Raw genomic sequence first — 71,524 nt, forward strand, 5'->3', positions numbered from 1 at the left:
AGCCTCATCGTTGAATCAAAACGAATAAATTTGGCAGACCGGTGTAAAAATTGACCTAATCTCTATGACTTAAACATCCTTTTAAGTTTTTCCCTTCTCGTGATATTTTAAGGCATTTAGCCTACTCGTATTGCATTCATTCATGAATAAAGAACCCCCTTTGAAGATTATTCTACGACGTTACCGGCAGTAGAAGATGGAATCGCGATTCAAACAGTACCATCTGCTAACTGAAAATATGCCCCCAAAAACGTAAATAAGCTTGACATTTATTTAGTGGAAAATCGCTTTCATAAAAAGCTCACTGGTAGCGATCATTGTCAGTAACAACGCCAAGTGCGATATAGCCCTGTGTGGAGAAGCTGCCCCGGTAAATTTTACAGTACAGTAGACTACTGCTGTGTTTGTCTTGGTAGCGATTGCGTTGGTTGAATTTGATTTAACGTTCCGTTGTAAGGTTTAGCCTGAAATTAATTATTTTCATGAACAGATTGACAAAGTTTAGGCTGTGGCAATGAAGTTAAGGTTAGTGTTTTTGTAGTGTCTCGCGTAGGCTACAGCCTTGCAGTGAGCAACACTGGTTTGAAACCACAGGTAATGATAATTTCACCCACAAATCGTTTACTTATAATGTAATGTCATAATAAATCCTACAACGAAAATGTATTTGTGAGGAATGTTTATTTTAACGATTGAAAACAGATGCATCATAGACCACTGTAGTATGTGTTGCCCGGGCAACAGAGGCTAATGTCATGATGCTAATACTTCAGTGAAATAGTAGACTACTGTTTCCGAAAGTAGATGTACTTCCTTAATAAAATCAGCTTATATTGTACATTACACGTCACAATTGTGTGTCATATCACAAAGTAAAATTAGTAAATAGTTATCACCCTGGCCTCTTTGCTTGTGGCGTTTCTGCAGCTCCCTTGCAGTAAAGCAGTTAGCTTAGCTATCTCCCAGAAGTTAACGAGCTGCTAAACTAATGTTCTGCTAGAGGTAGTCACGCGAGTTTTCGTGACGTTAGTGACGTAAGTAGCGTCATTGACTGTGGCTAGCAAGTTAGCCACCGTTAGCTTCACTTTTCGCCACAAAAACTTAATTTCCACTTAAACCATGCAACGGAACGTAAATCCCAATAGAAGCAACTCAATCGCTACCAAGACGAAACTTTTGACACCTAGGTTGTCTATGTAGGCCAAATATTGACTGAGTTTTAGGGGGGCAAAAAGAAATAAAAATAATAATAATATATATGTGAGAGAACAAAGGTTGTGCCCTTGCCGAAGGCAAAGCACACCCAATTATTTATTTTTGTTTTTGTATTGGGTAAAATTGGGTAAACACAACGATGGTTCGTTATGAACCTTTGGGTCATGTGACCCGAAGGCAGCACGAGGGTTAAGTTAGCCACACCACAGAGTAATGTGTTATTAACTACCCATCCAAATTCGAATGAAAAAATAACACCGACAAGTATGTTAAATTAGGCTTTGAAATCGTGAAAAAATCAGCAGTCTTCTCTGCTTGGGACTGGGGGGGCGTGTTGCCTGAAGGAGCTGAAGCTCCGCCTAGTGCCTACCTCCGACCCAGATAATGGACGCTATGTCAAGCCGAACAAAACCATATAGAATTAGAATTTATTTGTTCAATGAGTGAAACATACAGATGCATATAAATGAAATGTTCCCCTGAGCTGTAACAGTAAAAATGGACACCAGAGACAGCAGACAGTGAGCTCTCCAAATAGGCTACTTCTAACACATTAGCTACCATTTCACCAAAATACCATCATTCTACACCGAGTAGCCTAATATCAATTTAGTGGTTTGCACTAACTCATAGCAGAGATACCTCTGGAAAAGTTATCTAGTATAATTATAACAAGCACACAGAACTGAGTGATGAACTGCTGGCGGCGGTGGATGGTCCAGGTGCGACCGGAGGATGAACGGCCGGAGGGGCGATGCTCGGTACATCTCCGTGCTGCAAGAGAAAAGCCGTGTGTTGGTGAACCCCGTCTGTCTTTGGTCCATGTTAAAACTGTCCGCCGTGAAATGGTCAGTGTAGAGGCGGCTGTTAAAGTTTATCCGAAGCTTTCCATGAGCGAAGCTCTTCACAAAATCTATCCACCTATTTTTCCTTTCATTATCAATAGGGAACTTAAATGGCCTTGCAGCGCAGCTGGAGTTCTTGCATCCAGGGAAGATGCAGTTGCGGGTGGTGGGAGACATCCTGAAGCTAGCTAGCTAGCTGATGTAGGCTACAATAACAGTACAGCAGGAGGAGCCATTCAGTGATCTGACGTAGATAGGGCATTTTTTGGCTCCGCCCATTAAAACCTGATCTGAAAACGGAAGAGAAACTGTTCGGTTTAACTCCACATTTCAGTGTGACAAAGTTTTAGCGCTTTGCACATGCTTTCAGGAACTCATTTCACACGTGTATAATGTACTTAGCAAAACATGGAATTTACTTTACAGGATCTTTAAGGTCAATGGCTACATCTCCAAGGCAACCGCTTGTTGCTAGGTCCGTAAAAAGTTTCTTATATACTAGTGTAATAATTGGACCAATACGCTGTTCCTATTGGTCTAGAAGACGTTCTCAAAAGTTAATAAATCCGTTTATATACCTCCTGAAAGTTCGCAGAGGTAAATAAACGTTTTACGGACCTAGCAACAAGCGGTTGCTTGGAGATGTAGCCATTGACCTTAACAACGTTGCATCTGCTCGGCAACAAAGTAGCCTAAAAAGCCAAAGAAAAAAGCCTAAAACAACCAAATACGTTTTTTGCACAGGTCCGCAAACGCCCCGCAATCGCTTCCCGTTTTAAAGAAGCATCTGAAGCAGACAGAAGACGAATTGATGTTGTTGATATGTTGCGTTGGAGATGTAGTGACGTCACCAGTGCTAGTGCAGCTGATTGCTCTGACAACATGGCGTCTGCTCCAGATTCGACGTATTTGATTTGGGATCTTCCCACGTATTGTTGTAGTATATAAGAACCCAAATGTTTACTCCTCGATAGGTCTGCAAACGCTTTGTCGTTTTTTTATAACGATTTGTCGATTTGTTAAAACGATTTGTTTGTAAACCCCGAGACCGTAACAAACGTTTTAACAAATCTCGGTTTACAAAGGCGTTTGCAGACCTGTCGAGGAGTAAACATTTGCTGTTTATTTACCTCTGCAAACTTTCAGGAGGTATATACACGGATTTATTAACTTTTGAGAACGTCTTCTGGACCAATAGGAACAGCGTATTGGTCCAATTATTACACTAGTATATAAGAAACTGAGTTATTGATTAATCTAAAGTCTTGCTTGGTGAAGAGCAAGATGAATACCTTATTTGTTGTGGTCCACAGGGCAGTATAGTCAGTGAAAGCTAATACATCTGAGCTATTCATAGACTGAGTCGTAAAAGTGCATCAGCATCCTTCCCACGTGCTTCTCTCGTCCATCCGTCTCAACGTCAATGCAAAAGTAGTTATATTAGCTGATTTAGAAGAATCAATTTAATTTGTTCAATTCATATTGAATATCAGTTCCTGTTAAGGTTCCTGAAATAATCAGTTTGCTAGCAAAATAAAAATATCATTATATAGGCTATTTCATATTATTATATATCTGTAATACAGTGACTGAAGACAAAATATTAGCATTATGAAAATAAATAGCATTTCATCATCTCTAAAGACAGACATGTTTTCAAAAACCCGAAATGTACTTATGTCATTTTGTGTATATTTCATGATACACAAAAGTGCATAGCAGCAATATTACTTATTGGCATGCACACTAAGGGCAGCTTCTATGGGCTAGTCATAGACAGGATGACTGAAGCTGAGAAGACATGCTGTCACTGGACCCTTTTCCAGAGTACACTTCTGATGTCTGGTAGTTTCTTACTTACTTACAAGCACAAACATTGCAAACACTGGTGCTACAACTACCTTGTAGAGTCCTTGCAATCTTAAAGTCCTGAAAAGATTTTATTCAGTCAGTTCCATTACTTCAGCTTGCATAACAGACCGAGACTAAATCTACCATCTAGGGAATGCAGGAAATGTATGTTTTTTCTCCCAAAAGCAAGCGTCTAGCTATTAAGTCGCCACAAATTCAACACTAAGCGGATTGGATTGAATACGCTTGTAGGATCGAGTACATAATACTTGAGGATAGCTAGAACACAATGAAAGATCTGTATACAGGTGGTGTAGTATTACACAAAGTACCTCAGAGTTGTACTGTATGTGCATTGTGTAACTGCAATGCGTCATTGCAGAAACCTTGACTTACACAATATTCAGGTTGTTTTGAGGTTTACTATCCTCCACCGAGCCTCAACTCTGACACCAGTACAATGGGTATCAACCAGGGCTCCCATCGACGCCTTCTGCTACCATGTTAAGAAGGCTGATGTCACACAAAGCATTGAGATAGGACTATAACTGGAAGGAGCTTCTCAAGAACGGAATCACAAAAGTAGGGAAGGAAATTCAGTATGAGTTGAGGTTGCATGTTGTGAAAGAGGCACAGGTGTTTATGTGCATTCATGTACACACACGTGCATGCGTGTAATCCTAACTTCTTTAGGTCCTCTGAGCCCTCCTATGACCAAGCATTTGATCATCAGTCACAGACACAGGGCACTAACACAATATGGTTGTCTGTAACCAGAGTCAATGGTCTGGACAAGAGCGCTTGTTTTCACTCAGGTCCTCCTTGGTCTTGTGAATGCGGCTGAAGATCTCCTGGAAGAGAGCTTTGTACTCGGGCTGCTGAAGCTGATGGCCGTCCTCCAGGACAGCGGGGAGCTCGGAGATCAGAGCAGCTGAACTGGAGAGGCGTCGCCGAGGACGGAGTCCAACCTGAGGGCTGCTGGGTGTCTGGACGTCCTTGTGGCTGAGACCATCTGCCCCCTGCTGGCAGCGTCGCAGAAGCTCCTCATACTTCACCTGCAGGATTATAGAAATGTCACTCAGGAGCCCTCTGAAATGCACTGTGTGTGAGTTCTCCCTCCTTCTGTTTTGGTAGCATACTCAGCCATACTATATTGATTTCCATAATTTTTGTCTTTTATGTCATTATAATTACCTGAGCTTTTTTTTATGTAAAAAGCCAATAACACAACTGAATGGAGTGAGGGAGAGACATCACCTGCAGGGCGCTGTACTGAGCGTCCACCTCGTTGAGCAAAGAGATGCCCCTCTGCTTCACTGCCTCCGCCCGCCGGATGCACATGCGCTCATGGCAGCGCTGGATCCCCTCAGCGTTGGTCCCCTTCAGCACACTCTCGCTGCTACAGCGCTGCAGGGTGCGCCTCCCCAGCTCCTGCTCCCCTGCTGCCCAATCCATTTCCTCTTTCCCCTCCTCCACCTTGCCCTGACCCAGGACAGGCTTCTCCTCGGAGGGGAAGTAGATGGTGTTGGGCAGGAGGAGCGGGTCACGCCTCCTGGCGCTGGTGAAAGTAATGAAAGTGTTTTTCATTACTCTGGAGTATCACACCATTTCCAAAAACAAGCTTACAAATGATGTCGACAGTATTGTTAAAAATTATCCAGGAACTCGCATCCATATGGCTTATGAGGAATCATACTACTTTAAATGTGTCTTATGCTTTTTAGTTCTTATCCCTAGTTTGTCTTTGTGTAGCTCGGACTAAAACGATAAGCACAGTGTTTTGAATGTTACTGTATGACAATATTATAATCTATGTGTCATATATAAATACATGCTTTATATTAATACCTGGTGGAATAGTCAGACTAAAAGCAGACAAGCACAGTGCATTGAATGTTACTCTGTATGACTATAAAAATCTACATATATGCATAAACAGTAAATACATGCAGAATATTTGCTGGATATTGATACCTGGTGGTGTAGTCAGCTCTCCACAGTAGGCGGAGCTCCTCCACCTCCTCCTCCAGCTCCCTCTGCCGGGAGCGGTAGCCCTCCAGCAGGGCCAGACGCTGCTCCAGGGCCCCATTCTCACGAGTCATCAGCTCCGTCTCCTGCTCCGCCATCTCCCGTCGCCCACGCTCTGCACACAGCTGGGCCTGCAGGGCCTGGACCGAGTGCTGGAGTGATTCTTGCTCCTCCTCGGAGTCAGAGATGGAATCTTGCACTGTCCAGGGGTGGGCCACATGCAAGCTCTTGTAGGCCAGGCACCTGAGAGGGAGACAGGGTGATGTTAGACTAGACAGGGCTTTATTTCTAAATGGAAATGGAAACACTAGTGTATATTACGCTGCACCACTTAATGCTTGGATGTCTAGACTAGCATTTCCTTGGTCAGTTAGCTTTCGATAGTATAATATATATATTTTTTAAACATAAATTATGATTTACAAAAGCAAAACCATCAGAGCAAGACGCATGACTAATAGCTGCCCTGCAAACAGAGAGGCATATTTGTGTGTGTGTGTTAGTAAGCATGGAATAGCTTTAACCCCACTCTGGGGATTATGTCCTGATTACGTTGTCTGGGTCTGGGTGACCTAGGTTTGGATGTCCAGTCAGCACAAGGGGACCACACGAGGAGGGTGGAGGAGTGTTGGGGGTCTAATCGGCTAATGTGTTCATCTCAATAGTCATAAGCGCCCCCGTCTTTGTTTTATTGCTTTTAATCCATAGTTGCCTTCACTAGAAGGATGTAAGTGGACTGGCTAGTGGAGCTCCATACATAGTTTAGCTCTTCTATCTTATTTCTGTTAAGATCCAAGAGGATACAACCGGTAATGGATTCCCTGTAAAAATAATAGTGTGAAGTAATGACATGTCCCACACAGATACACACCTGTCGTGCTGCAGGTCGTACAACTCCTTGAGGCAGGACACACTCTGAGCTCCCAGGCTGCGTCTCTGCTCGGCCAGCTCTCTCTTACTGCGGTCGGCCTGTGCAGTCCTCAACTCCTCCACCTGGACCTGAAGCTGCTCCAGGTGGCTCTGCAGACCCTCAATGGTCTCTGTTAGGCTGCAGGGGATCGGGGGATCGGGGGGGGGGGGGGGGGGGGAGGACAACAGGAGCTCTGGATAAGTGCTTAGTGTAAAGGCAGGGCTATTCATCCAGGTCCCAAAAAAAGGAAGCTGTTGGTTCTCACTTCCACAGTAGTTCTATCTGGTTCAGATGCCACTGGTACCTGAGAAATACATCTATGTATTTCCATTGCATTCCATTTCATTTGATGGTAGCCTACATATCTTACACTGTAAATTATTATGGATTATTTTGATTATAAAATACGAATAGAGGCCACACTCCACTGCTTGCTAAATGACAGACGGATTGCATGACTTTATGTAATGATACACTGTGATTGATATAGCTACTATGTGCCAGAAGTAAGCGGTAAGACCAAGCCTGACCTGTGGATCTTCTGATGGGCCAGCCTGTTGTCCTGCACCAGCCTGGTGTTGCCCTGCTCCAGGTCTCGGGATGCCAAGTCCAGCTGCTCGTACACCTTGGCATGCTGGTCGTTCACCTGCCGCAGCAGGTCCACCTGCTTCGCCAGGTACTGACAAGGAAGGAGGCCCAAGGAGAAAGAGAAACAGACAAGAATAGAAAGGGCACGTTAGGGACAGTTGAATAATTGGGTGTGCTTTGCGTTTGAGTTGCTTGTATTTTTATTTACATTCCGTTGCACGGTTTAAGTAGAAATTACGTTTCTGTGGCGAAAAGTGAAGCTGTGGCTAACTTCTTAGCCACAGTCACTGACGCTACTAACGCCACTAACATCACAAAAACTCGCGTGAATATCTCTAGCAGAACATTAGTTTAGCAGCTCGTTAACTTCTGGGAGATAGCTAGGCTAACTGCTTTACTGCAAGGCAGCTGCAGAAACGCCACAAGCACAGAGGCCTGGGTGATAACTATTTGCTAATTTTACTTAGTGATATGACACACAATTGTGATGTGTAATGTACAATATAAGCTGATATTATTAAGGAAGTACATCTACTTTCGGAAACAGTAGTCTACTATTTCACTGAAGCATTAGCATCATGACATTAACCTCTGTTGCCCGGGCAACACATACTACAGCGGTCTATGATGCATCTGTTTTCAATCGTTAAAATAAACATTCCTCACAAATACATTTTCGTTGTAGGATTTATTATGAAATTAGATTACAAGTAAACTATTTGTGGGTGAAATTATCATTAGCGATTGCGTTGGTTGAATTCGATTTAACGTTCCGTTGTACGGTTTAGGCTGAAATTAATTATTTTCATGAACAGATGGACAAAGTTTAGGCTGTGGCAATGGAGTTCAGGTTAGTAGTCACTACTCAGATAGTTTCACCTATTGAAAGACTTTTTTTATTTAAGTAAGGGTAGTGCCGAACATGTTCTGTCGCCGTTTGACTTCCTATTGTAAACAGCTGTGGAGATGTTTTTGTTAGCTAGCTACTAGTGTCTCGCGTACAGCGTTGCAGTGAGCTACACTGGTTTGGAACAACAGGTAATGACAATTTTACCCACAAATCGTTTACTTGTAATCTAATTTCATAATAAATCCTACAACGAAAATGTATTTGTGAGGAATGTTTATTTTAACGATTGAAAACAGATGCATAGACCGCTGTAGTATGTGTTGCCCAGGCAACAGAGGCTAATGTCAAGATGGCTGAGCGGTTAGGGAGTCGGGCTATTAATCAGGAGGTTGTTTGTTCGATTCCCGGGCAGCGCAAAATGACGTTGTGTCCTTGGGCAAGGCACTTCACCCTACTTGCCTCGGGGAGAATGTCCCTGTACTTACTGTAAGTCGCTCTGGATAAGAGCGTCTGCTAAATGACTAAAATGTTAAATGTTAAAATGATGCTAATGCTTCAGTGAAATAGTAAACTACTGTTTCCGAAAGTAGATGTACTTCCTTAATAATATCAGCTTATAGTGTACATCACACATCACAATTGTGTGTCATGCCAACTTTTGCAAACATGTTTATGAATCGATCACTTTCTTCTGTGAAACTAATAAGAATGTTGAAACCTCCCCGTCCACATTGTGGGACACTCTCAAAGCCTATACATAAGGGGTAAAATTATCTCTTTCACGTCACATGCGAATAAATTGCGAGAATCTCGGCAGAAAGAGCTGGAAGAAGCCATTGCTGATCTAGATAACTCACTCTTGTCTGCAAATTCACCGGATTCATATAAAGAAAGAATAAGACTCAGAACGGAACTTGATCTCCTTCTTACCTCTGAGGCTGAACAGCTTCTACTTCGCTCTCGGGGGTTAGTGTATGAACATGGTGACAAAGCTGGACGGCTTTTAGCTCAACAACTGAAGGCAAAAACTGCATCAAATCAAATTACTCAGATACTAGACGACTCTGACTCAATAACCTCTAACCCGGACAGAATAAATGATGCTTTTAGATCATTCTTTTCCCAACTGTATACCTCAGAGACCACCGCAGATGAAAACCAACTAAATAACTTTTTTGAAAAATTGGACTTGCCTAAAGTGTCACCCGAGGACAATTTAAAACTAGACGCCGCTTTCACTTTGTCAGAAATTAAAGAAGCGATACAGTCGATGAACAGTGGCAAATCCCCAGGCCCTGACGGATACCCGGTCGAGTTCTATAAAAAATTCTCGGATCAGTTAGCTCCACTATTACTCTAAATGTTTAACCACTCATTTATACAAGGCACCCTGCCACCCACTCTTATGCAAGCTTCCATCTCCCTAATTTATAAGAAGGGTAAGGACCCGCTGAGCTGCTCATCTTATCGACCAATATCACTCCTCCCGATGGATGTTAAAATACTCGCAAAAATCTTAGCTCGGCGATTGGAATCTGTTATGCCCCAGATCATTTCAGAGGACCAGACAGGATTTATAGGGGGAATACACTCATACTCCAACATCAGAAGGCTTCTCAATGTAATTCTCTCTCCATCTTCCTCTAACGTCCCTGAAGTAATAATATCTCTGGACGCCGAGAAGGCCTTCGACAGGGTGGAGTGGGCCTATCTCCTCTTTTCCCTGAGACAATTTGGCTTTCATACTAACTTCATCTCATGGGTCAGATTACTCTACTCTTCTCCCTGCGCATCAGTGTGCACAAACAATCAACGCTCCACTCCGTTCCAACTATTTCGGGGAACACGACAGGGGTGCCCGCTATCCCCGTTGTTATTTGCGCTAGCGATTGAACCACTATCAGCTGCTCTAAAAATGGAGGAGGGATTTGGGGGGATTGAGAGGTGGGGCGTAAAACACCAAGTTTCTTTATATGCAGATGATCTGCTTCTCTATGTAAGTGACCCCTTGGCAAACGTCCCACGTATCCTATCTGTGTTAAATTCTTTCGGTCGTCTGTCTGGATATAAGCTAAACATCTCCAAAAGTGAATACTTTCCAATCAACCAATTAGCTGTAGATATATCGCCATCAACTATACCCTTCAAAAAAGCCAACACGGGATTTAGATACCTTGGCATTACAGTTACACAATCGTTGCAAAGGATTGGTCAAGTCAGATTTACAAAGATGGAATCACTTGCCGTTGTCTCTAGCCGGTAGGGTACAAATTATAAAAATGAATGTGCTGCCAAGATACTTGTATGTTTTTCAATGTCTGCCCATCTTCCTTCCCAAATCCTTTTTCACAGCTATAAATGGCACTATTTCATCATTCATCTGGGCTGGTAAAAGGCCAAGGGCGAGTCGTACACTGCTTTGTAGGGATAAGTCAGCTGGGGGTCTGGGGCTGCCCAATCTAATCGGCTACTATTGGGCGGCCAACGTACATAAGATGATATCTTAGTTTACCTCCCCTCAATCCAGTTGGTGCCAGAGTGAGTCAGCCTCTTGCTCCTCATCGCTACTAGCTTTAGCATGTAATACCTTGCCCTTCTCCCCATCAAGTTTTACTTTTAATCCAGTTGTTGTTGGAACTCAAAAAATTTGGACTCAAGTATGACGCCACTTCGGGTGGCTCCCCCTCCCCCTAGCAACTCCTATTTGCAATAATCATTTGTTCATTCCAGCAAAGATTGACCCACGATTCTCCATCTTAGAAAACAAAGGACTACATAGTGTGGAAGACTTGTACATTGATGGTATATTTGCAAGCTTCAATCAATTAATCTCTACCTTACAGCTACATAAATCAGACTTTTTCCGGTATTTCCAACTGCGGGACTTTGTGAAATCACATGCCACGTCATTCCCACAGATACCAACGCCCAGCGGGATGGACCTGGTTCTCAAGGCTAAAACCCTGTCAAAGGGCCATATCTCCTATTTTTATAATTTACTGTCCTCCGCCGATGATTCTATTTCACGTAGGATCAAGATGGGTTGGGAGTCAGAACTCCAATTGAACTTTTCTGAAGTATTCTGGGACGGAGCTATTGGAGCTGTTAATTCCTCATCTAGCTGCGCTAGACTATCACTGATACAATTTAAAGTTTTACACAGGTTACACTATAGTAAGGACAAACTATCAAAGCTTTATCCAGACAAATTTGATGGAAATTGTAGTAGATGCTTGCAGACTCCATGTAATCTTACCCACATGTTTTGGGCTTGCCCCAAGTTGTCTGAATTCTGGCAACTATTCTTTAAAACAATTTCAGACATATTAGGCATAACCTTAACTCCAACCCCACATATCGCCATTTTCGGAAAGCCCCCGGACGGCCTCCTTACTACAAACATTCAAAGTAATGTTATTGCCTTCGCCTCTCTTATTGCTCGCAAGAGAATTCTGTTATTGTGGAAGGACCCTCAACCACCATCAATCAAAGTCTGGCTACACAACATTTTAGGCCTTCTGAAACTGGAGAAGATCAAATTTTCACTTAGAGGGTCATCGGATAGGTTTTACACTCAGTGGAGGCCACTACTTAAGTATCTAGACAGGATGCCAGCTCGGGAAGTCTCTTTGTAAAGTCCCACTGCATGTTTATATGTGTACTGGCCCGTCTGTTCTGGTCCGCCAGCGGCATGTAGCCCCCCCCCCCCCCATGATCTGTCACCCCAACATTATAGATAACAACAAATAACTTGCCTTGATGTTTGAGGAGTAAGCAGCCATTGATACCTACATTGTACAGTTAATGATCAGTACTAGCACCTTTCATTGGTATTTCTGATTATTACTGTGTGGTAATAAGGTGCATAAGAGTACACATATATTTATAATTTTACTTTTCTTTTTATTTCTTTTCATTTAATTATTTATTTGTTTATTCATTTACCTATTTTTGATTATTATTTCACATGTATGTCGTTTTATTTACCTATTTAGGATATGCTTTTAACGTATAAGAGTACCATGGGTCTGGGGAGGGGGGAGGGGGGGTGTTCATTTAAGTTTCAAAAAAAAGAAAAAGACATTACATTCCTGTATGCACTGTATCTCTGTGACTTGCACTTGATAAATAAAAGTTACAAAAAAAACAAAAACTATTGTGTGTCATATCACTAAGTAAAATTAGCAAATAGTTATCACCCAGGCCTCTTTGCTTGTGGCATTTCTGCAGCTGCCTTGCAGTAAAGCAGTTAGCCTAGCTATCTCCCAGAAGTTAACGAGCTGCTAAACTAATGTTCTGCTAGAGATATTCACGAAAGTTTTTGTGATGTTAGTGGCGTTAGTAGCGTCAGTGACTGTGGCTAGCAAGTTAGCCACAGCTTCACTTTTCGCCACAAAAACGTAATTTCAACTTAAACCGTGCAACAGAACATAAATAAAAATACAAGCAACTCAATCGCTACCAAGAAAAAACTTTTGACACCTAGGTTGTCTATGTAGTCCAAATATTGACTGAGGTTTAGGGGGGCAAAAATAAACAATAATAATAACTAAAGGGGGTACAATTTCTGGTGACATTGTAGGGTGTGCTTGCTTGCGTCGGTTGCACAGGGGGGTCCGTTTTTTAATGACATTTTTACAACTGATGTTTCTGTATATTTTATATAAAAATGCATACTTATTATTTATAAAGATTACATAGATTTAAAAGCATAATTTTTTTTGCTGCTCATTTACAACTCAAAATACGAGTGAAGTGTACAATTAAATAATTGTCTTCTCATTTCCCCTGCAAGAGGCAGCCTCATAGTTGAATCAAATCGAATACATTTGGCAGACCGGTGTAAAAATTGACCTAATCTCTATGACTTAAACGTCCTTTTAAGTTTTTCCATTCTCGTGATATTTTCAGGCATTTAGCCTACTCATATTGCATTCATTCATGAATAAAGAACCCCCTTTGAAGATTATTCTACGACGTTACCGGCAGTAGAAGATGGAATCGCGATTCAAACAGTGCCATCTGCTACCTGAAAATATGCCCCCAAAAACGTAAATAAGCTTCACATTTATTTAGTGGAAAATTGCTTTCATTAAAAGCTCACTGGTAGCGATCATTGTCAGTAACAACGCAAAGTGCGATATAGCCCTGTGTTGAGAAGCTGCCCCTGTAAATTGTACTACTACAGTACAGTAGACTAATGCTGTGTTCATCTTGGTAGCAATTGCGTTGGTTGAATTGGATTTAAAGATCCTGTAAAGTAAATTCCATGTTTTGCTTCTAAGTACATTATATTCGTGTGAAATGAGTTCCTGAAAGCATGTGCAAAGCGCTAAAACTTTGTCACACTGAAATGAGGAGTTAAACCGAAGAACGGTTTCTCTTCAGTTTTCAGATCAGGTTTTAATGGGCGGGTCAAAAACATTCCCTATCTACGTCATTTCGCCCTATCTACGTCAGATCACTGAATGGCTCCTCTTGCTGTACTGTTATTGTAGCCTACATCAGCTAGCTAGCTAGCTTCAGGATGTCTCCCACCACCCGCAACTGCATCTTCCCTGGATGCAAGAACTCCAGCTGCGCTGCAACGCCATTAAAGTTCCCTATTGATAATGAAAGGAAAAATAGGTGGATAGATTTTGTGAAGAGCCACGCTCATGGAAAGCTTCGGATAAACTCCAACAGCCGCCTCTGCACTGACCATTTCACAGCGGGTAGTTTTAACATGGACCAGAGACAGACGGGGTTCGCGGACACACGGCTTCTCTTGCAGCGCGAAGCCGTACCGAGCATCGCCCTCCCGGCCGTTCCTCCTCCGGTCGCACCTGGACAATCCACCGCTGCCAGCAGTTCATCACTCTGTTCTGTGTGCTTGTTATAATTATACTAGGTAACTTTTCCAGAGGTATCTCTGCTATGAGTTAGTGCAAACCGCTAAATTGATATTAGCCTACTCGGTGTAGAATGATGGTATTTTGGTGAAATGGTAGCTAATGTGTTAGAAGTAGCCTAGTTGGAGAGCTCACTGTCTGCTGTCTCTGGTGTCAATTTTTACTGTTACAGCTCAGGGGAACATTTCATTTATATGCATCTGTATGTTTCACTCATTGACATAGCGTCCATTATCTGGGTCAGAGGTAGGCACTAGGCAGCGAGGGGCGGAGCTTCAGCTCCTTCAGGCGACACGACCCCCCAGTCTCAAGCAGAGAAGACTTGATTTTTTTCACGATTTCAAAGCCTAATTTAACATACTTGCCGGTGTTATTTTTTCATTAGAATTTGGATGGGTAGTTAATAACACATTATTCTGTGGTGTGGCAAACTTAAAACTCGTTTCCAGGTCCACTTTACAGGATCTTTAACGTTCCGTTGTACGGTTTAGGCCGAAATTAATTATTTTAACGAACAGATTGACAAAGTTTAGGCTGTGGCAATGAAGTTAAGGTTAGTAGTTAGATAGACTTTTGATTTAAGTGAGGGGAGTGCCGAACATGTTCTGTCGCCGTTTGACTTCCTACAGCTGTGTAGATGTTTTTGTAGTGTCTCGCGTAGGCTACAGCATTGCAGTGAGCAACACTGGTTTGAAACCACAGGTAATGATCATTTCACCCACAAATCGTTTACTTGTAATGTCATAATAAATCCTACAACGAAAATGTATTTGTGAGGAATGTTTATTTTAACGATTGAAAACAGATGCATCACAGACCACTGTATGTGTTGCCCGGGCAACAGAGGCTAATGTCATGATGCTAATGCTTCAGTGAAATAGTAGACTACCGTTTCCGAAAGTGGATGTGGGCCTACTTCCTTAATAATATAAGCTAATATTGTACATTACATTTCACAATTGTGTTTCACATCACAAATTAAAATGAGTAAATAGTTATCACCCTGGCCTCTTTGCTTGTGGCATTTCTGCAGCTGCCTTGCAGTAAAGCTATAGTTAGCCTAGCTATCCCCCAAGTTAACAGATGCGAAACGAATGTTCTGCTACAAGTAGTCACGCGTTTTCGTGACGTTAGTGACGTTAGTAACGTCAGTGACTGTGGCTAGCAAATTAGCCACCGTTAGCTTCACTTTTCACCACAAAAACGCAATTTCAACTTAAACCATGGAACGGAACGTAAATAAAAATACAACCAACGCAATCGCTACCAATACGAAACTTTTGACACCTAGTTTGTCTATGTAGTCCAAATATTGACTGATCCTTAGGGATACGATAATAAACAATAAATAATAACTAGAAAAGGCTGTTCCTGCAAAACAGCAGTGAGAATGCTGAAAACCTGAATGGGGATAGCTGACCATGCTAAAAAAGCAGAAAATTGTGAAAATTTCGTAACTTTTCGAAAGTTATAAGCTGAAGCGCCTGAAAGGTATTTTTGAAAGGGGCTGGAGCTGGACGAAGGTATAAAACTACAGAAAAGAGAAGAAAAATGCAAAAAGATAAATAATTCTGAAGAATTTGAAAATTTTGCTGAAAATTATTTGCTGGAATTTCAAAAGGCCTAAAATGTATGTTAGAAAGGACCTGCAGCAAGATGAAGGCAGAAAAGTACAGAAAAGAGAAGACAAATGCTACAGTACTGGCAGTTGGAAGGTACTGCTGTGAAAGGTATTTTTGAAAGGACCTGGAGCAAGATGAAGGCAGAAAACAGAAGAAAAGAAGAAAAATGCTAAACAATAAGGGCAAAAATTCAGAAAGATGAGCTGCAGGAAAATGTGAAAATTTAGCAGAAAACCAGTTGCTGAAGTCTGGCTTGAACGAATTTGAAGGTAAAAGGACAACGGAATGACTTGAACTTGCTGGAAAAACGTAGCAACCGTTGGTCATTGGCAACAGACTGGCAACATTTCTAACCTAGAATCTAGGTTTCAGGTTCAAGACGGAGGAGAAACTAATCATGTGTGCCTGCACACCCAGTCCTGTTCAGACACTTAATTTAAAGATCCTGTAAAGTGGACCTGGAAACGAGTTTCAAGTTCGCCACACCACAGAATAATGTGTTATTAACTACCCATCCAAATTCGAATGAAAAAATAACACTGACAAGTATGTTAAATTAGGCTTTGAAATCGTGAAAAAAATCAGCAGTCTTCTCTGCTTGAGACTGGGGGGGCGTGTCGCCTGAAGGAGCTGAAGCTCCGCCCCTCGCTGCCTAGTGCCTACCTCCGACCCAGATAATGGACGCTATGTCAAGCCGAACAAAACCATATAGAATTAGAATTTATTTGTTCAATGAGTGAAACATACAGATGCATATAAATGAAATGTTCCCCTGAGCTGTAACAGTAAAAATGGACACCAGAGACAGCAGACAGTGAGCTCTCCAAATAGGCTACTTCTAACACATTAGCTACCATTTCACCAAAATACCATCATTCTACACCGAGTAGCCTAATATAAATTTAGTGGTTTGCACTAACTCATAGCAGAGATACCTCTGGAAAAGTTATCTAGTATAATTATGACAAGCACACAGAACTGAGTGATGAACTGCTGGCGGAGGTGGATGGTCCAGGTGCGACCGGAGCATGAACGGCCGGAGGGGCGATGCTCGGTACGGCTCCGCGCTGCAAGAGAAGCCGTGTGTTGATGAACCCCGTCTGTCTCTGGTCCATGTTAAAACTGTCCGCCGTGACATGGTCAGTGCAGAGGCGGCTGTTGGAGTTTATATGAAGCTTTCCATAAGCGTGGCTCTTCACAAAATCTATCCACCTATTTTTCCTTTCATTATCAATAGGGAACTTAAATGGCGTTGCAGCGCAGCTGGAGTTCTTGCATCCAGGGAAGATGCAGTTGCAGGTGGTGGGAGACATCCTGAAGCTAGCTAGCTAGCTGATGTAGGCTACAATAACAGTACAGCAGGAGGAGCCATTCAGTGATCTGAGGTAGATAGGGCGAAATGACATAGATAGGGCATTTTTTGGCTCCGCCCATTAAAACCTGATCTGAAAACGGAAGAGAAACTGTTTTTCGGTTTAACTCCACATTTCAGTGTGACAAAGTTTTAGCGCTTTGCACATGCTTTCAGGAACTCATTTCACACGTATATAATGTACTTAGAAGCAAAACATGGAATTTACTTTACAGGATCTTTAAGATGACATCAAAATAATAATTCATAGTGCATGGTTGCCAATGTTGTCGTTGTCCCTGGTGAGTTTTTTATACTTAAATAATAAGATCATGCTACATCTAACCAGCGGATCCTTTCTTGCAAGTGTGTCAATGTGGTATTTTTATAGACTGTATTAACACCGTAGGCTTGAATAATAACCGAAGGCGTGAAGCTAGAGAGAGGATGCAATGGAAAAATTCCTACATAAGCTAGATCTACTGCGTCAAATTAAAAACGGAGACCATCTTTTGATTAAAGACAAGTTCCATAACCTCTGTTGTCAATATCGCCAATAAAAAGTAAATACTCTTCAGTTACGAAGCATTTGTTTGTAGCTGAATGATAGTTATTAGACCATATGTGAACTGGTTTCTCCGTTCTATTAGCAGCCATGATGACAGAAAATCTGTAAATGTGAGCTCTTTAGTAGTTAGGTTGGCTGAAAGAGGACAAGTTTTCCTACATTTTAAGGTATAACTTGTTTCTGTAAGTTAGACTATATGAACGTTAGAGGAATTTGTTTGACAATTTAGTTGAATATCAGAAAAATAGCAGGCAGCAGAGTGTGCCACTCTGCTTGCTGCTCATTCAAAAAAATCAAGACGGAGCAAACATTTTAATGTATTTCAAACTGTCATAATTCAAAATTGGCTGAATATTTGAAAAAACTGAATCATTTGGGAATAGCTGAATGTCTGGTGAACATTTTAAAGGTTGAATGGTATGGAGTCAAATTAGGGTCAATAATAATTTGCAGTTGCAGAAAACGATTAGCAGGAGCAGAACTGCTCCTGCTAATCTTTGCCGTGTCAAAATCGGATCAAAAAGGTGTCCTATCAGCACGTTGCTTGTTGAGTAGCCAATCAGAATGCTGATCACCGACAAATTTATATTATGAAATTAGGATGCATGTTTAACTGTGGGTAACATTCAAAATGATTTTCGACAATCTTACAAACGTTGTTAGTGTGAGGAAGATCTCGAAGTGTGTAGTCAACCTTTGTGTGATCCATATCTGCTGTGGTCGGTGATCAGCATTCTGATTGGCTACTCAACAAGTAACGTACTGATAGGACACCTTTTTGACCCGATTTTGACACGGCAAAAGATTTGTAGGAGCAGAAAAAGATTTGCAGGAGCAGAACAAGATTTGCAGGAGCAGAAAAAGATTTGCATCCGGAAAAAAAAGTGTTTGTCAAAAATAATTTGCATAATACAACACTTTTTTATGGATGCTAAACCATTTCTGCTCCTGCAAATCGTTTTCTGCTCCTGCTAATCGTTTCTGCGACTGCAAATTATTATTGACCCTAATTTGACTCCATAGAATGGTGTCTCTAGCTGAAAGTATGCTGAAGTCGTTACGTTTGAAAGAGGAGGAAGCTTTTTAATGATTTGAAAGGATTTACCATTACTTTTAATGGGAGAATAATTTGCACAAAAACCGTAATATCTTAAAAAGTATAAAAGTGAGAAATACCAAAAGACATAGCACATCTCCTGAAGGAGCTGAACGTTTTTATAAAAAAATTGTAGGAATCGGTGAAAGTATGCAGGACTAGTTAAAGGACAAAAAACGGCGGAAAAACTAAGAAGTTGAAAAACAATGCTTAACAGCATTCTCACAATAAAAGAGAAACAGGAAAACAATAGTGAGAATGTTTAACAGCATTCTCACAATAAAGAGAAACAGGAAAACAATAGTGAGAATGTTTAACAGCATTCTCACAATAATATATATGTGAGAGAACAAAGGTTGTGCCCTTGCCGAAGCACACCCAATTATGGTCTGGCAACGTACTCTGGCTTTGTGACAGGAATCTTTGCATGAGTGTGTGAGGAACATTTGCATTGCAATGATCCCTCCATAGAAGGCAGTATCAGAGAATGGTTCACTGGTACTTGTTAAAGGGCTCCTAAGTTGGCCTACTTTATGCCCTTTACTTTAAAGCTTACGCTACTAGAAGCATCATGACTCATTGAAAGATCTGATAGATTAGATTGGATATTAACTGCATGTGTCCTTCAGGGAAGGCTTAAGACAATAACACCCATGAGGGGGCTTTCAATGGGGGGAGTCTCAATTTGGGTCGATGGAATATGTAGCTATGGGCTATTAGCTAAGGTTAACCCTAACATGCTAAGGAACATTTTATTTCAAAGATGCATTGCAAATTCAAGAACTGTTCAGTGCTTAGAATATGGTGAGAGAGAGACTAGAGCCAGACACCACATATACTGTGGGATACATGGGATTACAGTGTCAATCTCAATAAACTCTTAAATTAACCTTCTGGTCCATAGGCTAAACTGGCAACACAATAAGATTCTTATATTTGCTGACATGCTGCCAATAACCTGGGTTTTTCCTGTGATTCAAATAGAACAGTACTTGCCAACAACACTCAGTAACACAGCTGGTCTAGAAACCCTGATTGAATACCCATATACAGTAGCTCAAACAAGCACACATACTGGTGTTACAGACACGTGTTACATGACATGTTCACAAACAAGCTACAGGCTCTACACAAATATGCTTCTTATCATTCAATAATCTACTGTCATGACCTGTAGTTTGGCACAGAGGTGATTACAAGATGACCAACTAGGTATTTGAGAAGTCTGAGGATGTGGAAGCTTACTAGCCAGGCAAACATGGGAGAGCACACTAGGAAAGACAGTCTATTTAACAGCAGACACCATGTTCTTTTCAGTTTGTGTTAAGAAACTTTGTGACAGTTTGACAGAATCGTTGTGAGGATGAAGTGTTGTATGAAGAAATTCTGAGCACTTGTAGCAGACCAACTTGCCCCATCAGCAGAGTCTAGTGAAAGGACAACGGCTATAGTGAAAGGAGCCCCAAGAAAAATCTATATCCAGGAGGTAGCGCATTACAAATGCTCACTAAATCCCAGGCTAACTGAGTCAAGATAAAGTTTGACTTGATCCCACGTCACAAGAAGAGAAGTCCCCAAAGTGGACACATTCATGTGAAGTTCCATATCGAAGGACTGAAAATGCAAATGAAAACAAAGTCTGCATATCCAAGTGTGCCTTTGTAAAGGTGAGTAGAGATTTGCATAAGCATTACAGGGGAATTGACTCCATTATTCAAACAGACTTATCTGAGTCTGATTAACAAAAATATGCAAAGCCAGACAACTTTCTGAGAGGAATATTGGGTGAACATCAGAAGGTCAGTTCCTCACATTTACCTCTATCTCCTGCACCTGCTCCTGGTTTGTGGAGTACAACTGTTTCAGCCCCTGCTCCAGCTCATGGTTTCTGTCCAGCAAGGTCTTACCCAATTCTGCAGCCAAATGGAGGTCTGTAAATACACGACCGAACATTTCAATAAGGCAAAGTACTTCACACAAACAGACCACAGGATGCATAAGCTTCAGATATGTTGTAGTCTAGCCTATTAAATCATCACAGATATATACAATCTACTGACACACACAATCAACTGAAGGGAAGTGTCAGCCTCAGGATATCCTGACAACAGAAGCTCTCCAGACTTGTCTAGGCTACCCCATGAGTGTCAGAAGAGTATCACTGTGTAACAATGAGATGTGTGTTTCGGTGTAATAAATATCAAGGAAATACTAGACAAAATAAGTTAATATATTTTAGGAAAGATGAGTGGAACGTAATTTCTGTGAAGCATGTTTAACTATGCTGCATACAAGTGACAGGGAAAAACTAAACGACAAATCATAATGGATGGAGACTGCCTGTCCCGCGGAGTCTCTTACCATGTTCAAGGTCTTGTCTGTCATACCACGGCTCCTCATCCCTGACTTCAAACTCTTCCTCCACGATCATATCCGTGAGCATTTTCTTATTTTTAGTTTTTTTCTCCTTTACTAAACAGTAAAACGTGCTAGGTCGTCCTCAAACTTAATTTAGAAACACCAGTGTTATTTTGAACATATAATACCTGTGTTGCCTGTGATGAACCAAATGTAAGAGCACATCTCCAAGCGAACTACATTGTGTACCGCAACGTGGCAACTGAACCCCAGGTTTTAGTTGAAGAAGATCGACTACTAAACCAGCGTGACGTCCCCGAAGACGAAAAGGGAAACTGTTTGTATGACAGTTTGGTGACCAATAATCAGAAAGTGGGCGGTTTCAAAATTTAGCTGTGTCCAATTAAATCTTTCATCATTACTTGTGCAACCTATTTCCGTGTTCTGTTCTCCGACAGAGAGAAGCAAATTAATACGGATAGCCCATGTAGCCTACTATTGTATTGGTTAAGGCTTACGGTATTGATTGTGTGTGTTGCTCTCTCTATAACACAAATCGACTGTCAAGTATATCAACTTTTACCATGGAATGATTGGAACTTCAAGTTAGTGGATCTCTGCTGTGCCGTTGTTGAATATTCTGTAGTTGAGACAAATATATTATTACACGACTCTGAGAAACTGGCCTTTGCAACTGCCCTTTTAAAGAATACCTTGCCACGTAAAATGACGGTGGAGAAGCCAGCCCCAGATGCACGTACGAGCAGCAGCTTTAACATTATGCGACACCTGGCGATCTTGGGGGCGCATCCTGCCGCGATGGCGTACTCTATGACCACACTGGGTGCTGGTATGATGAACAGCATATTCAACTTCTACTACGTTAAGCTCTTTTTGGACAAGTACAAAATACCAGAAGGAGCTTTCTACCAGTCCCAAGTAAGTTGCTTTAAGTCCCTTTAGCTAGAGATGTGAGCTACTATTTCTGTCTTTGTCATTGCTTAAAGGCCATCTTGCAGGTTAACCACCACCACTGTCGATTAATGGGTGCATAAAGCACAAGTTACATCATTTAAAAAATCTCCAAATGGTGTCTCCAGATGGTGCTAAAGACAATTTTTTGTCGTTTTTGGTATTAGCATTAGCTAATTAGCGCAAATCGGTGATGACGTCATGCAGACGTCCCATGTCTCCCAGAAGTTCAGGGAGACTCCGCATTTCAATAGCGGCTCGCTGACGCCCGCAAATGCTATACAATCTCCCGGAAATCAGGGATTTTGTATTTAGAGCGAGCGAGAGAGAGACTGTCCAATGGTCATTTCTGGTGGAGACAGGTGCACATCATGTGTCCGGATTGCGTCCCGGGGGGGGGGAGAAGCCACCTCCTGGAAATGAGTCTCTGCAGGTTGGGATGTCTGCGTTACGTGGGGAGTCGTGGAGGGGACCAGCTCAGCCTAGTAGCAGAGCCAGAGCATTTAAGCAGAGACTGACCACTCCCTATTAAGCTCCATTGTACAGAATTTGGTTGCGGTTCCACCAGAGTTCCACTGGGGGTGATCGCAAGCGAATGCATGCTAAATGGGAGTCTATGGAGCTAAACGGCTAAATTTGTCTCTTTCGCCTGATTGTCGTTGAGAAATCTCAGATTTGATTGTAGTTTTTGCATGTTCAACATAGATTATAGGTCGAAAGTTGAATGAACGAGTACTTATGTCCTTTCGATTTCTGCAGGGTGAGTCGTTGTTGCCCATAACACGCTAGCATTCTGCTAATGAATGCTGATTGGTTAGTGAAGGACTGACTACGACCAGAGATCCCGCTTGATGGCATCCGAAGTGGAATCAGAATGTCAGAGCATTAGCAACATTAGCAAGCCAAAACTCTTTCTAGCATGTGTATTGACAGGGAGAGCCTAACCTGTCAGCTGTGTTGTCGATGCCTTGAGAGAAAAAAGGAAGTGACCAGAGCTTGCCGTAAAGTAGGGCTGGGCGGTATGGCCTAAAATGTTTATCACGGTATAATTCGTAAGCACTGACGGTATCAGTATATATCACAATATATTAGCTATTCTTAAAATGTCATGACAATGCAATCTGCACTGCAGCGGCTAATCTACTGCACTCGGACAGATTTGGATTGGGTAACTCCGGTGTGTCACATGAGTTTAATTTTCAAAATTTTGCAGTGTTTAATTGCCACGGAAGAGCGACTTCTCAGTGGCCTACGCGCAGTCGCAGATCCAGAGGGGTGGCTGGGGCACTGGACCCCCCTGATATCGGACTGGCCACCCCAGGTGCCACCCCAAAATGTAATTCGCTATCCCTGGCAATTGGATGCTGATTGACATTTAATTTATCTTGTTAAAAAAAAGCGTTTCTTTTGACATCTGGCAGCGCATTTTTTCAATCAAGGATATTTCCACAGTTCACCAGTCACAAATCACTACGCCAGCGTCTGATACAGCGACGGAAAACGAGCATCATATTACAGTTATCGTTTTAAGGTTTAGCATTGGGGTTGAGGCTTCCTGAACAAAATTTTATTAAAGTTGAGTTGCTGGGCCGCAGAGCCATAGAAAAAGATGCATATTGGCAATTTGGTTCCATAACAGATTCAGATAAGAGAAATGTATCTACAGATACAGATAGGTTTTTGTTTAGCACTTAGCACTACCTTAGTAGCTAACAGCCCAGCTAACACATGACGTTGCGGCAACGTTGCCAGTAAGCGCTCAGTTGGTAACCCGCGACGTTACCTTCTGGCAACGTCATGGCAACGTCGTAGCAACGTTATAAAGGGAATGTTGCCACGACGTCGTACCTTGGTCGGCTGGTTACGTTATTTTTAGACCCGTGGACAACGTTGCCGCGACGTCGTACCTTGGTCGGCTGGTTACGTAATCTTTTGGTCCCGTGGACAACGTTGCCGCAACGTTTTACCTTGGTCGGCTGGTTACGTTATTTTTTGGTCCCGTGGACAACGTTGCCGTGACGTTGTACCTTGGTCGGTTGGATACATTAATTTTGGTACCATGGGTTAAGTTGCCGTTATGTCGCTCTTTGGTCACAGGACAACGGATCTCGAGTGCAATATATAGTGGTTTATCCAGAGATGGAGAGATCACACTGGACTGCTCTCAGTTCTGACACTTTTGCAATGTAGCCATAGTCTACATGAATTTCAATCACACACAATATTAAATGTTGCACCCAGCACGTATAAATGTAGACAATGCATGCAATTCATGTGCAGCTCAGCCCCAGCATGTCATTGGTCATCAATTTTCTCATATGCAGAAACATAGCTTTAATAAATAAAAGACTGAATTTGGAATATAATTTAGTCTTTCATTCTTTACTATAAACATGTACAAAACCAATCAATGTGTGATGTGTAACATGATTAAGCAAACATTCTTTGTATAGCACACCAAAGCTGTATGACACACAATGCAAATTTGTGCTCCAATCATTTTGTAATACAAAATTGTTAAATGTGACCAAAAGGTAAGCGACTCTTAAGAGTTTCATTTCCAAAGACAAGTCATCACAGAATATTACAATTCTTCCTTAACAAACCTGCCCCTCAGTCTGCCACTGAGCAACAACTTTGCGCATGCCCATTTCAACGCATCGCTGAAACTGGGGTTTCAGAAGAGATTTTGCAGGGGTTCAACGCCGTCTTGTACGCATTGGATTTCATTTGGACATTAGCTACTTCAAAGGTGAGTTTCTTTACAGAAATAGTTTTAAATATATAAACATATTTTTCAGAAATTGGATGGTGCTATTACGTATATATGTTTGAAATTGAGGCTTTTTAGCCTATTTATGTGCTATCAGATTCACATTGTGTACGTTAGGATTTCGCTAGCTAGAGGTTAAACCTTCCAGAAAGTTATGTTGAAATACTGAAAATGCATAGGCCTACATGTTATCAAAGTTAAAGGAGACATGACATGCTGTTTTTGGAAGCTTTTATATAGGCCTTAGTGGTCCCCTAATACTGTATCAGAAGTCTGTTTCCCGAAATTCAGCCTTGGTGCAGAATTACAGCCACTACTAGCAGTCCCACAAGGAGCTTTCCTCAGAACACGCTGTTTTGGTGTCTGTAGCTTTAACTGCTAATGAGGAGTGGAGGGGTGGCACCATGCGCTAATGTTTACAATGGATGTATCGCAATGGCCGTAGCCCCGTTGCTGTACGATGACTCGAATTTGCCCTTTCTCATCTGATAACCCTGGTTTGCAGAGGTACACACTGAGTCATTTCAATGAGGGGAAAGGGGGATATCGTGCGCGCCATAACACCAACAGCAGAACGGTTATCCAAATAACAAAGAAGTGTACAACACATGTTACAGCATGTGTATTCACACACATACTTGATGCTATCTACCTTTCCATTAGCGACAGTAACTCAGCTGTTAGCTGCAGAGCTAATGTTACAGCCACATTCTAAGGGTAGCAAGCTAGGTAACCATATACAGTAAAGCTACAAAATGATATAGCGTTAGTTAACTTACTTGTCCGAGGTTAGTAGATGGACGAAGGAGAGTTAGTACTGATCCAGAATTTAATTTCAGCAAGGCCAGTTTTGTATTAGCTCAAGTTGAGGAAACAGTCGTGGCTGAAGTGTTTGGCGCAGACATACAAAACAAATGTGCCTACAACAGAAGTTGTGTAGGCGCATTTCCAGAGAAAATACAATTAAGATACTGGGTCTTCAGAGGCTCGGATGAAGGAACTGTAAAAAGATTTTTGTTTTCCTTTGTACATCCAAACTGAGCAAATGTAATGCTTTGTTCGTTTGCAAGCCATGATGTCTCTCTAGGATAAAAACACTTGCACGGTCGTAGCTCAGTTTCTTATTGGCGGGCCAGATTCTCTGGGCGGGCAAAGCAGAGAGGGAAGGTAACCTTCCTCCTTGTGACGTAACAAGGAGATTTTCAAACAGAGCAATTGAGATTTCATTTTCTGAAAGGCGGAGAACACCCAGGGCTTGGTTTACAACGATCGAAAATTCTAGCTACTGGGGGACCAAAGGCAGGCTAGGGGAACTCATTAATGTTAAATAACCTCCTAAAGTGAAGTTTTCACGTCATGTCACCTTTAAGCGTCTCACAAATCACCCACAAAAGAATCATTGAAAATAAACGTTCAGAACTGTTAGAAAACCTTGTCTGTGGAGCTAGCGCGTGGCTGATCACGTTTTGATCACAGTCGGTCATGGCCAGTGTTGCCACAGTTACATTGAAAAAGTAACTTAGTTACTTTACAAGTTACTTTATTTTAAAAGTAACTAAGTTAGATTACAAGTTACTTTATTAGTTACATTCAGCAGCTGCCGACAACACCCCCGCCGCCTCAACATAAAAATGACAACCGGTTTTGCCAACACTCACTTTATTAGAAGTGCATTTTATTCAGTAATGTACACAACAACAATGTATAAAATACAGTCTTTCTTGACTTCACTTAACATAAATACTCCATCCATCCATCATCTTCCGCTTATCCGGGGGTCGGGTCGCGGGGGCAGCAACCTAAGCAGGGAGGCCCAGACTTCCCTCTCCCCGGCCACTTCCACCAGCTCTTCCTGGGGGACCCCGAGGCGTTCCCAGGCCAGCCGAGAGACATAGTCCCTCCAGCGTGTCCTGGGTCTTCCCCGGGGCCTCTTCCCAGTGGGACGTGCCCAGAACACCTCACCAGGGAGGCGTCCAGGAGGCATCCTTATCAGGTGCCCGAGCCACCTCAACTGGCCCCTCTCGACGCGGAGGAGCAGCGGTTCTACTCTGAGCCCCTCCCAGATGACCGAGCTTCTCACCCTATCTCTAAGGGAGAGCCCGGACACCCTGCGGAGAAAACTCATTTTGGCCGCTTGTATTCGCAATCTCGTTCTTTCTGTCACTACCCACAGTTTGTGACCATAGGTGAGGGTAGGAACGTAGATCGACTGGTAAATAGAGAGCTTCGCCTTTCAACTCAACTCCTTCTTCACCACAACGGACCGATGCAGAGTCCGCATCACTGCGGACGCCGCACCGATCCGCCTGTCGATCTCACGCTCCATCCTTCCCTCACTCGTGAACAAGACCCCGAGATACTTGAACTCCTCCGCTTGTGACAAGATCTCCTCTCCAACCCGGAGATTGCACTCCACCCTTTTCCGGTCGATAACCATGGTGTCAGATTTGGAGGTGCTGATTCCCATCCCAGCCGCTTCGCATTCGGTTGCGAACCGCTCCAGTGAGAGCTGAAGGTCACGGCCCGATGAAGCCAACAGGACCACATCATCTGCAAAAAGTAGCGACCCGATCCTGAGGTCACCAAACCGGACCCCTTCAACGCCCTGGCTGCGCCTAGAAATTCTGTCCATATAGGTTATGAACAGAATCGGTGACAAAGGGCAGCCCTGGCGGAGTCCAACCCTCACCGGGAATAAGTTCGACTTACTACCGGCAATGCGGACCAAACTCTGGCACCGGTCGTACAGGGACCGAACAGCCCCGATCAGGGAGTCCGGTACCCCGTACTCCCGGAGCACCCCCCACATGAGCCCCTGAGGGACACGGTCGAACGCCTTTTCCAAATCCACAAAACATGTGGACTGGTTGGCCGAACTCCCATGCACCCTCCAGAACCCTGCCAAGGGTATAGAGCTGGTCCACAGTTCCACGGCCAGGACGAAAACCACATTGCTCCTCCTGAATCCGAGGTTCGACAATCCGACAATCCTTAAATCCTCTCCAGAACCCCTGAATAGACTTTCCCAGGGAGGCTGAGGAGTGTGATCCCCCTAAAGTTGGAGCACACCCTCCGGTCCCCCTTTTTAAAGAGGGGAACCACCACCCCGGTCTGCCAGTCCAGAGGCACTGTCCCTGATGTCCACGCGATGTTGCAGTCATGTCAACCAAGACAGCCCTACAACCCCCAATGTCCCCAGACTCTGCCTCCACGTCGGAACGCGTGTTGGTGGGATTAACGAGAGGTCTTCAAAGTATTCCTTCCACCGATCCAGGACGTCCCCCATCGAGGTCAGCAGCGCACCATCCCAACATAAATACTTGTTTTTCTAAAATAAATACTTGTTTTTCTAAAATAAAATAAAGACAGTCTTTACAACAGTTGAGTGGGGCGAGTAAACCAGTGGTTGTACCTCATTAACAGAAGCTTCTCAAACCTCTTGTCAGAAAGTCTATTTCTTCTAGGAGTGAGCACCAAACCTCCCAGACTGAAAAGCCGCTCCACAGGAGCACTTGATGGGGTTGGAGTGTTATACTTCAAGAACATTTTCTTTATGTTTGAAAACTGATGCAGAATCTGAAGGTCATAGGCGGACCTCAGGTAGTTCATGACTTCATTTTCTGCCTCAAAAGTGAAAAAGTCCATCTCACCTTGGCTGTCAGATGTGGTGGGCACACTGGCAGGGCTCTGTGCTGCAGGAGCAGTTGTGCGGCGGCATTCTGCTGTCAGAAGCTCTTTTACTCGCTCCCTCCTACCTGCATCTCTCAGCCATCGGAGTTTGAATTTTGGACAACTGACAGCTGCGAGAAGAGCATTTTTGTCGTCCAGCAGACCGGCAAAGCGTGTCTGAAGGCCTACAATTTATGATGTCATTGAATTACTTGCAAGCCACGCCTAATGTGGGATCAATATTATGGATTTAATTTTGTTTTAGGTTACTTACTGAGACATTTGTATTTGTTTTATTCTTCTTTTGCGATGATAATGAATATTATGTTCCATGTTCATAAATAGTGTGATGCAAGAGTTTGTTACTAGCTTAAAAGATGGAGTATACCTGCACTATGGCATCTGGAAGGCCTGCAGTCATACTGGAGAGGGCATCTTTTACAGCCAGGGTCTTCTGCATCAGAACTTCAAGTGTGGGTAGTAAAGTCCCATAAGGACAGTCGCCTTGCAAAATGTCCAGTGCTGCAGTCAGAGGCTTCATGGTGGTGCAGTACTCATGCAGGAACTGGTACTCTTTGTCTTTGAAGCACTTAATTCCCAGCTTGATGCACAGAGTATTCAGCTCACTCATAGGGATATCTGCAATTCTCTTTCAGAATCAAAAAATCCACCTTGTGGATGTTGGTACCAAGAGCTTTCTTTTGCTGACTTCCTCCACTGTTTCTGATGCAAGGGTAGATCTACTTGATTTGGTCCAAAGAGCTGTGCATTTTGCTGTGCTGCTCCTATACACAGCCTTGCTCTCTGCATTGGAAGTTAAATATTTCTCCACATCATTTGTAGAAATGAGGTTGATGGTGTGTGGAGCACACCTGTGGTGCTGGGGAAGAGACAGCTGGCCATCGCTTTCATCCTCAGCTGAGAGGATTTCTGACACAAAAAGTGACATCATCATCATCTGTGGGGGTAGTCTCTCCCTCCTCATCATCGGACTCTGTGACAGGCTGATACACTTTAAACACCTTGACAAAGTTGGATCCATCATCAGTCACTGTTGCAACTTCTTTGCTGATTAGTCCATATGAAGAGTGAATGTTTTCGATTTCTGCACCAATAACATCATACGTGTGTCTACCGCGAATTCTCCTACATGCCAATGCAGCCTTCTGGCGCTCTAATGTGGATCTACTGATCCGGTGGAGCGTTACTCCCATATAACTTCAATTATTAGCAGTCCAAATATCCGCAGTAGTTGACACAAAGTCGACCTCATTCAGCACGGCCTTCAGATTTCTCTCCATCACTGCATACTCCTTCTCTATGTAAGAAGAAAAAGCTGTTCTGTGAGGCAGCCCGGCATTGACAGTAATAGGGATCTTGTTAATTATGGCACGAAACGAGGGCGAGTCAACAGTGTTTTAAGGGCAGCATTTCCTTTACAACATACTGCCCGACCAACTTCTTCAACTCTTCCCCACTTACTGGTTTTGCACCAAAGTCTAGCTTTTGTTGTTTGGGTGGCGGGGGACCTTCTCTCTGCTTCGTACCACCTTGTAGGATTTGCTCTGTGAGTTTTACTGTGCTGTGACTCCAAATGTTTCTTTAAATTTGCTGTTGTGTTTTTGTAACTTGACAGCACTTTGTCGCCACCAGCACAGAGTGTACAACGAACCTTTATGTTCCCATCTTTAGATGACAAATATTTAAAATAATGATTGTATTTCTAACTGGAAAATGAGCATCTCTCTCCTCCTCCATTGTTGTAATCCGTGTAATTCTCTGTCTCTTTTCCCGGTTTTCTGCCAACATGCTGCGCGCGCATCCCGAATGTTTGCGAACAGATAATTGGCTACATGACTTCACTCCCAGAGAAGCAAGAAGAAATCAAATATATATTTGACTATTAATGACAAAATAGTAACGCACAGTGACGTGGACAAGTAACTTTAATCTGATTACTGGTTTGAAAATAGTAACGCGTTAGATTACTCGTTACTGAAAAAAGTGGTCAGATTACAGTAACGCGTTACCGGCAACACTGGTCATGGCATGCACAGAAATGGCGTCTATAAAAGTATCATGTCACTAATTCTTCCAATTTGTACATGACATCTGTTTTTGGGTAAGTTTATTCGTTTTAACCTTTAGATGCATGAGTTCTAAATATTTCCGACGCTTCCACAAGTTATTTTTCCAAAACGGAAGCTAGGTAGCTTTAATTAGCTTCTGTTACCTAGCAACCTAGCATAATACTCGTACCAATGCTACTACTTGCTAGTGTTACTTGTTAGCCTACTAATTGTACATTTTGAAGCCATACTATAGCGTTTGTCATATAGTTTTTGTCTATTGGAAAATAGTCGGTTGGAATGTTCAGAATCACACATGTGCGACGCTACGCTGTGGGGCCCTGCTTTCGAACGATCACATGTGCGGTGCTACTCCTTTAATATCAATATGCTAATACTATGTACATAAACTACATTCCACTTTCATTTCTGTACAGATGATCCTACCACCATCACTAGCACTGTGTCCTTTGGAAATTATGGTAAAGTAATGAATGACCGTTTATAACAGTGACAATAATTGTATGAGCCATGGCAACCCTAAAGGCTATGTTTTGAAGCAAAAGCATGACTTAAAAACTTTGCATCACCAGATGCCATACCCCTAGGTGTCAACTGTGGTCTGGTGGAGGAGAACCGATAGGGGGCCCAGGAAAACAGCTGGCAGCCAGGCAAGTGCAAATATAAGACACTCAAAAAAAATACTCAAACCATTGCCAACTCATTGTAAGGCATACCTAAGTTGTTCTGATCGTGGAGGGAAACATATTTGTCAAAACAATAAATGTTGTCACACTAATGCTTTGTATACCCCATTCAGCTGTACCATCTTGGGCAAGGACCATTCAAGGTAACATTTGTTATGTACATCAATGTTAAAGCTAATCTAGAAGAACCACAGTGTAAGCCAATCATGCAAACTCTTGTAAACTTATTTTCTTGTCCTTAATTACAGACACATTACAGGTTATGCTCCGGAGGATGGAGACATTGGAGGAGAACCAGCGAGAGGCTCTCCTATTCAGGCGACTACAGGGCAGACACACTGAAGAGGTGCCAGTGATGGACCTACAGGTGGCCCAAACACAGGCTGAACTCCAAGACCTTGAGGAGCGCCTTAAGGTGCTGGAGTTCCGAAAGAGAGTGGTAGGTGTTTGGAGATGTCATGAACTATGGCTTATACGCAGCGTTCAACGTTCATATTGGTGCTGACAATAAGTTCATGACTTCTAATTGCAGACGCTGTGATGAAGTGAAAGACGGGACTGGGAGAGAAGGCTATGGAGCTCCTCATAGCGGAGACAAAACAAGCCAAGTGAATTAATCATGATTGCAGCTTCCATATCCAACCTTTCATATGGCTATGTATGATGTATATTATTTTAGATGTGACTTTTTTTATGACTTGTATAGCCCCTTTCACACGTGCAATTATGTTGATAGAACACTAACTTATTTTGTGCTTCATTGTCAGGGCCAACAGACAGGCCCTGTAGCGGGAACTGGCAGAAGATTTTAATTCACTGTTTGGTACTTTGTTTGAAATAAAATGACTGAATGTTACATGGAAATGCTGCCTTGTTTATGATTAGCTTGAGTTAGGCTACACATCACACAAACATAGTCCTCCTAAAGTTGGCTACCATGTAGCCTATTATACAAGAACAAGTAGCATTTTGGGCAAATGAGGTCTGCATATGAACCGCCCCAATATAAGCAGTAGAATTGAGAAATATAGGTTACTTAATTAACGTTGCAGTTACGAACTGGCAACGTCACAAAACAACGTTGCTAGGAGGTCGCGGTTACAGACTGGCAACGTCTGAAAATGACGTTGCTAGGAGGTCGTGGTTACAGACTGGCAATGTCGGAAAATAACGTTGCCACGACGTCGCAGTTACGGACTGGCAATGTGATTTTGTGACGTTGCCGTTACCTCATGGCGTCTTTCACTTCCCACGTTGCCGCAATATGGAACGCCAACTGTGCCAAAACGTCTGAATTCTCGTTCGTGTACAGACGTTACATTTTAACGTGTACAGTTGTCAATTTTGTAACGTCTGTACACGTTTTGACGTCTGTACACGGCCGTTTTTAACGTCTGTACACGTTTGGACCATCTATGCGTCGCGGTTACAGACTGGCAACGTCTGAAAATGACGTTGCTAGGAGGTCGTGGTTACAGACTGGCAATGTCGGAAAATAACGTTGCCACGACGTCGCAGTTACGGACTGGCAATGTGATTTTGTTACGTTGCCGTTACCTCATGGCGTCTTTCACTTCCCACGTTGCCGCAATATGGAACGCCAACTGTGCCAAAACGTCTGAATTCTCGTTCGTGTACAGACGTTACATTTTAACGTGTACAGTTGTCAATTTTGTAACGTCTGTACACGTTTTGACGTCTGTACACGGCCGTTTTTAACGTCTGTACACGTTTGGACCATCTATGCTTCCATGCTATTGGTTGGGACCAACATAGCCACCCCCCATTTTGACCTAGTGTCTGCGCTAGGCTGTACGTAGTCCTACTGTGATCATGTGGGCTCTTACGTGGCTATCATTTAGTATTTGGGAAAGTCCATTTGTGTGGGGAAGAACAACTTGTGCGGTTTATCCTGTATCACACTCCAGTCCAGTAGGTGGCGATGATGCACCTATACCTTGTTTGCTAACCGCCATTAAAAGAACAAAAGAAGAAGACCAACACGGTCCGTGTACTTTGCGGCCAATGGATTTTCGTTTTGAAATAAGAAAACCAATACCATTTAGAAATAGGAAAACAAAAAACTGAACACGACACAAATCCATGTATCATTCGTTCTTTCATTTTTCAATTGATAAACCAAAAACCAAAACCCCCAAATTATTCGTTTTTCCGTTATTCAATTTAGAAACGAAAAACGATTGTTTTTCTTGTCATTCAATTAAGAAACCAAAATTCAAAAACCAAATCCAAAAACGGGGCACTGACCGAAAATGATTTAGAAATTGTGTTTTCGTGACACCATTTTTGGTCGACACCATACCACTGTTACTCACAGTGGCTCTTAGCGCAGCGCTGGGTTTATATGCAAATATAGATAGGCTAACCTGGAATGTCCTGCCGATTTTTTTGGTTGTCATCAGGGTTCTAAATAAACTTTTTGGATCACCAGCCAATGTGGCTATGGTAACAATCAGAATTTCCACGAACCACATTTTTTCGGTGAAAATAAGAGAAATTATGAGTGCCACTGAATGCATTTGATCATTTTATTAACATTGTTGGCATGAAAAACATAAGTACAATACATACAACAAAATATACACTGAAAGTGCAAACATTCCATTTCAAGTTTGGGATCTATCTACATTCTTCCTTGTGTTTTCTGGTGGACGCTCCGTTCGTTTCCATGGTTTCTCGCGCTGGTTACACTGCAAACTGCGCGCAGCCAACGGGCGTATGAGTAACAACTTCCCGGTCACCAAAACAAAATTTCAAAATCATTTTTGGTCAGTGACCCGTTTTTCGATTTGGTTTTTAATTCCCGATTTCCATGTTTAAACACATCAAAGAAAATCAGATAACGGGTTGTTTTTTCGTTTTCGTTTTTCTATTATCGAAACAAAAAACGGAAAATGGGTAGTTTTTTGTTTTCCTATTTCTAAATGGTAGTCGGGAAACAGATCTTTTCCCGATTTTGGTTTTCTAATTTCAAAACGAAAATCCATTGGCTGCAAAGTACACGGACCCGGACCCAACACGTTGTGTGTGATTTCGAAGTCTGGTGGAGGCAAATAGCAGAAAATGAGACCACAAACTTTCTGCCCAGACTTTTGCAGAATGTACAGACTGTTCTAACCAGGTAAGCTATCAATTAGCAACGTTTTATATTGTAAATTACGGCCATTTATATTTTATTTTATTGTATATTTTACTTGAATTCTAATTCCACTTAGTATTGCTAGTTATGTACCCTTAGTATATTCAGTCCTCATGTTTAAATTTAAGATTCCTATGTGTTTAATGTATGCACCTTCCTACCAAAGCAAATACCTTGTCTGTGCAAACTTTCATGGCAAATAAAACCCATGGTGATTTAGTGAGGTGAAGTTAGTTTCATATTTGACATCCGACATTCGTCTCACGTTCGGAAAACGCTACTTTGCAGCGTCGAGTTAGGGACCGGGTGAAAATTACCCATACAATTTTGAAAAATGATTACTTTTATAATATTTTTATGGATATAAAAACCAAACTGTCACCAGATTATTCTAATAATGTCTGGCCTACTTCCACACCCTTTATTTTTTCAATAAAGTTTTGAATAAAATTCCAATTAATCGTTAATCTATGAAAATAGCATGAAATCCTCGCTAATCTCAATATCTTTTTCAAACTTGTGTCAAAAAATCTCGAATATACACCAGATTATTCTAATAATGTCTGGCCTACTTCCACATCCTTTACTTTTTCAATAAAACTTTTTAAAAAATGATAGAAAATTGCTAATCTCTGAAAATTGCATGAAATCCGTGCTAATCTCAATATCTTTTTCAAACTTGTTTAAAAAAATCTCAAATACACACCAGATTATTCTAATAATGTCTGGCCTACTTCCACAACCTTTACTTTTCCAATAAAGTTTTGAATAAAATTCCAATTAATCGTTAATCTATGAAAATAGCATGAAATCCTCGCTATTCTCAATATCTTTTTCAAACTTGTTTCAAAAAATCTCAAATACACACCAGATTATTCTAATAATGTCTGGCCTACTTCCACAACCTTTACTTTTCCAATAAAGTTTTGAATAAAATTCCAATTAATCGTTAATCTATGAAAATAGCATGAAATCCTCGCTATTCTCAATATCTTTTTCAAACTTGTTTCAAAAAATCTCAAATACACACCAGATTATTCTAATAATGTCTGGCCTACATCCACAGCCTTTACTTTTTCGATAATGTTTTTAAAAGAATGATAGAAAATCGCTAATCTCTGAAAATAGCATGAAATCGTTGCTAATCTCAATATCTTTTTCAAATTTGTGTCAAAAATCTAAAATATACACCAGATTATTATAATAATGTCTGGCCTACTTCCACACCCTTTACTTTTCCAATAACGTTTTGAATAAAATTCCAATTAATCGGTAATCTATGAAAATAGCATGAGATCGTTGCTAATCTCAATATCTTTTTCAAATTTGTGTCAAAAAATCTCAAATACATACCAGATTATTATTCTACTGTAAATTGCTCTTTGCAATTTTTCTTGTTCTTTCTACTCCTCGTACCCCTATACAGTACTGTACCGTGAATCTCACTACTCACAACTCACTCTTGTTCTTTGTTGATATGAACCTGCAACCAGTCAAAATCTATTGAGCAGTCAGTACTTTTACTGTAACAAATGGAAAGTACAATGTTTAGGGCCATACAATTTGTTCATTGTACAGTATACAGCCTACAATGCACTGTAGGCTACTACAGTATACAATACTACTAAAAGGGACAAAAATCAAAGGAGTAAACATGTGATCAATGTGCTTCTTCTTGTCTTTTGGCTGGGACAGGCCAGAGCACTTCGTCAACATCACAAGCAATATTGTTTGCAACCTGTTTGCTCTCTGAACCGGCTTATATTCTTTGTGTCACATCATTTGAAACAAGTGAAATCAATTTCGAGTGGTTGTGTTTTGTCAATGACATGTGTTCTCTATTTGTATTTGATTGTTGCCATTTGTGTTTACCAGTATGGATGACATGTGCATTAGAGTGCAGAATGGGTTTTGAGAATGAGAATGTGTTCAGAGTCTAAGTGAGATCTGCAAATTGTGTTTTACCATGTGAAATGGTTTAAGGTATTGACAACAGACTGCACAATTAGCTACATGAGTTCAGGCAACTGAGAACTTTGTTCAGCCAATGGGTTTTAGTGTTTTAGCAATTGAGAAAAACTGTAATGCATGGTCCAAGGAGAATGAGTGGAGAGTTGGTTAAGTGTCAGGTGGCAGGAGTCAGGTGGCTGAGTGGTTAGGGAATCGGGCTAGTAATCAGAAAGTTGCTGGTTCCCGGCTGTGCCAAATGACATTGTGTCCTTGGGCAAGGCACCTCACCCTACTTGCCTCGGGGGGGATGTCCCTGTACTTACTGTATGTCGCTCTGGATAAGAGCGTCTGCTAAATGTAAAATGTAAACGTAAGTGTCCTGGTGAATTGCTATCATTTATGGGAGTCAGGTTGGTTGAGCGGTTAGGGAATTGGGCTAGTAATCTGAAGGTTGCCAGTTTGATTCCCGGCCGTGCCAAATGACGATGTGTCCTTGGGCAAGGCACCTCACCCTACTTGCCTCGGGGGAATGTCCCTGTACTTACTGTAAGTCGCTCTGGATAAGAGAGTCTGCTAAATGACTAAATGTAATGTAATGTAAATTTAGCAATGCAGAAACGAGCGCTGCGGCTAGTCTACGAACAGCAGTGCACATATACACATTTTTTTACTGTCAGTAAATATCACCGAGTGAAAGTCAAAGTTTTCTGTATATCTAGTGACAGTGATCATTCAGGGCCTGACATTAACTTTTTGAGGCATTTGTCCTTTGGACATTACATTTACGTTTCACCTTTCCATGCACAAAAGTCACGTCCGGGTAACGATTGTGCCTTTGACCAACAAAGATGAGCTGTAATATTATACAAATGATAACAATTGAGGTGTTATTACAAATATTATTTGTTACATAAAACATGTACACAATTTCTGTAGAATGAAACACTTTTTGTTATATACTGTATTGCAGCTTCGTCCCAAGAAATCCCTCAAATCAGCTAAACTATTTTTCTCGCGCGCTCCGTGCGCTCGCATTAGGTGTGGAAGTCACTAACTAGGATCACATCAAACCCAGAATGTGCATGCAATAGCAGTGCAGCTGTCCAGGGCCTATCTTTCCTTCCAGTCCGTCCCTGCCGGTCCGTGAAAATATGTCTTACATGAAAGCGGTCCGTGGCGCAAAAAAGTTGGGGACCGCTGCTTTAGAGGATGCATCACAGATCATGGCGCTCCCTCAAATTGTGCAACGCTGTTAGAATTAGCTGAGCAGGTAGAATCTAATAATATATCATTTGAATTGTAGTCACGATTTTGCAGCCACGTTCTTAAAATGAAAATGCATTTCTGGAAATGCATTTGAATTTGAATTGTGGTCACGATTTTGCAGCCACGTTCTTGAAAATGAAATTCTGGAAATGCATTTGAATTTGAATTGTGGTCACGATTTTGCAGCCACGTTCTTAAAATGAAAATACATTTCTGGAAATGCATTTTAATTTTCAAATTTTACATTTCAAATTGAATTTTGGTATCTTTTTGCTGGGGCATGTTTTGAAAATTAAATCTCAAATGTCTATTTCTTTTTCATTTTAATTAAGTGAAAGATTGAGCACTCTTGAAGAAGAACATTAAAATGCAAATAGGATGATTGATTACTAATTTCATTTATGAGTCAAATAATGCAGCCACATTCTTAAAATTCAAATGAATTTCTGGAAATGCATTTGCATTTGAATTTTGGTAACGATTTGCTTCCATAGCTAATACGAGTGGACGTGCTTTCAATATATCATGCTAGCATAAAGTTAATGTTGTGTTGCCGTGTGCGTTACTGCCAATGTAAGTATATGGTTTCATGTTATTGCTAGCATTACTCTCCTCATGTTGATGTTTACTAGCACTAGCTGTTATAACTAGTCATTTATCGCATACGTTGTATCGATTTGTTCTAGCCTGTCTCCGACGCTCATCTGGAGATCCAATTGTTTTGATATCGCTGGTAGCTTAGAGTTAGCGTAACAGCATTGTGATTACGGTGTTACTGATACACTGAGTGCAGGTATTAATATATTATTATTTCAGTTGGTTTGCATAGCAATTCATAATAGTGAATTATATATTCATAATTGATGTAATTATGTATATGTATGTCATATTCTGTATTTCGTTTATTCTACAGAGTATAAAACCCCCCAACGTACAATCACCCCCGCTTGTTCGTAGGATTAAACTGAGGTGAACGCGTCACTCTCTAACCTATTCCTCTCAACCTGCACACTCACTGGACCACCACTGGAACTTTAACGAAAGATTCCTTTGCTCTAACCGTTTGACAACGACGAACTGAACTTTGACTCTTCTTCTTCAAACTGACAACAGTAACTGCGATATTGCTACATTTCTTACTTGTGAACATTGGCATATTGTGATTTAATTTGTTACGTTTGATTTTAATTTGCAAATGATTTAACCTAACTTTCGTTAGGATTAGTTAACATACTCTCCCATTGTTGCACAGAAGCCTATCTCTCTCTCTCCCTTCCCCCTCCCCACGCGCTCTCAACCTACCATCTTGTACCAACCCTCATCATAGTTTAGGACAGTTCAACTCAACCCACCTTCAACTAACCTATAACTTCTCTGGTATTTGTTCATTATAATTACATTTCCTTAAATAAATCATTGTTTATAATACTCGCGTTATCCCTCACGTTATCTGATCTGCTCTACTTTCATAGAATTCACTACTTAAGATTAGACTATTACGAAGGCTATTATTCAATATTATTCAATAAGGTTTCCTCTGTCCCTTTAACAAATAAGAGGTGGTGCCCCCAAGAACTACATACTTTATTATAAATTAAGTATTGCTAATCTTAAACTAGCAAACCCCGCTACATTCCGTTTTGTGACACCCAACAACATCAAATACAATGGATTAGGGGTGGGCGATATGAACCAAAACTCATATCACGATATTTTGCGGTTTTCAGGCGATAACGGTATAATATCACAATATACTGTACAAGTTTTTTTTTTTTTTTTTATTAGCCCTTCAGAGTAAAAATGACAAAATGATGCATTTAAACATACAAAAACAGAATGTCTTCAGTTATGTTTTTTCCTGTGCGAACATGAAACATAAACAAAGGTATAAGAGTTAAATAAATATGCAGTTAAATTAAATCAAATATAAAACTACATAGTTTCAAAGTTTCAAGTACAAAGTTTCAAGTTTACAGCATATTGACATTTTTTGGTTTCAGAGATGCCCTGTGGCATGTGACCACATTGCCGCCAGTGCTAAATGCTCTCTCAGAGGGGGAACTTGTGGCTGGGATGCATAAATATTTCCTTTCAAGACGACTCACTTGTGGAAAGTTGGATGCGTGACCTCGCCACCACTCCAAAGGATCAGCCTCACTGTCTGCTTCCATCATCAGAGTGTAGCTGTCCAGCTCTTGCTCGATGACCTGTCTTTGGGTTAAGGCAGGTGCGGGTGCACTACTGGTTTTCTTAAAGAAGCTCCCAAGGCTCTTCTTGGACTTCTTTGCCGATTGTGGAGCAGCGGCAGCTTCTCTTTCTCCCTCTCTCTGATCCCCTTCCACGGCAGTGTTCCCTACCAGGAGGGCTTCCGCCTCAGAGGCAGCTCTCACCTTCACCTCCACCAGCTTCTCAGTGGTCATGTAGGTATTCTTGAACCTTGGGTCCAGAAAGGTAGCCATGGTAAGCAGCTCATCTGTTTCAGGGTTGGTGTATTTGTCGAATATGTCTTGAACAAATGGAGGACTGGTTTCAGATACGACACACTCACGTATGTTTCTCCTGACAAGGCGTCTGTAAAATCCTGGAGGGGTTTAAGTGCTGCCGTGATACATTCAAAGACATCAATGTCTTGATAAGTGTCGGGGATTCCGTGATGAGTTTGTGGAGGGGCAGGTTCAGTTTATCCTGTGCACTTGTCAGGGCCTTCTGCTTCTTCCAACTATAGGAAAATGTGCTGACCACTTTCTTGCACACTCCTGTCGCCTGGGAAACCCGAGGTTCGTTTTGGACACTCCTCTCTGAAAAAAAATAATTTGAAAGAATTTACATATGATCTCAATTCTTCACTAAACATGATTACAAATGGAATCCATCTATGGAATACATACAACTGTGGTGATTAAGTGAGCTATGTTTTAGAAAACGGGGACATTTATTGAGTAGGAATTTATTACTGAAAGACAAAAAGGATGGATGAATATATTGAAATTATAAACTAATGTATCAATTACAAACTACAAATTTTATAGAAAAAGCAAAGGAAAATGTTGAACCACAGAAGGGTATTCAGTGGTGGTATAACAGATCCAAAGCAGGGCACTCTTGAGGGATTTTTTTTAAAGGCCTTTATTGGGGGCTAAAAACATGGTAAACGCCAATGCGTTCCTGCTACTGATTTCCTACAAATATTATAGATTTGCATAACTGTATTCGTCTTAACGCATAGGATCAGGCAGGGTAGTCAACTATAACGTGTATTGGACGTTGAAACTTATACTTACCAATAGCAATGTGTAGCCTGTGTCCGAAACACCCTAGTCTTGTCGATCCATTTAGCGCCAATGCTTTGACCATGTTCGCTCCGCTGTCGGTAGTCATGCAAACTTGACGCGACTCTTCCAAGCCCCAGGACGCAAGTGCCTCCCTCTGCCCAGCTGCAATTATTTCTCCGGTGTGGTCTTCTGGGAAATAAGAGGTCTGAAGACACTTGCTTTGCAGCTTCCAGTTGTGAAAAATAATTTTCTTTTAACATTCGCAATGTGGGGGGTCTGAGACAGCCCAACGGTTAAAAGAAAATGCTTAACTTTGTTTTTGTATGCGGTAAAGTTGTCGCAATACGACGGTGGGTCACAATGACTGATGGGTCAGAATGACCCGAAGATAACACAAGGGTTAAACAAGTTACAATTAAACAACATGAACTGCTATAAGTGCAAATGTACCTGTGGAAAAAATATAATAAAAAATAACATAATAACAAACACAACAACAAAAACATTAAAAAAATATATATATACCAAACAGAAACACTTTACTTAATACATTTATTAATATATCGTGATATCCATGATATGGCAAAATCCATATCATGGCACAACGCAATACCGGTATTTGCGTTCATACCGGTATACCGCCCACCCCTACAATGGATAACAGTTCAAATGTTTATTACCAACAAGCAAATTGCACAAATTTGTTGAAAAAAAAGCCTCTCCAAGATGGCTTTTAAGTAGACAGAGTAAATGAAGATGACCATAACATTGTGTTCTTTGTTCAGTATCTTTTATCTTGCAATAGACTATCATCTCCTCATTTTGTTCATCCTTGTTCTCTAGGTGGTGTACATGATATGGAATGCTGTAAACGACCCCCTATTTGGCTACCTCCAAGACAACTCCCGCGTGGCCTGTTGTTCTCGACGACGGCTCTCCATACTCTATGGTGCTCCCTTCTATGCCCTGGCCTTCCTGTTGGCCTGGTTCCCATGGCGATTGTATACCTCAGGTGATTGGCTCAGTGGCCTACACCTGGTGGTGACGCTGTGCGCTTTTGATGGCATGCTGACTTTTGTCCTATTGGCTCAGTGTGCTCTTTTTGCAGAGATCTCGAGTCACCACCAGAGTCGTCTCAGACTCATCAAGTACAACCAGGTGGGAATTGAAGGACCTGCAGAAGGATTTATGGGTAGTTGTTTCTACAAGTGATGACTTGTAGAGGTTATATGGAACCTTGGGGGGGGGGAATCAAAAATCAATTTAGGTCTAATGTGTTTGTGCTTTCCTTCCTCTTGTACCCTTGTTCTATCTATAATGTTTCCTCAACTGCTGTCCACCCAGGTGGCATCTCTTGTGGGTTCCTCCAGTGTTCTGTTCTGTGGCCTTGTCTCCAGCAACATGGACTACTTTCCAGCCTTCCAAGGCTTCACCGTCCTGGTAGCAGTCCTAGCCTGTGGCTGCATGATGTACACAGGCGTCCACAGTGAGAGTCGCTTCGAGGGCAAAGGCTCTACTTTTGGGTCATCGGGGTCAGATGACCAGAGCCCAAGCCAATCAGCACTTTCCTTCTCCGCAGTAACCTCTATGACCTGGCAAATTCTAGGCAATAGGGACTTCCAGCTGTTTGTGCTCATGAACTTCTTCCAAGTCTTCATGCTAGCCTTCTGTAATAACTTCACCATGATTTTTGCCGAGCATCTCATCCCTCCTGATGTTCTGCCTTCGCTAGCTAAAAGCTTCATGTATGGGGCTGGATTCATCTGCCCACAGGTACTGAACCAGACAGCCTGGGTGTGAATAGACACTGGGAACTGGGCACTGGGGCAGTGAAAATACCTTCAAAATGTGTAGGGCAAAATGTTACGAATGTGTCCAACCAAAAATATCTACATGTTCTAGAGATTGTAATTATCACACAAAAATAACAATTTAAGGCTTTTAACTTACTTGGGAATATTGACAAATCCAGTCCAGTCCAGTTCATGGCAAGATGTGCCATCTTGCCATGAACAACAAAAGTATTGCGAGGGTAAACAATAGGAATCATTGACTAATATAGTATACATTTTGGGGGCGATCAATTTGAATATCTAAAAGTGACTGTTGTGATTTAGCAGTTTGCACCCTGACAATGTTAACACCAAACATAGGAAGTACGCTAATATCAGTTTTCCTATGTCAGATGTTGGTGCTGAGCAGTCAGAGTCTGCTCCACAGCCTTGGATACTACAAGATCATCCTGTGTACCTTCTACATAGAGGCCGGCATGGCTGTGCTCATGCTGTTGCTGGGTCCTCACCATTACTATATCCTAGCACTCTTCCTTACCACTAACATGTGAGTATTCAGTAATTTGCGTCGGTAGCTTATACAGTAAGAAACTGCCTTTTCTTCAGTAGTTAGCTTATCCAGTATTGTTGGGCATAAAGGACCCAACATGGGAGTTGACTGTACATTGAGTGACCATGTGAATGTCACCAAATGTGACTGCCAGTGTTATCAACAGACATTTATGGTAATTAATTGTGTGCATTCAAATATGTATCGTATTTGCTTTCGTATGACAGGGTCATTATACAGGCAGCTTTCAGTCTCTTCAACCTCCCTCTGGCAGACATCATCGACTCAGACCTGCATCAACACAAACGCAGGTGAACAAGTTAGCACTGTGGTCTCTTGTGCGATTTGTAAAGTGTTAACACTGGTAAAAGTTATTTAAATATGATTAAATCCTGTGATGTCTCTCATTCTGTTTCTCATTCAGCTCCCCACTCTCCTCAATGGTGTTTGGGACCAATGCTCTGTTCACCAAGCCAGCCCAATCTCTGGCCCCTATGATGGTGGTCACCATTCTAAACCAGTTTGGTTATGAGGAGCTAAAGGAGGCTGGGAGCAGAGCAAGTCCTGGGTAAAATAAAAACTTCTTGTTAACATAACATGTTCTTGGTTTGCTCTGATGTTCATCCAATGGTCAAATGTGTCTTGCTTTAACTTGTGTCTGGGTTAAAGGACGACAATGTGCGAGATGGTTGAATCAATAATAATAATTAATATAGCTGCAAGCAGCAATGAAGGGGCCAGGCAGCATTTGATATGGATTTTCAGTAGCTAAAAAAGCAAAGCAAAACCTTTAATAAAATATTTGCTTTTTTTAAATCGCATTGTACTTTTTGGCAATGCGGTGGCGGTACCCCGAAACTTTTGATTACCTTCATTGCATTGCACAAAAGACATATTCCGAGTTTCGTAGCGATGAGCCGATGCGTTCAGTAAATATGTCATTTTAGGACAACATTCGAAATGGCCGACGTCGGAAAGCGTAATATTTTACGACTTGGTGTGCTGCAAAGAATCAGAAGAGTCCGATCTTTTGATTTTGGGTCAAACCGTTCAGAATTTATGATGCAAGAAAGCCGATGCGTTATATCTACAAAGCACAATAAATCAGACTCTTCTTGAGTATAAATCCCCTGAGAACGAAACATTATCGTTACCATTATGATTATACTGCTAGACAGCTACTGTGGTTTACATGGCTTCGCTAAACAGATACTCCGGTATCGCGACATGCTTGATGAATGTGGCTGGATTTGATCCTACGACCTTGTGTTGCAAAGGATGTCTTATCCGAGTGAGCTATTCTCACTGATGGGAGTTGCTATGTTCGGTTACTGTATTAAAAAAGTAAGCCGTTCCTCCTGTGGCGAGCGCAGATTTGACCCCAGTATAAACAGCTGTAATTCAGTCATATTTTGTCATATCAAGGTGATTGTGGTAGGAAGAAGATTAAATGACATGCTTGTGATGACATTTCCAAGGTTTCGTCTCCATACAGTAAACCGTTGCAGAGTCAAGGCCTCATGTCCGTTTTGGCGTGCTCTGTCAAAATCGTTTGCACGTTATTCGTGAACGGTTTGACTTATCGATAATAATCTAAAGATTTTTTGTCGGCATAGTCTGAAGATGATCTGTTACGATTTTCATGAAAATCAGAGCAACAGCCTAGGAGGAGTTGGAAAAAGTTGGCTTTTCATATAATACAAATGACGGTAAAACTGTCATGACGACAATGACGTCATAGGGTCCAGTCGGATCGTCTGCATCTAAGGAATCCAATAATACCTCACTTAACCCTTGTGCTGCCTTCGGGTCACATGACCCAAAGGTTCATAAGAGCCATCATTGTGTGTACCCAATTTTACCCAATACAAAAACAAATAAAAATACTTTTCTTTTAACCTTCGCAATGTAGGGGGTCTGAGACAGCCCATCTATTAAAAGAAAATGCTTCACTTTGTTTTTGTATGCGGTAAAGTTCTCGCAATATGATGGTGGGTCACAATGACTGATGGGTCAGAATGACCTGAAGATAACACATGGGTTAAGAATTTTTTTATTACTATTCTAAAGTTATGGTCGTAAACACACCTCCAACTTTGACCCCTTGGTGGCGCTATAGTGTTTCAGTGATCGATATGAAACTTGGTGACAATAATCAGGAGACCGTTCCCAATCAGTGTGCCAAATTTCAAAATTTCGCACCAATCGGTTCTATGGGCTGCCATAGACTCCTAGTCCTAAGTATAATAATAATTTTAAAAAACTAACAATTCCAATAGGTGCCACTTGGCCACTAATAATAATAATAAAACTAAAACTAACAAAAACAATCGGTGCCACTGCAGCTTTGCTGCTGCTTGGCCCCTAATAATAATAATAATAATAATTTAAAAACTAACAAAAACAACAGGTGCCTAAATATAGCTGCGGGTTCCTCCTCAACATTGCAAACCATTTCAGGCCACATATATACATTGTATATATGTGGCCTACACATCAAACCAAATTCTTAGTCAATTGGAGTCATGGTTCTTAAGATATTTGTAAGTCTAAAATGTTCACCGTACATGGTGGACTGTGTGGGTCACCACTAAATGGTTTTCCATGATAAGTAAGGCATGTATAGTTTCCGACATTTTAGACTGATGGGGTGGAAATGCCATCACTTTGATAATTGACAATAGGGGCGTGGCCGTAGTGCCACATATGGGTAATGGTGGGCCATTTGTGGTGTGGTAGTTACTCATGGCCTATACTATCAAGGTTTCAGGATTTGTGTTTACCATTGCATACAAAATAGGAAATGCAATTACCCCAAGGTCCACAAAGGCCTATGCTAAAAACCATGAAGTGAGTGGGGGCTTGGTAAGCCCACAATTTCCTGAAATGTGTGTGCGTCTCGCCAAGCTTGCGCATGTGTCAAGGGGAAGGCTGCGTCTTACCCCTTTTCCACCAACGCATTTTGGGTGCCGGTTCGGAGCCGGTGTTTTATCGCAAACCAGTTATTTCTCTTTCGACAGACTGAGAACCGGAAAAGTGGTTCGTAAGTGGTTCGTACGTGGTTCGCAAATAGCACCACTTCGAGGCTGGGCTAGATTGGGAACCAAGTAAGAACTGCTTGGGGCGGGCTTGGTCACGGTAACCGCCATTGCTCTAAGTTTTTAAAATTCATATTTCAGCTAAACGGTACTTGTAAATCAGCATCTGAATTAAAATGTAACGAGAAGTGGGCAGTGTTGTTGCTGAAAATTTGCTGATTTTATTGATGAAACTGCTAATTTGAAAATTCCTTCGATAACCTAGCTAGCATCGCAGTGCAGTGCAGACACTAGTTGCTGCATTTTATCATAATCCTATCAAATGAGTGAAATGACAAACACAAATGTTATGAGCTATTGAGCCTATATTTAACACAAATGTAATACACAAGCACTATACAGCAAAAGTTTATAAAATGTTGCGCTGATAAGGCCAGTGTTGTCATACTGCTGCGAGTCCAGGGTATTGCGCAATAGCCAAGAAAACACGCATCTTAACTTCGCGTTCTTAGTGTTCTTCGGATTGATAAACAGCCTTTACAGTTGCTGGGAAAAATGAGACGTATACAGTGACGTAATGATGTGGCTCTGTGGTGGCTCTAGCCCGTGGAAAAGCAAACCGGTTCTTAGAAAGCTCCGTTCTTGAACCAGCTCCGAACTGGCTCTAGCACCAGCTCCGAACTAGCTCCCGGTTCACTTTGGTGGAAAGGGGGTATCTGTGAGAATTTGGAGCGTGCGAGCGCTGAGGAGCAAGGGGAGACATTTCATTGGAAATATCCCTAGCAATTAGCCAAGCATGCATATTTCAAATACTCACAATAAATCTACTTTTTATCTTACATTCAACTTTTTGTCAGATTTGTGTACTAAACATTCTCAAGAGTCTTCATATGAATTTGTGATTGAATCAGAGTTTTACCATCAGTTTTGGACCGGCGGATGTTTAAAGCATTATTTTAGCATTAGCGATAAATTAGATGTCCTTTATTTCAAGATATGAAGTTGCCTTTGGACATGGGAACATGTTGCAGTGTCTTCCTCGTATGTGGAACAGATCAATTCCCTAGGTCAATGTGGCACTTATTTATGGACACATGAAATATGTGCAACAGGTGTAAAGTTTTAGTAAATGTTAATAATTTGGCAATCCTGTAATAAATTCCTTATTGGTTCCCAAACTATAGAAATACATGTAACCTACACACGTAGAGCTCAGAATTGAGTCGATCGGACTTGCGGTTCATGAGAAGAATTTTGTAGTTTTGGACAAATCTTTATTGTAGAGAAAAATCCAATATGGCGGCCGTTATAGGTTCTTGAGGCTTTTTTATTCCTCATGGTAAATAAGGCATATGTAATGAATTTCAGAATTTTGGGACAAATGGGATGCAAATGTCATCACTTTGAAAATTGACATATTAGGGCGTGGCCTGTAGCGCCACCGATTGTCCCACATGGACCATGTTTGGTATGGTAGTTACTAATGCTCTGCAGTTTCAACATGCCAAATTTCACAACTTTTTACAGTACTGGTCTCGGGGCTGCCATTGACTCCCATTGCACAAGAAAAAAGCCAACAATAACAATAGGTTCCCTTCCTACCAGAGGAACCCTAATAAGACTTTATTTATATAGCACATTTCATAAAAGAATTGCAGCTTAAGGTGCTTTACATAAAATCAATAAAAACAATAATACAAGTAATAAAAGTAATGAAACCCTTCTGAACACAGGCTGCAGTCTTTGCGGAATCTCGAGCCACAGCCTTTGCGGTATCGCAAGCCACAGTCTTTGTGGTTTCCCAATATAAATTAAATGTAATTCAACAAAAACACAAGCTGCAGTCTTTGCGGGAATGAAAATCAATAAAAACTATAATAAAAGTAAATATAGCTGCAAGCAGTGATGCGGGTTCCTCCGCGAAATCGCAAAATATTATAAACATGTACACTGTAGAAGATCGAGACTTGGACAACAAGAGAGCATAACTACTTCATGTTTGGCCAACAACAATAGGCTGAATGGGGATTTGAACTATTTTTACTAATGTTTTGTTAGCGATTGAATGGTAATGCAAGCTAGCTAAAAACAATGTTAGTTAGCTAACCTAAACTGGTTTTCATAGCAACAGAAATCAACAAATCAGATCAGTCGAAACTTTATTCAGGGATGGCGGGAACATTAAAAGTGTAGGGTACAGTAAAAGTGAAATGGAACGCGTCTTTCTGCCTTGAAGCTGCGTGCGCATCATCATCAAGACCCCATCTATATGTAAAGATAACATCCAAGCTAACAATTTCGCCAAATCTGACTGCAGCTTTGTATGCCATATGTACTGTGTTATGGTTGTTTGAGTTAAACAACTTGCTAAATGAATTAAATGTCTGTTAAATGTCAAATCCAACTATAAATCTATAAAAGAGAGAGTTCCAATCAAATCTAAATTCTGTGTGAGTAGAATTGAGTGAAATACAGTCACTGCCCGTGAGCCAACCAAGTCTAACTCTGAGGCTAACGTCAAAACAATGCACTCTCACTCAAATTGCAAGTTTTCCACTAATCACAAAAATAATAGGACCATCTGGCTAAAAGCACAATTCCCACATCTCTTGAGTCTGCCCTGCACTTTTTGGGGGTGGAATTTACAGAACTGTAAATAAAATGGTAAACATGATGCAACCAAAACATGGCTGCCGCCTAAGCCTATCTCCCTGGCGTCCAAACTCACTCCAATTACAAAGACTTTTACGACCCAAATCAAAATTCTGAGCCTACAGGTCTGTGGGGAATTGCTTTTTCTCCGAAAGGCTGCCCTCCTCAACCTTTTGGGTGAAGAATTCTCCGAGATGCAAAATGTTGACTAATTATAAACACAAAGGGGAAAAGCTAGCTACTTTTCGAGTTCGGTTTTCCGTCACTTCAAACTCACGATCTCAAGGTCTAAAAGTGCTCAAACCTTCACCATAATTCAAGAGTAGTGTACTTTCACAAACCCAATCATTGATTCTATCTTAAAATGTGTAAAGATAGGACTTACCCAACGTGTCTGCCTCCAACACGGCTATCAGGCGACTCCAGTTGAAAACAACAATGCCGCCGAAATTTTTTTTTTATTCATAATGGCAAGCTGCGATTGGAAGCGAAATGAAACAGGAGCTAAAAACCGAGGGTGGGGGCTTGGTCAACACACAATTTTCAGAAAGCATGTGTGTGTGTGTGTGTATCGCCAAGCTCGCTCGTGTGTCAAGGGGCAGGATGAGTGTGCGTGCACTGTGGAGCCATTCAATAGAATTCAATCATATATTGACATATCAAGGTGAAATTGCATATGGTACTTCAGAATGATGTCAACTTGAAAGCACTAACATTTGAAAAACCATCAGTCAAAATATATTTGATTTATTAACACAAAGATATTGTGGCAATGTGGACATTTACATAAATACACTTCTTTCAGCCATTTTGTATTGCATTCCCTATTCAATTTGACCCAATAGAAAGACGTGTTCTACAATTCTGTAACAATTTTCAAGTCGATTGGATCTATAGTTCATGAGGAGAAGGGTTTTGAAGGTTGAACCAAATTTGGACAGTACAGCAAAATCTGTCATGGCGGACCTTATGGGTTCTTGAGGCTTTTTTGTTCCCCATGAGAAATAAGGCATGTATACCAAATTTCAGACATTTTGGAATAATGGGGCGCTGGGGAAATCACGTAGACTTTGGGCGTGGCTTATAGCGCCACCTATGGCGTACATGGGCCATTAGCGGTCTGGGAGTAGTGAGTGACCTGTTGTATCATTGGGCCTAATTTGAAAAAATCGGGTCAAGGACTTTTTGAGCTATTAGGCCATTTAGCGGAGCAATATAATAATAAGAATACTAACAAAAACAATAGGTTCCCTTCAAACCGGAGGAACCTTAATAAGAATACTAACAAAAACAATAGGTTTCCTCCTAACGGAGGAACCCTAATAAAACTCTTCTGAGATAAAAAATTAGTAAAATGCTTTGGTAAAAAGGTTTTAAGCTGTCTTTTGAAAATGTCTAGCGTGTTTGGTTCCCTAATAATTATGGCTAATGTATTCCATAGTTTTGGGGTGTAGTAGTTGACAAAGGCCGCATCACCAATCTTCTTATAACTGCTTCTGGTAACCTCTAATGGTGTTCTAGCTGGTGTGTAGTTGGGTGTGCTTTGCCCTCGGCAAGGGCACAACCTTTGTTCTCTCACATATATATTATTTTTATTTCTTTTTGCCCCCCTAAAACTCAGTCAATATTTGGCCTACATGCACAACCTAGGTGTCAAAAGTTTCGTCTTTCGACCCTAACCCTTGAGTTGCTTCTATTGGGATTTACGTTCCGTTGCATGGTTTAGGCTCAAGTTAAGTTTTTGTGGCGAAAAGTGAAGCTAACGTTGGCTAATTTGCTAGTCACAGTCACTGACGTTACTAACGTCACTACTTCACTAGCGTCACGAAAACACGCGTGACTACCTTTGGCAGAACATTCGTTTCGCATCTGTTAACTTGGGGGATAGCTAGCTAACTATAGCTTTACTGCAAGGCAGCTAATTTGCTAGCCACAGTCACTGACGTTACAATGTCACTACGTCACGAAGTCACTAATGTCACGAAAACACGCGTGACTATCTTTGGCAGAACATTAGTTTCGCATCTGTTAACTTGGGGGATAGACAAGTTTACGTGCCAAATCCCAGGGGGCCGCCATAACTCTACACAAATGCATTTCATTTCCGCCGGAAGTGGTTTGCAAAGCGTCTGCCGGTGTAAACACAGCGATGTTGATGCTAGCTTGGGATCACGGTTCTACTACTTTGACATACTTGTCGTTTGACATTTACTACTGGATAAGTTGCCAACGTCGTCGCCATACTTTTAAGTACATTTTAGAGTAGATTTATAGTTATAAAGCTTTTGGCAGTCCATCATTTTGTAGCTTTTAACATGGAGCAAAGGCAATGTCAGAAGATGACTTTAGTCGGTGATTCATTAGAACATTTGTTGTCTAGCTCTTCAATCTCTCAGCAAAATGTAGGCTAATTATTTGGCTAAAGGATGCCACACGTATCAGACAGAAGTTGTTCTATAAATTCGTAGCCCGACATTAGAAACATTAAAAACATTTATAGTCGGTTGACTGATCGCGTTGTTGTACCCAGTCAAAGGAATAAACACACAGGAACATCATGAACATTCAATGGTCTTGCCAGTTATCCTGGCAAAACATGTAGCATAATGTTCTTTATTTATTGCCAGGACACGGTCCAAGTAGGACGTTATTAAAGTTCTGGTGCTTTCTCGAGTGTTTGCAACCAACTACCGCACACGTCGTTCCCGAACCACCTTTCTTCATGTTATAAATTGTATATCCTCTTTGTCACTGCGATATCAGTGCTTTGTCGGCACAACGGAGCTATCTAGCAAAACAAACCCAGCCCGCCAGAACGGAAGCGAATTGCATCGAAGGGAGGAGTTTAGGAAGTAGAGCGGAAACGGCTCATAAACTTGTCTATAGCTAGACTAACTATAGCTTTACTGCAAGGCAGCTGCAGAAACGCCACTAGCAAAGAGGCCAGGGTGATAACTATTTACTCATTTTACTTTGTGATATGACACACAATTGTGATGTGTAATGTACAATATAAGCTGATATTATTAAGGAAGTACATCTACTTTCGGAAACAGTAGTCTACTATTTCACTGAAGTATTAGCATCATGACATTAGCCTGTGTTGCCCGGGCAACACATACTACAGTGGTCTATGATGTATCTGTTTTCAATCGTTAAAATAAACATTCCTCACATATACATTTTCGTTGTAGGATTTATTATGACATTAGATTACAAGTAAACGATTTGTGGGTGAAATTATCATTACCTGTGGTTTCAATCCAGTGTATCACTGCAACGCTGTAGCCTACGCGACACTACAAAAACATCTACACAGCTGTTTAGGAAGTCAAACGGCGACAGAACATGTTCGGCACTCCCCTTACTTAAATCAAAAGTCTATCTAACTACTAACCTGAACTTCATTGCCACAGCCTAAACTTTGTCAATCTGTTCATGAAAATAATTAATTTCAGCCTAAACCGTACAACGGAACGTTAAATCCAATTCAACCAACGCAATCGCTACCAAGACGAACACAGCAGTAGTGTACCGTAGTAGTACAATTTACCGGGGCACCTTCTCCACACAGGGCTATATCGCATTTTGCGTTGTTGCTGACAATGATCGCTACCAGCAAGCTTTTTATGAATGAGCGATTTTCCACTAAATAAATGTCAAGCTTATTTATGCTTTGGGGGGCATATTTTCAGTTAGCAGATGGTACTGTTTGAATCGCGATTCCATCTTCTACTGCCGGTAACGTCGTAGAATAATCTTCAAAGGGGGTTCTTTGTTAATGACTGAATGCAACGAGTAGGCTAAATGCTTGAAAATATCACGAGAAGGGAAAAACGTAAAAGGACGTTTAAGTCATAGAGATTAGGTCAATTTTTACACCGGTCTGCCAAATTTATTCGTTTTGATTCAACGATGAGGCTGCCTCTTGCAGGGGAAATGAGAAGACATGAGGAGAAGTGAGGAAGAACTATGTGAGGAGAAGGACCTTAAAGTAAATTCTGAAGGTAACAGGGAGCCAGAGTAAAGTAGCAAGGACAGGACTAATGTGTTATCATTTTTTAGTTTTGGTTAATAATCTTGCTGCAGAGTTTTGAATGAGCTGTAGTCTTTCAGTAGTTTTCTTGGGAAGACCAGCGAAAAGTGTGTTACAGTAGTCCAGCCAGCTGGATATAAAAGCATGAATTAGCTTCTCTGCATCATTTTGTTTTATGGTCGTACCTTCGCTATATTCCTGAGGTGAAAAAAAAGCTGTTTTGGTCACTTTATTAATGTGAGAGTTGAAATTCAAATCTGAGTCCAGGATTACGCCGAGACTTAAGCCAAGGGGTTAAACCTCCTAGATTCTTAGTTAGCATCTCTCTTTTGGATTTGGGGCCACATAGTAGGACTTCAGTTTTGTCTTCATTTAATTTAAGAAAGTTATCATTCATCCATTTGTTTATTGCCGACAAGCAGTTGGTAATGGAATTTATGGCTGTTGCATTGTTGGGTTCAGCGGATATATACAGTTGTGTGTCATCTGCATAGCTATGGAAATCTATATTATGTTCTCTGATTATGTCGCAGAGTGGTAACATATAAAGAGAAAAAAGTAATGGACCTAAGCAGCTTCTTTGAGCAACCCCGTAGCAGTTCTCATGTTTCTTAGACATATGGTCTCCTAAACTAACAAAACTTCCTTCCTCTGATATATGATTTCATCCAGTTTATACTCTATCCAAACTTGCCAATAGTTAAGTAATCTTCTAAATTCAACTTCTGGTTTCATCACTTTGAGGCAGACCCCCTCTAGTGATGAAGCAATGCATGACCATGTTTCCAATGGAAAAAATAAACAGAGTGCAATTAATTGCATGAAAGTGAATGTTATGCAGATATGTTAAAAATACCAAGCATGTTTTGCCTCTCATCTTGGAAAACACATTGGTGTACAAATCAAGCTGTATCTTCTTCCCAACAGTGCCTTGGAGTCCCTCCACAGTGTCATGTTCTACCTGGTGTGTGTGCTGCCCATGTGTGTGGCAGCTTTACAGGCCCTGGCATGGAGGCCATTCTCAATACGAAACAGTCACACAGTGGACACAAAGTATATTGATGGATAAACAGGAACAAAGTTTTATTGGATTTTTGGGTAAAGGGTAAAGTAGCAGGCTGGGTTAGGTTGGTCATTGCAGACAGGAATACATTTATGTCAACAGTGGGCCTTGCATGTTGGAAATATAATTGTATGTTTGTCTTTCAGTACTGTACCACTCAGCCTACTGTTTTCTCAACCAAATGAATGTAAAATGTAATTTCATTTTGTCTTTATGCTAAAAAAAGGCATTGAGGAACTATCATAATATTGTGCCTATCACTTAAAGGTTATGTCCAAGTTATTGTTTTGAAATCGATATCCTCTGAATGTTTTCTATCAATCTTTTTGTACTGTCTCTATTTTAGTTAGTAGAAAGTCTACATTCTAAAGTCATGAAGGGTAGAAGCATGAAGTACTTTCAATGTTTACTGACATTCGGTTCAGCTGATGGTATTCACACATTTTGATATATGTCATCTGGTGGATTGTTGGACTGAGGACCTTGAACCTGCAAAGGGATAGGGTTATGTTGTTTAGTGGTAAACCCAGGAAACACCATGCTGTATTTCTTACAATACATTACATTAATGCTTGAGTGGATGAGGTTTTTATGGAGGGGGGATTACAAATAGTAGTTAAGGAAAAACAAAAAAAGGGTGAACTACACAAGTGTTTTTACAACAAAGTCTTACAGAATCGCGGTGTGATGTAATAGAGGATCTTCCGTCTCTAGCCTACCGTAGTCTGAGATGAACGCTTAGGGTTCTGTGCATTCTTCCTACCATATAACTCTTGCACAACAGCCCTGAATTGGGCTCTTTTTGTTTTGGTGACAGTGTTTTTCTGTAAAACAAACAGTAAGTTTGTTTATGAATTAACATTTTTAAAGAGCTGGGCATCTGAATTAAATTTAAGCTTTCTGACAGAAACATGTATGACAAGTGGTTATTTACAAATATCCTTTATATGAAAGGATGGTAAAACTATTAAAATGTCAGTTTGTTCCTGTTTTGACTGGGTTTTCCCAGGTATGCTAAATTATATATTTTTTGTTACCTCATCACATTTCGTCCTTGTTCCTCTGCAAATGGTAATATCTTGCCCAGACTAGAACAAGAAAACAGTATGTTAGATGTTCATTTGTTAGTGATAGGAAATCTACCTCTTTTAACATCAACTCCCAAAACACACACTAATAGTACATTGGTGGATGCATGTTATTTACGAGGATCGAAAACACATTACATTCAATCAAATCAAATCTCAAAAGCTACACAGGTTGTTTACCTTCTTCAGAATGATCAGAACCACCACAGCAAGGCTGTATAGTGCCATCAGGACCAACAGAAACCACAAAAGAGTGTGCCAAACCACCGGCATATCTGTCCAAGAAAACACGAGGGGAATTGTTAGACGTGGCCGAGTGATGCCAAAAATAATCTGTGTTTCTTTGTTACATACTCTCCACATTAACAATGCATTACCTCAACACTACTTTGCAGCTCTCTCTCTGCATTCTATCTACAACACGTAAACAACCAAGCCACCTAACAGTTCTTTGATCTTTGAAACTGAGTAACAAAACAGCAATCAGAGCAAAAAGACGACAGGAAGAGGTCCATCCAGTCAAGCTAAAAGGTTCTCTCTGTACCTCTCACCACCAGCCTGGTTCCTCGTCCTATCTCCTGTGCTCCTTGATGCACAACCCCTTGGAGCACGATTGCACAGTGGTAAACCCCACTGTCGTTGGTGTGGAGAGAGCGGACCCTCAAAGAGTGTCCTTCCAGGCTGTACTTGTAACTTTGTGCTGGCAGGTTGATTGGGTTGTTATAGAGTGAGTGCTCGTTGAAGACAAACCAAAGGGTTTCAATGGAACTAAATAGCTTGTTGGTGGACGAACAGTTGATATTTACGTCACAAGGAAGAATGATGTGACTGCTGTCCTGCGACATCATCTTGTTTGGCTGGTCTATCCCCACAATGCAGCTTGGTGTGCTTCCCATCCTGTCTGGAATAAGAAAGTTAATGCTACTCTGTCTGTTCTAACAGGAGTCATCCTACTCTACACTACATAATAAATATATGTACTATATTCTATACAAAGTGTTTATTCAAATTTATCTTGTATTGATCGCATGTACTAGTATAGCACTGTCTCTGACAGCTTTGATAAGGGTAGATCACAAGCCTATAAATCATTCCCAAAAAAGCCACACTGTAAAGATCTTACCTGCTGTTGAAACAAATCTTACAGTTAGAAAAAGTAACAGAAACCTGTTCATTTCCCCAATGTCCTCTGTGTCTCTGTAGCCTGTCTCTGCTCAACTCCTGTGATCTCATTACTCAATGCAGTGATGAAATAAGACAGATTTTTTCATTCTCGCACTTCCTTCCTGTAGGTCACTTCTCTTATAACCAGTGTCTAGATTTGGATAGTAAGACAGAGAAAGTATTAATGTTTATACACATTGTATGTGCCTGTCTGTGTTCATTTGAAGAAGACATTTTTATTTTTTCAAGTCTTATGTCTTCTTCAAATGAACACAGAGTGACTAATAGTGACTAACTGTTGACTGTTGCTTATTTGCATTTCACGGTTCAGGCAATCACAACTCTATAAGCATTGAGGATTCAGAGTATTGCAATGCAGCAAATAAGAAAATATTTATTTTGAAGCAGGTTACTTCTAGCCTGGTCCTAACCAAACTCTCGTACATTGCATTTGCATTGCAAAAATTAAATTAGTAAGTAGGAGGGCAGAGCCAGGCTAGTTTACTTCGGCCTGACAAGGTAGTTATGCCAGCATTATGTGAGAAGTTCACGCCTACAATTTCCGATGCCTACTCGAGTATCTGAGGCGTCCAGGGTTGTCATATCCGCGGTTTTCTAGCTAAATTGGGCTACTTTGAAAACAGTGTCGCGGGTGAAAATGTATTGGTCGCAGGTGGCGGATTTTAGTCATAAAGTCATTTTAAAATTTTAACTATGGAGGCATCTATTGGATAAATGTGTAAAATCCTCTGTTGTACACCCCAAAAGATATCTTTGCGGCGTCAACTCACGGCGGAGCAGAGGGGGGGGGGGGGGGGGGGGGGCTTCTGGGGCTTGCGCATGTTGTCTCAAAAGCCCCAAATCTTTTAGGTTATTGGGTTGTCATTTTCGCCAAATATAACAATATAAGTCCAACGTAATGTATAGGCCTATTACATAAAACAAAAATATTTTGTGCTCAAGATTCGCTTGATCGGTGGCATTCCCTGTAGAACTCGATATCTGAACTCAAATCAAACCGAGACTAGGGGCCCGTTCTCCGTACGTCGCTTATTACATCCGAGATCAAATGACACATCCAAGATGACATCATCTTGCTTAGCATGATCTTAGGTTCTTCGAACACACTTGTTGTTTATGATTAGTATAGCTGGATTGAGTTATACGTTGGTCTAAAAGGGGATATTTATCGATAGTAGAAACCTTGATCAGCAACGCTGCTGGCTGCTCACATAAGTCTATGGCTGCTCACCGTGGCCAAAATGAGCACCCTGTTTTTTCCGCAACAGAGCCAACAGAGCAGCTTGCTCGAAGGTTACTCCGAATTTGAAGATTTTATCAGAACGCCAGGGAACACCTCGAAGTCTGCAAAATCCAAGAAGGAGGGCTGACAAAAAGTAGCAGACCAAATTAAATGTAGAGACGCGTTTTATCGCTTATTACAGTAAGCTAGGCCTATGTTTGTTTTTTTTTTCATACTTTCATATTTTCATTAATGTCATATGATGTGGTTTCAACAAATGTATAATGTAAATGACACCCTCACAAAAAAACGATGGGCTATCCTCTGAAAAAGTAAAGGCTAGCATATTGCGCTGTGTTTAAGGAGCCTATCTATCACGCAATGAGCAATTAATTCGGTTTCATGTTCTGCTAATTATTCTTGCACCTTCTGCAACAGGTTCCTGTAGTAAAAACGGACAAGACATGTCTGTGACAGACTTCCTGTATCACCTCTGCTTGTAAAGCCTCAATCTAATCGTGTTTACATAAAATAAACCTGTGCAGGTTTATTTTATGTATCATTTTATCATTTTACTGATTTGGTTCTTTGAATGTCGTTCAGTAAAATGAACGAATCTTTTTTCGAGTCATTCGGGGGGGGGGGGGGGGGGGGGGGTCCACTGCAAACACGCATCATATTCTCATGTAGGTTAGTGCATGACATGTGCATCAGCAGAGATGCTTCTTGGACAAAGAAATTCCTGCATTAAAATAATGTATCATGACAGTTTGTATGATTTGGTCATTTATTATCACACTAGCATTTAATTATCACGGCAAACAATTACACTGCACTAAACTGTAAGTGTAAATGTAAAGTGAAAATAACAAAACCAGTCAGTATGATGACTTGAGCGAATCATTCACGTCTTACTAAAACAGCGGCCACGCGAAAGGGAATGAGGAAACTGTTTCCTCTACTAAAAAATACAATGCGGGTCACGTGAAAAAAGGATCCAAAGACTCGTAGAAAGACCGAGTCGGGAAATGAACGAATCGTTCGTTTCCTCCAGCTACCAGTACAGAGCCTATGCAGGTCACGTGAAAAATGATCCAAAGACTCGTAGAAAGACCGAGTCGGGAAATGAACGAATCGTTCGTTTCCTCAAGCTGCCACGACAGAGCCTATGCAGGTCAAGTGAAAAATGATCCAAAGACTCGTAGAAAGACCGAGTCGGGAAATGAACGAATTGTTCCCTCTAGCGTTTCCTCTAGCTACCACTACAGAGCCTATGCAGGTCACGTGAAAAATGATCCAAAGACTCATAGAAAAGACCGAGTTGGGAAATGAACGAATCGTTCCCTCTAGAGCAGGGGTACTCAATTAGAAACCCAAAAGGTCCACTAACCAAATTTCCATTCAGTCCAGGGTCCGGAACAATTATGGTTTATTTTTCTGGTCTTTACCTCAGAGTTCTGGGGGTAATTTTGTTCAAAGTGTCCATGCTTTGTGTAGTGATAGCCGTGGGAACATAGGATATTTTATCAGGGGGGTGCTGCTGGGGGGGGGGGGGGGGGGGGGGGGGGGGGGTCTTAATGTTGCGGGGCGGTAGGGATGGACTGGGAGTAAAAATAGGTCATGCACATTCTGTCTGATGTGATGCTAGTTTGTGAGAACGCTAGGATACGCGCGTAGCACGCAAGACCATTTTTTTGTTGCCTTTATTTGAGCACAAAGTAGTTTTTTGAGCTTTATGTAAAATGAACATAGCCGTTTTTCAATTGGTAAAACCTTGACTAGTGAAGGTGATGTCTTTTTGTCTCAATGTTTCAGCCCCACCCTTACGTTTCTTAGCCTGGTTTTCCATTGTTATTCTTCTCCCGGTGCTCCCGATGGCCAGTCTGCTACTGCGGGGCTGGGCTGTGCCGCGGTGGTGAATTTTTAAGTCATATCATTGGAAATTCTCGTGCTGTCAGGGGGTGCTACAGCACTCCTAGTTCCCACGGCCATGATAGTGACGTTTCACATTAGCTACCACGACAAGGGCAACCGTCTCATTAAACACATCGGTTTTGTGCGCCCCACCGGCAGCACAAATGCATACTTGTCTAAATTAGGTATTTTTGGATTTGGATTTTCGCCGGGTTTAGAGCACGCCATGTTTTTCGCTAAGGAAGAAACAGGTACTGTTAGCAAATCGATTAGCCTGCGTTGTTGCGAATGACACACACAACCTGACCCACAGAGGTTGCAACCAACTTTCAGTGAGTGAGTTGTCATGGTGATTACAGTTATTAAAGCTCCTGATTGGACCTTTGTATTGGACAAGTAAGATAGAAACCACATTTAGTTGGAACAAAAAGATGTGCAGGTTAAAATGGAAACGTTCCGTCAAAATGAATTAATTCCATAATAATATATCGGTTATAGGTCCGGGTCCGGATAGGGAACCGCCTGGGTCCGGACCCTAAAGAATATATTGTGCTTATTAAAGTTATGCATTGTGCTTATTAAAGTTATGAACTTAGAAGTGTGCCCAGGCTTAAACATTGGGTCTCACACTGAGTGTGGGAAGCAGGCTGTTCTTTGTGTCTCTATCTCTTCATTTTCAGAAACAACCTTGAAACCGGGTGGAGACGGCACCCGAGCAGGTGGGACGCGTAGGCAAGAACAACTCCCTGATGCAGGAGAGAACAAGCTCAACCCTTTTTTGATACTTGTGTTTCAATTGCACTGTATAAATATATGCTGGGGAGGGACAGATAGCCAGTTGGACTTCGTGAACCAGCCCTAACTCTGTTGCGGTTAGGGAAACTTAGACAACCCCAGAGCTCTGTACTTGTTGATTTCCAACTGCTGCATTAAAGCTGATATTATCGGACCTCTGCGACTCCAGACCACTCTTTCTAGAACACAGATTTGTGTCATTGAATACCATCATTACATATTGGAATAGACACATAGATATATGAATCCTTCAAATGGTGACCCCGACGCTGAAAAGAGGGAGTCCAGAGGGTTCCTGCCCGACCGACAGATCGGGAGAAAGACCCATACACCGGTACGAGGAGGCAGATGTAATCGTCAGAGGCGCCTCAACATTAAAAAAAAGGTAAGCAGACACCTGTTAATTCAAAGTACTGCTATTCGGAACTGAGAACCCAATTTAGACGATTACTATGTTTCATCGTACCTAGTCAAACGAACAGTGGTGGGAAATCAACCGTTTTTAAGTTTTGTCTTCGTCAAGGGGAGGTTAGAGTCCTCTTCAAAAGGGTGGAAGTCCCTACACGTTTGTCTTTGTCAAGGGGAGGTTAGAGTCCTCTCCAAAAGGGTGGAAGTCCCTACACGTGTTTTGTCTTGTCAAGGAGAGGTTAGAGTCCTCTTCAAATGGGTGAGAGTCCCTATATGTGTTTTGTCTTGTCAAGGAGAGGTTAGAGTCCTCTTCAAAAGGGTGAGAGTCCTAACACGTGGTTTGTCTTTGTCAAGGAGAGGTTAGAGTCCTCTTCAAAAAGGGTGAGAGTCCCTGTAGGCCTATGTGTTTTATGTTTAAAAAAGGAGAGGTTAAAATACACTCCAAGGGTTAGAGTCCCTGAACTTGTTTTGTGTTTAAAAAAGGAGCACTCCAAGGGTTAGAGTCCCTGAATTTGTTGTGTGTGTGTTTATTTTTTCTTTCCTTTGTCCTCTCCGGTACAAAAGGGTCACAGTCCCTGAAAAAGTAATATTTGTGTGGAATCGGGTTGAGTTGAATGGTATTTTAAACAGATCTGTCGTTCCTTATAAATAAATAAATAAATCCACTAGGTGTCCTCCAAGGACCATCATTGCCTTCAGTGCGAAGTCTAACAAGTTTTCAAATTGTGAAATCACTCACTTTTATCAATCTCGTGCTTTTTTCTTTGACCAAGAAGTTACAGAAATCCCGAGGAGAGTTGGAGAAAGGTGGGGGCTAAAAGAGTCCCGTTACGTTGAGATCTTACAAAGGTTATCCCAGAGGGTATACCCCTGGTTTATAAATTGGTTCTAATACAATTGGAAGAGTTATACTAGAGCAAAATTAAGTGAATAGACGGTAAACGCTAAACCGCTGTGTTGGTCAAAGAATGGTTTGAGGAAATGTATGTGAAAAATTATGAGGAAGCAATTGGAAAGTTACATAAAGGATTGGTTTAGAGAGGATCATGGAAGGTTATGAAATAAAACACGTTTTGTGGATGTGAAGAGATGATTGGTTTAAACACTGATGTTTTGAAGAGGAAACTATGAATATATACTTTGAAGGTATATGGGATAACATTTTAAGTCAAAATAGTCAAATCTAGGGTTTTTAAGAGTTTTGATAAAGGTATTAGATATAATTTGGTTAAAAATGAGAAAGAGAAAATAACTAAATGTACTTTGATTTGGAGTTTAATTGTAATTTGGTTTTAAGTTTTATTTAAGAGTTTTATCAGAGCCTGGCATACTGTTTGGGATAAACAGTTAGGCTGTGATAATGTTGTTTTATGAAGAGGGTTATTATAACATTCAGTTCTGAAATAATTTGGGAAGACTCATCAAGTCTGATAAATTGTGGTTATGATGGTTTGAGCTAATTGGCTCGTTTTGAACTGCAGCAAAGCGAGTTATGAAGTTCTACCTCTCTGACCTTTATAGAAAATATAGTTGGGAAAAATGTTTGGTTAATAGCTACATTAAGCACATTATTTGGTTTATATTTCATTTAAGAAGCATACGGATTCTTGTTTGGCATAATGAAAATTGCTTTGATCATACCTTTGATAAAAAGAGCTGTGATTTGGTAAAATAGAGAATCTAAAACAATATTGGTCTTAAACTTAACTGTTTTAAAAGACAGAAAAGGTTTTTTGGAGTGAAAGAAATTAGACTAACAGTTGATTTTCTAAAGAAGGCAACAAAGAAACAGATTGTCATTTCTAGGCATGACTAATAGGAGTTGAATATCAAATGATAATGTATTGTCTTATTAGATGCTGTAACATGTGTTTGCTCAACAATAAGAAAACTGAAGGGTCAATACTGCCTGGTAATTATAGATATGTTTACAGTGGATTGAAATCTTTCCCAGTCCTGTACCAGATGCATTAACAACATTTGAATTGAATTATAGAAGATCATAATTACACAACTTAAACCTAATGCTCACGAGAAAAGAGATGTCTTCTGCTAAATTCTGTTCCAGGTGAAGCAGTAAACCAAAGAGTGGAGGAATCAAACGAGGAGATTGGGTATTGATTAAAGTTATCAATGAAAGGAGGGATCTTATGAGAACTTTAAAATATCCTGTCTAATGTCTGGTTTTTCTATTTGTTTCAAATTTATTTTATTTTAATTCTAAAAGCTTGGCTAAAGTTGTATGTATGTGGTGAAGGGGGCCTGTGAGTATGTCCAGGTCTGCCGTGGATACATGGATGTCGAATGTCCACTCTGTGGCGTGATGGTGGGTTTTCCCCTATAACATTATTAGGGTTTTCGCACTGTGTCCAGTGTGTCCTCACCAGTTGGCCATAACGCTGCATAGTCTCATCATTATTGTTGATTTGTATGCCAACATTGTGTAATCAGTAATGGGATATTTTTAAATTTGTGTTTGTTGTCACACCCTAAAAGGGTGTGAAAGGAGGGATTTATTTGAACTTTAAAAATATCCACTTTAAATCCTTAAATGGGTTCTTGATTTCAATATCTGTGTTTAATCATTGGTGTTCGACTGTTCGCATCTCATTTGACTCAGTTACTGCTTGATCATGGATCATGGGAGATAAGGTGATGCTGGGACTGTAACTCTTTTCTGCTTCAGGACGAGTCAGACCGGCGGGTCTGACTACCTAACCCCTGTTCTAAGGCCCCATTCCCCTGGAGACCCTGTCCCCCCCCCCTTCTCACTGGATGATCTACCCCTTCCCCTTGGAGACCCTGCCCCATCTGCCCCTATGCCCCATCAGACCTAGGAGTGGTCTGCCCCCCCCCCCCCTCCCCTTGAAGACCCTGCCCCACCTGCCCCAATACATCATCCGATGTTCGGAGAAGCCTGTTGTACATTTATGGACAGGACCATTCAAGGTCATCGAGAGAACCTTGCACGCCCTAAGGGTGCTGGGGAAAGGAAGTACGTGGTACCACTGGAGCATGTGTTGTGCTGCTCCAGAATCCAGTCGTACGTTGCAGGAGTTGGTGGAGAAGGGCCAGGAGGGCCAGTGAACCTTTTGCTATTGCTACGAATGTGAGAGTCCGGAAAAGAGGGTTACGACTAGGTCAAGAGTGGTACTGCTTGACCACACTAGAATTGTACTGGACTAAGAAGGTTTCCGCTATTTTACTTAAGAGTGTGCTATATCAATATCAACATGATTGTTGCTGTATCCCGTGTATCAGGTCCCTGTGAAACCGAATCATTGTCTCGGCTGTGGAGAACCCAAAGACGGGGTTCCAAATGCCGTTGCTGGGGCTGGCTGACCAGGACGAGGAGACGGTAGTTGGTCCGGGCTATGTTGATTGATCTCTGGTGTTTTCAGAGATCAAAAGAGGGATTAAAGAATATATTGTGCTTATTAAAGTTATGCATTGTGCTTATTAAAGTTATGAACTTAGAAGTGTGCCCAGGCTTAAACATTGGGTCTCACACTGAGTGTGGGAAGCAGGCTGTTCTTTGTGTCTCTATCTCTTCATTTTCAGAAACAACCTTGAAACCGGGTGGAGACGGCACCCGAGCAGGTGGGACGCGTAGGCAAGAACAACTCCCTGATGCAGGAGAGAACAAGCTCAACCCTTTTTTGATACTTGTGTTTCAATTGCACTGTATAAATATATGCTGGGGAGGGACAGATAGCCAGTTGGACTTCGTGAACCAGCCCTAACTCTGTTGCGGTTAGGGAAACTTAGACAACCCCAGAGCTCTGTACTTGTTGATTTCCAACTGCTGCATTAAAGCTGATATTATCGGACCTCTGCGACTCCAGACCACTCTTTCTAGAACACAGATTTGTGTCATTGAATACCATCATTACATATTGGAATAGACACATAGATATATGAATCCTTCAAATGGTGACCCCGACGCTGAAAAGAGGGAGTCCAGAGGGTTCCTGCCCGACCGACAGATCGGGAGAAAGACCCATACACCGGTACGAGGAGGCAGATGTAATCGTCAGAGGCGCCTCAACATTAAAAAAAAGGTAAGCAGACACCTGTTAATTCAAAGTACTGCTATTCGGAACTGAGAACCCAATTTAGACGATTACTATGTTTCATCGTACCTAGTCAAACGAACAGTGGTGGGAAATCAACCGTTTTTAAGTTTTGTCTTCGTCAAGGGGAGGTTAGAGTCCTCTTCAAAAGGGTGGAAGTCCCTACACGTTTGTCTTTGTCAAGGGGAGGTTAGAGTCCTCTCCAAAAGGGTGGAAGTCCCTACACGTGTTTTGTCTTGTCAAGGAGAGGTTAGAGTCCTCTTCAAATGGGTGAGAGTCCCTATATGTGTTTTGTCTTGTCAAGGAGAGGTTAGAGTCCTCTTCAAAAGGGTGAGAGTCCTAACACGTGGTTTGTCTTTGTCAAGGAGAGGTTAGAGTCCTCTTCAAAAAGGGTGAGAGTCCCTGTAGGCCTATGTGTTTTATGTTTAAAAAAGGAGAGGTTAAAATACACTCCAAGGGTTAGAGTCCCTGAACTTGTTTTGTGTTTAAAAAAGGAGCACTCCAAGGGTTAGAGTCCCTGAATTTGTTGTGTGTGTGTTTATTTTTTCTTTCCTTTGTCCTCTCCGGTACAAAAGGGTCACAGTCCCTGAAAAAGTAATATTTGTGTGGAATCGGGTTGAGTTGAATGGTATTTTAAACAGATCTGTCGTTCCTTATAAATAAATAAATAAATCCACTAGGTGTCCTCCAAGGACCATCATTGCCTTCAGTGCGAAGTCTAACAAGTTTTCAAATTGTGAAATCACTCACTTTTATCAATCTCGTGCTTTTTTCTTTGACCAAGAAGTTACAGAAATCCCGAGGAGAGTTGGAGAAAGGTGGGGGCTAAAAGAGTCCCGTTACGTTGAGATCTTACAAAGGTTATCCCAGAGGGTATACCCCTGGTTTATAAATTGGTTCTAATACAATTGGAAGAGTTATACTAGAGCAAAATTAAGTGAATAGACGGTAAACGCTAAACCGCTGTGTTGGTCAAAGAATGGTTTGAGGAAATGTATGTGAAAAATTATGAGGAAGCAATTGGAAAGTTACATAAAGGATTGGTTTAGAGAGGATCATGGAAGGTTATGAAATAAAACACGTTTTGTGGATGTGAAGAGATGATTGGTTTAAACACTGATGTTTTGAAGAGGAAACTATGAATATATACTTTGAAGGTATATGGGATAACATTTTAAGTCAAAATAGTCAAATCTAGGGTTTTTAAGAGTTTTGATAAAGGTATTAGATATAATTTGGTTAAAAATGAGAAAGAGAAAATAACTAAATGTACTTTGATTTGGAGTTTAATTGTAATTTGGTTTTAAGTTTTATTTAAGAGTTTTATCAGAGCCTGGCATACTGTTTGGGATAAACAGTTAGGCTGTGATAATGTTGTTTTATGAAGAGGGTTATTATAACATTCAGTTCTGAAATAATTTGGGAAGACTCATCAAGTCTGATAAATTGTGGTTATGATGGTTTGAGCTAATTGGCTCGTTTTGAACTGCAGCAAAGCGAGTTATGAAGTTCTACCTCTCTGACCTTTATAGAAAATATAGTTGGGAAAAATGTTTGGTTAATAGCTACATTAAGCACATTATTTGGTTTATATTTCATTTAAGAAGCATACGGATTCTTGTTTGGCATAATGAAAATTGCTTTGATCATACCTTTGATAAAAAGAGCTGTGATTTGGTAAAATAGAGAATCTAAAACAATATTGGTCTTAAACTTAACTGTTTTAAAAGACAGAAAAGGTTTTTTGGAGTGAAAGAAATTAGACTAACAGTTGATTTTCTAAAGAAGGCAACAAAGAAACAGATTGTCATTTCTAGGCATGACTAATAGGAGTTGAATATCAAATGATAATGTATTGTCTTATTAGATGCTGTAACATGTGTTTGCTCAACAATAAGAAAACTGAAGGGTCAATACTGCCTGGTAATTATAGATATGTTTACAGTGGATTGAAATCTTTCCCAGTCCTGTACCAGATGCATTAACAACATTTGAATTGAATTATAGAAGATCATAATTACACAACTTAAACCTAATGCTCACGAGAAAAGAGATGTCTTCTGCTAAATTCTGTTCCAGGTGAAGCAGTAAACCAAAGAGTGGAGGAATCAAACGAGGAGATTGGGTATTGATTAAAGTTATCAATGAAAGGAGGGATCTTATGAGAACTTTAAAATATCCTGTCTAATGTCTGGTTTTTCTATTTGTTTCAAATTTATTTTATTTTAATTCTAAAAGCTTGGCTAAAGTTGTATGTATGTGGTGAAGGGGGCCTGTGAGTATGTCCAGGTCTGCCGTGGATACATGGATGTCGAATGTCCACTCTGTGGCGTGATGGTGGGTTTTCCCCTATAACATTATTAGGGTTTTCGCACTGTGTCCAGTGTGTCCTCACCAGTTGGCCATAACGCTGCATAGTCTCATCATTATTGTTGATTTGTATGCCAACATTGTGTAATCAGTAATGGGATATTTTTAAATTTGTGTTTGTTGTCACACCCTAAAAGGGTGTGAAAGGAGGGATTTATTTGAACTTTAAAAATATCCACTTTAAATCCTTAAATGGGTTCTTGATTTCAATATCTGTGTTTAATCATTGGTGTTCGACTGTTCGCATCTCATTTGACTCAGTTACTGCTTGATCATGGATCATGGGAGATAAGGTGATGCTGGGACTGTAACTCTTTTCTGCTTCAGGACGAGTCAGACCGGCGGGTCTGACTACCTAACCCCTGTTCTAAGGCCCCATTCCCCTGGAGACCCTGTCCCCCCCCCCTTCTCACTGGATGATCTACCCCTTCCCCTTGGAGACCCTGCCCCATCTGCCCCTATGCCCCATCAGACCTAGGAGTGGTCTGCCCCCCCCCCCCCTCCCCTTGAAGACCCTGCCCCACCTGCCCCAATACATCATCCGATGTTCGGAGAAGCCTGTTGTACATTTATGGACAGGACCATTCAAGGTCATCGAGAGAACCTTGCACGCCCTAAGGGTGCTGGGGAAAGGAAGTACGTGGTACCACTGGAGCATGTGTTGTGCTGCTCCAGAATCCAGTCGTACGTTGCAGGAGTTGGTGGAGAAGGGCCAGGAGGGCCAGTGAACCTTTTGCTATTGCTACGAATGTGAGAGTCCGGAAAAGAGGGTTACGACTAGGTCAAGAGTGGTACTGCTTGACCACACTAGAATTGTACTGGACTAAGAAGGTTTCCGCTATTTTACTTAAGAGTGTGCTATATCAATATCAACATGATTGTTGCTGTATCCCGTGTATCAGGTCCCTGTGAAACCGAATCATTGTCTCGGCTGTGGAGAACCCAAAGACGGGGTTCCAAATGCCGTTGCTGGGGCTGGCTGACCAGGACGAGGAGACGGTAGTTGGTCCGGGCTATGTTGATTGATCTCTGGTGTTTTCAGAGATCAAAAGAGGGATTAAAGAATATATTGTGCTTATTAAAGTTATGCATTGTGCTTATTAAAGTTATGAACTTAGAAGTGTGCCCAGGCTTAAACATTGGGTCTCACACTGAGTGTGGGAAGCAGGCTGTTCTTTGTGTCTCTATCTCTTCATTTTCAGAAACAACCTTGAAACCGGGTGGAGACGGCACCCGAGCAGGTGGGACGCGTAGGCAAGAACAACTCCCTGATACACAAGAGAACAAGCTCAACCCTTTTTTGATACTTGTGTTTCAATTGCACTGTATAAATATATGCTGGGGAGGGACAGATAGCCAGTTGGACTTCGTGAACCAGCCCAAACTCTGTTGTGGATAGGGAAACTTAGACAACCCCAGAGCTCTGTACTTGTTGATTTCCAACTGCTGCATTAAAGCTGATATTATCGGACCTCTGCGACTCCAGACCACTCTTTCTAGAACACAGATTTGTGTCATTGAATACCATCATTACATATTGGAATAGACACATAGATATATGAATCCTTCAACCCGGACCGCCAATTAGTGACCCCTGCTCTAGAGTTTCCTCTCGCTACCAGTACAGAGCCTGTGCAGGTCACGTGAAAAATGATCCAAAGACTCGTACCCGAAGACCGAGTCGGGAAATGAACGAATGATTTCTGTTTACTTGGACGAGCCTATGCAACAGTCCCGATGCGCGGCCACGAGAAAATGAACGAATCACTCTTTGAGAGGACTCGTTACTCCCGAGTCCTTGTAAGGATTCGTTCAAAATGAACGAATCGTTCACGAACGACACATCACTAGTTTGCAACGTCTGGCTTAGCCAAATATTTTGTTTGACTATTGTGGGCATGTCTATGTGAGCTGTCCATCATATTCTTCCGCCCCTTCCACGTCGACTTGCATTCTCGCCATCTTTCAGTTTGTTGCACCAAGTTGCATTCAGTGCAATTATATTAGCTAACTTATACACAAAGAAAAGGACTTACTTACCGGAGCAATGAACATCTTCAGATTAACTGGAGACCTCTCCCACCTGGCGGCTATTATTATCTTGCTGCTCAAAATATGGAAAACCAGGTCTTGTGCAGGTAAACTAGCTAAAAAGGCACTGTTACTACTATGCCAGTTGTGTCGTTAGCATTCGAAATACAGATCCCATAATGTCTAGCAACGACCTAGCTACAACAAGCTAGATAGCCATGTCACCTCTTGGCCTGGCCGTCTTTCATGAATTTTAGTTGGCATGTGAGCGTTGCATTTATGGTTCTAATCATAACTATATCTGATGCTCTAACTAAGAATGGTAACTTTGGCTTGCGCAACTTAGTTTGAGTACTGTACCACTAGCTCTACCTAGCTCCAAAGTAGCAGCTTAACTTGTGTTAGCTAGCCTACAAATCTAGCGTAGGAGTGACAACCATCTCCACCAATCACAAAATAATACATTTGTGCCTTAATAAATAATACATGCAGTACTTAGCAGCGAGTTACACATTGCTGCGTATTTTGTGTTTAGGTAATTAGAGATTGGGTTTCCATCATAGACGTGCTGTTGTATAGCAACAGTAGTTGTCTATCTTGTATGGTGGTCTACTTGATGTGTAGAATGTTAGGCTAGCTGGCTAGTCTATCACGCATAACGTTAAAACAATATACTAAATAGTTTTCGGAATCAAAGGCTTGCTAACTTTTCACAATGTTCACACAAGTTTATTGGCTAGCTATGCAGTTAAATTCATTGACTGCTTGTTCTAGGATGAAGGTTAGCCTAGCCCTAGACCAAGCAATTTATGGGTTCTGACGTGGCGTTCTAGAAATACCTACGGAAGCAGGTAGCAAACCTCACAGATTACACTGTCAAGTTATTAAAACAGTTAATATTATTTTGACACTGACCCCTGTTGACCTATCCGTAGATGCCACCAAGCTAACAAAATGAGGTCCCCAGGACGTCCCCTGAACGTCCCCGAAAGTTATTAGGACGTCGCAAGGGAACGTCCCCATGACGTCTTTTTGTAGGGTTCCCTAAAGGTCCCGGGGACGCCGCAGACAAACGTCCCCTAAATGTTATGAGGATCTTACATGGACGTCCCGGGGACGTTTGTCTGCGGCGTCCCCGGGACGTCCATGTAAGATCCTCATAACATTTAGGGGACGTTTGTCTGCGGCGTCCCCGGGACCTGCGACGTCATGGGGACGTTCCCTTGCGACGTCCTGATAACTTAAGCATACCAAATGCAGAATCAATTTCTCAACCTTAATTTATAGTCACATTTATGCATTTAATGGATATTTATTGTATACAAAGTATAAAATGCATATTACCTAGTAAAATGTAGCCTATAGTGCAAAACTAAACTGAATGTGTTCACTTAAACTCAACAATGTAATTTAACTTTACAACAGGAAAGTATAACAGGCTGCTGCTAAGTATTGTGTATTGTAACTTATTATGTGTATGCTTATAGAAAAAACACGATTTACAGTATAAACAAACTTTATTTAAATGCATTTTAAAAGCCTGAATTACATTTACATTTATTCATTTAGCAGACGCTTTTATCCAAAGCGACTTCCAAGAGAGAGCTTTACAAAGTGCATAGGTCACTGATCATAACAACAAGATAGCCACAAAACATTGCGAGTAGCCAAAACATGAAGCACACATTGTGAACAACCAAAGTAAGTGCCAAAGGGAAGAACCATAAGAGCATGTAGTTAAACAAATTACAATTAAACAACATGAACTGCTGTAAGTGCAAGTGTACCTGTGGAAAAAACAAGCAACAATAATAAAAACAATATATGACAGCGAGTACAAAAAATTTAAATCAGTTACCACTAACCACAAGAGCAACAAGTCTCTGAGCAAGAGTCATTGTGATCCTTGATGAAACTAACATCGGGTCAAGCGAACCATTCGTAAGTACCGTTGTACTCCCGGAACAAGTGCGTCTTGAGCCTTTTCTTGAAGGTGGAGAGACAGTCAGTGTCTCTGATGGAGGTGGGGAGTTGATTCCACCACTGGGGGGCCAGACAGGAGAAGAGCTTGTGTTGGGACCGGGCGGTCTTGAGCGGTGGGACCACCAGGCGGTTGTCTGAAGAAGACCGTAGGTGACGGGTGGGGGTGTAAGGCTGCAGGAGAGACTTGATGTAGACGGGTGCAGTCTCGTTCACTGCTCGGAAGGTCAATACCAGGGTCTTGAATCTGATACGGGCCATGATATTGATGATGTGAATCAATGATATTGATTCACCCTCTACAACATCCGGAAG

The 71,524-nt window shown here is 41.4% G+C and overlaps 4 protein-coding genes and 1 long non-coding RNA gene across 11 annotated transcripts in view; 3 read left to right on the plus strand and 2 right to left on the minus strand.

The window, feature by feature from the left end:
- Window positions 1-3,574: 3,574 nt before the first annotated feature.
- Window positions 3,575-21,414, minus strand: cdr2a (cerebellar degeneration-related protein 2a). 2 transcript variants are annotated; one of them, XM_067232976.1, is made up of 7 exons: window positions 21,177-21,414; window positions 20,634-20,746; window positions 7,380-7,528; window positions 6,811-6,987; window positions 5,886-6,182; window positions 5,169-5,469; window positions 3,575-4,966 (listed from the first exon to the last, which is right to left on the minus strand). In XM_067232976.1, exons 1-7 carry the CDS (start codon window positions 21,256-21,258, stop codon window positions 4,691-4,693), a joined length of 1,395 nt encoding a protein of 464 aa, XP_067089077.1. In that variant the 5' UTR covers window positions 21,259-21,414; the 3' UTR covers window positions 3,575-4,690. The 2 variants fall into 2 exon arrangements, with proteins under 2 accessions (XP_067089077.1, XP_067089078.1); XM_067232977.1 differs by lacking the exon at window positions 20,634-20,746.
- Window positions 21,415-21,654: 240 nt separating this feature from the next.
- Window positions 21,655-54,719, plus strand: mfsd13al (major facilitator superfamily domain containing 13a-like). Its single transcript, XM_067233728.1, has 7 exons — window positions 21,655-22,112; window positions 41,855-42,169; window positions 42,356-42,784; window positions 43,197-43,351; window positions 43,582-43,665; window positions 43,779-43,922; window positions 54,008-54,719. Exons 1-7 carry the CDS (start codon window positions 21,900-21,902, stop codon window positions 54,147-54,149), a joined length of 1,482 nt encoding a protein of 493 aa, XP_067089829.1. The 5' UTR covers window positions 21,655-21,899; the 3' UTR covers window positions 54,150-54,719.
- LOC136941282 (uncharacterized) lies at window positions 31,040-32,017 on the plus strand. Its single transcript, XR_010876475.1, has 5 exons — window positions 31,040-31,138; window positions 31,250-31,327; window positions 31,477-31,506; window positions 31,612-31,802; window positions 31,896-32,017. It is a non-coding gene; the product is annotated as an uncharacterized lncRNA (long non-coding RNA).
- Window positions 54,141-56,516, minus strand: si:ch211-139g16.8 (immunoglobulin superfamily member 6). 6 transcript variants are annotated; one of them, XM_067233741.1, is made up of 6 exons: window positions 56,355-56,516; window positions 55,776-56,128; window positions 55,412-55,506; window positions 55,181-55,231; window positions 54,817-54,967; window positions 54,141-54,632 (listed from the first exon to the last, which is right to left on the minus strand). In XM_067233741.1, the coding sequence occupies exons 1-5, from the start codon at window positions 56,462-56,464 to the stop codon at window positions 54,854-54,856; spliced, it is 723 nt and encodes a 240-aa protein (XP_067089842.1). In that variant the 5' UTR covers window positions 56,465-56,516; the 3' UTR covers window positions 54,141-54,632; window positions 54,817-54,853. The 6 variants fall into 6 exon arrangements, with proteins under 6 accessions (XP_067089842.1, XP_067089845.1, XP_067089841.1 ...); XM_067233744.1 differs by having other exon boundaries at window positions 54,460-54,632; window positions 55,776-56,132; window positions 56,399-56,504; XM_067233740.1 differs by having other exon boundaries at window positions 54,493-54,632; window positions 54,863-54,967; window positions 55,776-56,132; window positions 56,377-56,511.
- Window positions 56,517-69,150: 12,634 nt separating this feature from the next.
- Window positions 69,151-71,524, plus strand: part of LOC136941279 (ER lumen protein-retaining receptor 2-like) — a 12,632-nt gene continuing 10,258 nt past the window's right edge. Inside the window, exon 1 of the mRNA XM_067233746.1 lies at window positions 69,151-69,336. Within this exon, the coding sequence (XP_067089847.1) occupies window positions 69,246-69,336 (91 nt within the window). The 5' untranslated portion in view covers window positions 69,151-69,245. The remainder of the gene's footprint in view (window positions 69,337-71,524) is intronic.

This window comes from Osmerus mordax, chromosome 3 (genome assembly GCF_038355195.1).
Source record: "Osmerus mordax isolate fOsmMor3 chromosome 3, fOsmMor3.pri, whole genome shotgun sequence".
Taxonomy (NCBI): domain Eukaryota; kingdom Metazoa; phylum Chordata; class Actinopteri; order Osmeriformes; family Osmeridae; genus Osmerus; species Osmerus mordax.

Excerpts from the sequence above, each read along its gene's own strand:
- cdr2a (XM_067232976.1), bottom strand. The coding sequence starts at position 21,258 with ATGCTCACGGATATGATCGTGGAGGAAGAGTTTGAAGTCAGGGATGAG. Across the intron at positions 20,747-21,176 it reads CAGACAAGACCTTGAACATG|ACCTCCATTTGGCTGCAGAA; the intron begins GTAAGAGACTCC and ends GTGTATTTACAG. Across the intron at positions 7,529-20,633 it reads AGCAGGTGCAGGAGATAGAG|TACCTGGCGAAGCAGGTGGA; the intron begins GTAAATGTGAGG and ends CTTCCTTGTCAG.
- mfsd13al (XM_067233728.1), top strand. The coding sequence starts at position 21,900 with ATGACGGTGGAGAAGCCAGCCCCAGATGCACGTACGAGCAGCAGCTTT. Across the intron at positions 42,785-43,196 it reads CTGGATTCATCTGCCCACAG|ATGTTGGTGCTGAGCAGTCA; the intron begins GTACTGAACCAG and ends TTCCTATGTCAG. Across the intron at positions 43,666-43,778 it reads CTGCATCAACACAAACGCAG|CTCCCCACTCTCCTCAATGG; the intron begins GTGAACAAGTTA and ends TTTCTCATTCAG.
- si:ch211-139g16.8 (XM_067233739.1), bottom strand. The coding sequence starts at position 56,464 with ATGAGATCACAGGAGTTGAGCAGAGACAGGCTACAGAGACACAGAGGA. Across the intron at positions 55,507-55,775 it reads AACCAGGCTGGTGGTGAGAG|ATATGCCGGTGGTTTGGCAC; the intron begins GTACAGAGAGAA and ends TTTCTTGGACAG. Across the intron at positions 55,232-55,411 it reads TTCTGATCATTCTGAAGAAG|TCTGGGCAAGATATTACCAT; the intron begins GTAAACAACCTG and ends TTCTTGTTCTAG.